We start from the raw sequence: 72089 nt of genomic DNA, 5'->3' as shown, positions 1-72089 counted from the left end.
CATTAAACGAGTTGAGTTTTATTTTTTTTAGGGGGTTATAAATGAGTTGTAAACAGATTGGATCAGATAACCTATTTATTAAGTGGGTTGGATTAGGATTTTAAAATTTGGCCTATTTAAATGAATAGGTCAGATTCGGGTTCAGAATTTTTTGACTCGACCCATATCTGATCCGACCTATTGATATTCGATTTGATCAGATCGCCACCCCTACGTCCGCCCCTCGCTCGCCCATGGTGCCCCTGCCACCACCATCCCCCCCTCCGACCGAAGGAGATAGAAAAACTCATGAATCCTCTGCTTACACCTTATCCTTTTTATATAATATTTTATAATTAATAAAATAATAATATTTTATTATCATTATTAGCATAATAATTTATTATTAATCAAATAATAATATTTTATTATGAATCAAAAAATAATTATTTTCAAATAATAATATTTTAGTATTTTTAAATTAATAATAAAAATATTATTTTTTAAAATAAAATTTTGAAAAAATAAAATTTTGAAAAAATAAAATTTTTATTATTATTTTAAAATTAATACTTTTTTCTTCAAATTATTAATAATAATAAAATAATAATATTTTTTTCCTCTCTCTCCTCAATTTTTTTTCTTTTTTTGTTTAATCCCCTTCACTTTCCTTCCTCCCATCGCCTCCCCCCTCCCCCATCGCGTGAGGCCCAGGTCGCGGTTGTCCTTGCCGCCCCCACCACTGTCCGTGCTGCACCCAACTCTGCACGACCACCAAACTCCCTCCCCTTCTCTGGCTCCGACGCCACCAACCCTCCTTTCCTCCCCCAACTTCGATACCACCAACACCCCCCCCACCTCCCCTCTCGGGTGCCTTCCGCACCTCTCGCATCCCGCGTGACCGCCCCCAGCCATCCCCTCTCTTTCTCTCCTCCGATCCTGACGAATCCAAGCCTCCACGGCTCCGCGTGAGCACCGACGACCGCCCATGCCCCTCTATCTGTGCTCCTTAGTAGAGCGGAGCGGGAAAAAAAATGAAGGGCAGCCACATGTGGAAAAAGAAAAAAAAAGAAAAAAAAAGGGAAAGGGAAGGAGAAACGACGGAAAAAAAAAAAAAAATCATGGGCTTAGCTCACGACTTCAGTAAAACCATAGGTTGAGCTTATGATTTCAAATTTTTTGGCCTACGTCAGATGGTCATGTGGATTTGAAATCGTGGGTTAAACCTATGATTTCAGCTGAGATGGTGGTGAAATGGTAGTTTCAAAAATAGTTTCCGAACCACTATATTTTCAAAATATTTTATTAAAAAAATATTATTTAAAAAAAAATTCTCTCCAATGGGTGTTTTTTTTTAATGGAAACAAAAGAGGAAGGGACAATTCATCTCTTTTCCATGAAGAATTAAGTGATCCTTAAAAATTAGGGATTAGTTGAATCCCTAAGAAGCAAATCTCAACCTCCCTCCCATCCGACAACATAGCAGATAACAGGAAAGAATGTGTGGGCTGATCAGTTGCTCTTGGGGCTTGAATAATCACCATAAAGCATTTGGGGGTGGTTCCGCCATTTTCATTGGCTAGATCCATAATGAGATAAGGCACCTCGATATTCATCTGCTACTCCATGATATTTAAAAGGCCCTCAATCATTCCATCACGATGACTATTTGACATATCTTTCGAGAAACGAACAGTACTGTGGACTGGATTGCTTCCTTCGTAGCTGACCATATTAGAGATTGGATCTGGCATCAAAGTGACGATTATCCAAAAACACTGTATGATATTTTGTATTCTGATCTTTTAGACTGTACTCACACTAAACTATTATGATTGTCTGGTTGTACCAAAAAAAAAAATCGTCATAGAAGACAATGAAAGAAAATCTCATCTTGCTCTGTTGAGCTTCATTTGTCATGCGCTCATCTCAATGGTTAACCTAGAGCTAGGAGACAAGGTATTTAGTATGATGCACGGCCACATTAGCACATGAGATTTAGGGTATAATTTTGAAAATAAATGAGAAAGGTGGAAATTGAGATGCAGTATATCATGCAGCATGGCCTCCCCTTTTATTACCTTCCATTCCATTAATTTGGTTATGCACGGGCAACATTAAGGACCTATTTCGATGGTTTGACCAAATTTCATTATGGAATTTAAAGCCCAGTCATTATAAGATGAGGTCATTTTTTTTTTCCCCGTAAGATTTGGATCAAACGACTCAAAAGATAGTTCAAAATAATTGTAAATATAGGTCTAGCTCAGCCTATACTTCAATACTTTTGGTGGTTATTATACCTGCCCAACCTATGAATCCCAATGGATTGTAGGTTCATCCAAACAGATCCTAAGGGAAAACCAAAAGCCATCACCCTCTACCAAAGCTCTATGTTATGGACTCCAAAACAAAAAAAATTCTCTATGCTTCATGGCTATCCGATTAAAGCATGCCCTACTACTGATTAACACAACTATAAATATAAGCTGGCCCAGATGACTCTGGTCTTTGGGCCCATTACTGGTCACTCGTGTCAATTTGATGGGGAGTAATTCTTTGTGCACCACTTGCAGAGCAATAGGAGCGCATCGTCCAATAATATTGAGATACATAGTGCACTTAGATATGATAGATATTTAATACCGCTCAATTTTTTTTTTTTTTTACTCCAATTTTCAATGATGAAAATACTCTTCTCTCCATAGAATAAAGAAAAAACAGTATTATTACTTTCTGATATCCTGTATGACTTCTTATAAATATATACAACGTCTTGAACGATATATATGGCTTCCTATATTTTTATGACATCTTGAACAGTATATATGACTTTCTGATATTTTGTATGACTTCTTGTGAATATATATGATATTCTAAACAATATATATAGCTTCCTAATGTCTTATATGGATTTCTGTGAATATATATGACTTTCTGTGAATATATATGACTTTCTAATGTCTTATATAACTTTTTGTGAGTATATATGACATCCTAAATAATATATACGACTTTCAGATGCCTTATATAACTTTCTATTAGTTATAATATATTGTACAGAATGTCATATATGTCCATAGGAAATCGTATAAGGTATCAAGAAGCCATATATATATTGTTCGGGATATCATAAATACACAGAAAGTCATATATATAGTTTAAGATATCATATATATTCATAAAAAATCATACAAGGTATTAAGAAATAATAATATTATTCCTTCTTTATTTTACAGAAGAAAGAGCATTTTTATTACTAAAAATTAAAAAAAAAAAAAATTGAGTAGTGTTAAATGTCTGTCCCATCGTTGAGTACGCTACGTGCTTCAATGTAATTAGGCAGTGCATTCCACATCAATTTTATTGCATCACATTCGATGCACAAAAATTTTCTCATTTGGAGGATCCATGCCTTGATCTCCTAGTCTAAACTCGGGCTTTGGGTTCAGACAGGGCGATCTCAAGACCAACCCAGACCCAACTTGGGAATTTTATTAGACAGGCTGGTCTCTGCCCCGGGCTCTAATTCATGTTGTCTTGTAAATATGAAATAAAACCCATAATGGGAAATTCTTTGTGCACCGCGGGCGGTGTAGAAAATCCGACATGGAGCATATTATCTTGTCTGATTGATCCATATAGTCATCATTTTTCAATACGTATTTAATACCGATAATTTTATTTTTTTATTTAAAATTTTAGATAATAAAAATGTTCCTATTCTTTGAAAAAAATTATGACATCCTGTGTCCATATTATGACATCCTACATCCAAAAAGTTGTAATTTTTATGGATATCATAATATAATGCAAGATGTCATAATATTCACAGGATGTCATAATTTTTTCCAAAGAACTGGGGCATTTGCATCATTCAAAATTTTCACACGAAAAAATAAAGCTACAGACGTTAAATACGTGTTGGAAAGTAATTGGACAAAAATGCCTCTATCATATTATGACATCTTGGGCCATATTATGACATCCTGCATGTAGAAAATCATAATTTGATGCAAAATATTATAATATGTAAAGGATATCATAATTTTTTGGACCATATTATGACATCTTGCGTATAGAAAATTATAATATGTCACATGATGTCATAATTTTTTTCAAATGGTGGGGATATTTTCGTCATACAAAATTTTTAAATAAAAAAATAAAAATATAGATATTAAATACGTGTTAAAAAGTGATCGCTATTTAGATCAATAATATAAAGCGGTGAGCTCCATATTAGATTTTTTACGCTACTCGTGGTGCACAAAGAATTTGTGAACCCATAAATCCAGGTTCATGTGAGCATTTGGGAATAAATCCAGGTTCATGCTCACGTCTTTGGGCCACGAAAGCCGGCTCTACCAATTGCGGACCCTTGCGGCAACATATTGAGTCCAAGACTTCAAAAAAAATGTTTCCAGGTTCCTGCCCACATCAAAGGCAATCATGGCATGTGGTGACATGGATTAATGGCAACGGGACAAAGCAGCATCCACCTTTGCGAGCAATTAAGAAGCTGCTTCCTAGTTTATTGAATTTTTCTGGCAAACAAGTCTTTAAGGAAGCAAATCCAATAGCAAATTGTCTAGCGTAGCAAGTGAAAAAGATCTGGATTGAAGATTTTCCTCCTGTTTTAGCAAATTGCATTAGAGCTGATGTAGAGGGTTTTTTTTATACTTCCATAGTGAGTTACCTCGATTCGTGCGTTACCCAAAAATTAATTTAAAAAAAAAAAAAAAAAAAAAAAAAAAAAAAAAAAAAAGGAGGCAATCATGGTCGGCTCGCTTCTGCCACTTCTAAAGTTCCCACTGCAGCGTTGGGCTTTACCAGCCCACCAAAGGCGAAGGGCTAAACAAATTAGAAGGCCTCCAGCATGAGCATCAATTCATGTACTTGAATCACTATTTTATGCTGCACTTGGCTTTAACCCACTGTCTCACATATGAAGACTTCACATTCGGGTTGGACCTACAGAAGTCCAAGCTCACATTTGACAATAAAAGAAACCTGAATCGTAGCTAGTGGATTTCTATTTTTTTTTCCTTGGGTTGGTCACCAAACCAAGGTCAATAGATTACACCACCCTCTTCCAACCCACCAAGGTCTTGATCAAAGTCTTGCAGCTACTTTGAACCAAGGGACATCATCACCGCAGGTATGTTTGTCTTGATTCTGGGACGGGAGTAGACTTGGTGAGAGGTCTATGTTTGATTCTGGGATGGAAGTAGAATTAGTAGACGCCTGATATGTATGAAACTTGAACTTAGGTCCCTGGCGTCAATGCTGATTTTATTAAATAAAGTAGTAGGTACCCTTTATATGATTCCAAAAACGGGACACACTCTAAATCTTTTCATCAATATTACCGTTTAAATAAATTTTAAATTGGAACACTGGGATTCATTCTGTCACTATTGATAACTTAGTTATTGAAAAACACCTTAAGTCCCATTGGACCAACTACATTGATTGCAATTTCCAAATTTTGCTCCATCCAACTCAAAATATCGAAATCAGTTAATTTGTTTACGGTGATATATCTACTAAGATACCCAGCTATCTATATTTTTTTTAAAAAAAATTGTTTAATATTCTATCTCCATCCAGATATAAAAAGATCTCAGCTAATGTTGGAATAAGACATCAAAGAGCCCAAAAGGTTCCTGTTCGGAAGATTTTTTTTTTCTGCGAAATTCTTTGTGCACTGGGGGTGGTGCAAAATCGTATGCATCGTCTGCGGTGATTGATTTCTGCACAGGATTGATGAAAAAAAAATTTTTTTTTATGCATCGCATTTTGACTTTGTGCATGAATCAACCATAGCAGTGTGGTGTGTGCATTTCTGCACTACCAGCGGTGTACAAAGAATTCCTCTTCTCTCCCCACGGGGAAAAAAAGGATGGGAAAAATTTAAAAGAATTGTTCCAGATTCCTTTAGAATTTATTAGGAGGAGCGAGTGCCGAGAACGTTCCCTGTTTGCTGGTCGCCCAGGCAAGCTGCCGTCTCCACAAGGAAAACCTCCAGGTTTCAGCCCTTTTGGAAAGGTAACATACCATGTCCAATAGAATTACAGAAGCTGTCAACTATAGCTTCATTTTTCTTCGTCAACTTCTGGGGATTTGACATTACCCACACCTTAAGAAAAGTAAGAGCATAAGACCAAAGTCATCAGGGCGGCAGTGCTTCCCTTTAACCTAATCCTTTCAAATCCAGTCCTTCAACGCTGAGAAATGGCCATGTAACATCCTTATCTACCCTCCACTCTCATAGGCTTGAGAGAAAAGTTGTACACGTAAATGCTAGCCACCTCTCTCCAGTCTCCCGGGACAAACACGTGCTAGATGCGTACTTGTGGCTCCTACATTAGAAAATCCATTTAATCGTTGAATTTGCAAGAATTTTTTTCATAAGGATGTATATTTAGAGTTTTTCAATAATTTTATTTCTATATTTAAATGCGAGATGGATTGCAGTCTAAACAAATATGTATAAGAAATCTGAGATATACTTAACAAATATTCATCAAATATGCGGCATAGTTTAGATTTATGAATGAGATATCTTCTATTTGTGTTCAGAAACAAAATTGTGTAAAGATCACTGCACATCATTTTACAGAAAAAAATCATTTTTAAATTAAAAATACTGATTTTTTTTTTAGCAAAATTCTTCTTGATACGTCCTGAGTCTATTTTCCAAGTCTATCTCTCCTCTCTCTCTCTCTCGTGTGTGGCACATGTTCATAGAACTTTAGTAGTGGCTCTTGTGAATGCCTATTAATAACTTTCCCATCTCTCACTCTCTTTCTAATGTGTACATGATAACTAGTTATGGCTAATGGCATCACTTGAAGCCTACTGGTGTCCATTCTCTATGGTTTTAGTCAAATTGATGTCACCTTTTGCGGGATAAGCCTTGAGGGCTCTTTTCGGCCGGTAGGGTTGGGCGGACTTGGTCAAAAATAGGGTGTTAGAATGTCGAAGGGGTCCACGTAGGTCGAGCCGCAGGGGTTGGGGTTGGAAAAGTGAAGAGGGTGGTCCAAATTTTAAGCAGCAGTCTTCGGGATGGACCGTGAGAAGTGGTTAACGTGGAGAGAGAGTGAAGAGAACGACAGGATCCCAAGATTTTTTTTTTAGATGATATCATTGCATGGACTAGATGCACCCTAAAGTTGAGCAAGAGCATCATCTGAAAGTTAAAGTTAATGTTTACTATTCTACTTGCAGGATAAATCGGCTAGTGAATACCAAATAAGCCAAGTTAGCAATTATCAATCGAATTATTTAAGAAAAAATTGTTAACTAAGTATTTACACTAGTTGTGGCCTTCGATGACAACAAATTGCCTGTTATATGGCATCGTTCATAATGGATATTGGATTGCTTCAAATGAAAAGCATGAATGAGGATTTCATCCAGTCCAAGTAAAATATTTTTTGAAATTTGAAATCTATGCGAAGGAAACTCTTGTCACAAGCCCAAACAGCTTTTTTTTTTTTTTGGATAAGATGATAGGAGTATGTCATTTATACTCACATGCAGAGATAATCAAGATTCCATACCAATTGTTCATAGCATAGTCACATGCTCAATAGAAGAGTCAATTTTTTTTTCTATTAAAAAAACTTATAAAATCAAAAAAAAATTATAGCATCATGCAATGCATCCTCATAAAGAAATTGTGGCAAGCCGGCCATTTTATCCATAAGATGCCCACACTGACTTGTTCATTGTTTGATCAGATTATTTATTGCGGTGAAGGGAGGCGCATTATCATCATTATTGTATCAAGATAGAATATAAAATTGGATAAATCTTTCGCATAAAATTCATCATATTGACCAACATCAATGCATATTGCTTGCACTGTATCGAACTAATATATAGTATGAAAAGCATATCAATAATTATTATTTTTAATTGGTTCCATAATAGATAATTAAGAGTGGCAATCGAATCGGATCGGATATAAATGGATCGGACCAGATACGAATTGACTCAAAAAATTTTAAATTCGAATCCGATCTATTTATTTAAATATATCATATTTTAAAATCTAAATTTAACCTACTTAATAAATGGGTTACTCAACCCGACCTATTTACTATCCGTTCATAGTAATCCATTAAAAAAAAAATTCAATCTGACTAACCAGACCCGTTTAAAAGAAAAATAAAAATCTGATAGGGACTGTCCTACCGGATCTCCATTTGAACACCACGCTGTCGACCGTCTCCAGCTCCGTCCGACAGAAAGCCTTTGTCTCCAACTCCTCTCGCGGCCTGATCGGAACCCTATATGCATCCAGCTCCACACATGGCTTGACTGGAAGCCCTCACCTCCAGCTCTGCTCGTAGCCTAACCCTTAACACTGTCGAAACCCCCTAACCCTAGATCCCTCCCCCCTCCCCTGGTGCTACTGTCAAAACCCTAACCATGGATCCCTCCCTCCAGCGTTGCTGGTGGCGGCTGGCCCTGACTTCACTGCCCTTCTCTTCGACGAGCTTCTCCTCCACATCATCGGTACCCTCCCAGACCCCCTCCACAACTCTGCCTCCCTCGTCTACAAGTGATAGCTCCGCCTTCTCGATCATATACGTTGCTCCCTCACCCTCCTTGATTGGTCCTTCCTATACTGCCACCTCCCCTTCCGGTTCTCCGCCTCCTTCGCCTCCCCTTTCTTCGCCACTACTATTAGTGTCCTCACGTTGACTTAATATCCATGCGACCGTACCTCACACAAATACCCCTATTGGTGAATCCTTGAAGGAGATGAGAAAACCTCAGTAGTCGTATTGGATTTGACTTTTGAGTCATTTGATGTAGATTACGGAGGAGATGAGGTGGGTACCGTGAGAAATTAAAATTTGGAATGAAAATAAGCGCTAGACCCAGTTGTCTATTGATTCAATTTATTTGAATAGTCCATACATCATCTAATTTGATCCAACTCAAAAATTAAACGAGTTAAACAGATCAGTCATCTGAAATTTGAATCCTATCCGTTTATTAAATATAGCAAACGGATCGATCTATTTATGATCTAAATCTATTTAATTTAAATTTAAATTTATTTATAATAAATTAAATATAAATTAAATTAACATGTCAGATCATATTTTACTATCTTTATTGATAATTGTTACAGCAATAAGATATATCGTTGTACATTATTCTAGATCAATATTTATCCTCCATTCATTGCTAATTTCGGAAGTAGAAAAAAAAAAGTTTTACCTTCTTGCTACCCTACTTGGCATCTAGAAGCAACGGTGGATGCATTTTTTAAATTAGGGAAGTACCGTCATTGGTTGATTATAAAAAGTAATACAATATGTCCTGTTGAGACATTAATTGTTTTGTTTTGTACGTCATGTGACAATTAAGCTGCATCCACATATTGATGGTTGAGGGTTGGAAGCCATTATAAATAGACCGTAAAGTCACCTTGCATCTTAAGGAATCCAAAGCAGGTCATTAATAACCCATCAGCATTAATTTGGATTCAAAGCATCAAAGACAGGGATCTTCCGCCACCGCCACAAACGCATTTCATAACACTAGGAGGCATTGTCCGATCATGATATGAAGCCATGGGATGAGACAACCCAGGCTGCTATGGCCGTTTAAAATATCAGTCAAGGTTAAAAGATAACGGACATTACCCGTTTTGTCGCTATTTAGTAACGGTAAAAATTAAAAAATAGCCGTTATTAAAAGTTGTCAAATTATCATCAATTTGTAATGTTATCATTTATTTAAATTTGATAGCATCTTCTGTACATTGTTCTGCCATAATCCATTATTGCCGACAGATTAGTGAATCGCGGCCATCATCACTGTTGATATTTTATAAACAAAAATATAGTAATTCCTTCAAAGTTGCAAAAAACGAACGTTATGCTTGCTAATGTAACGGAAAATAATGATAGCGATATGGCCCGTTATTGTTGGCTATCCGAAAAGAAATTCCATGCGCTGATTGAGCAAGAATTAAATGCTGATGTTACCATTCCTTCCTTCCCGGTACAAAGAATTGTTATTAATTCAGTGATAGAACTTTTTGATGACGTTAGGGCGGAAAGGAAACGTCTTATTAAGTGGGCATGGGGAACGAGAGACATGGAGGCAGGCCGAGATGGAACTAAATCGTCGAATCACTTCAACGTCATGGCATCTCATTTATTTTAAGACAGGGAACAGTGCTTATCCAGAATAAACTAATCATGGGTACGTACCCTACGTTGGAAAACCCCACAAGAGACCATTGGTATCCCTGGCGGCGCTTCTTAATCATTGCGCCGTTCCTCGCCGTTGATCCCTACCAATTCCCCTCTCTCTCTCTCTCTCTCATCCTCTATGGGGCTTTATGTGGGGCCACGGGCTTGGAGACGGTTCACATGGCTGGCTTTAGGCTCAGTGTCTGGTCCGTATTCCACGCTGGGATGGTGGGGCCCCGAACTTATTCAGGTTGGCTCCTTTTGATGGGCGGGAGCCTGGCGACTGGGTTTAGGACGAAAAATTATTGCCCGACGGTGGTCTAGATAGACCATCCAGATCCCACGGTGGATAACACACCACATCATCCATTACATATCACGAATTCTCGATTGCTCGTTATCCACCGTGCATTTGCTCCAAGATGTGCGCTGATCTGGTCGGGCGTGGTCCGGACAATAATTTTTCGATTTAGACAGGGACAAGAGAGGGATGGTTGAGATTGGAGGCACGAGCCAAACGCTTGCATGGGGCGTGCGGGCTTTCGGTTTGGACGAGTTGGTCCGGCTGGAATGAGGAAAGACGGGAAGCAACGAGGGGTGGGTTTGGAGTGCAATGATGGACGGGAGAGATCACAAGTCATAAATGGTATTCTTTTTTTCTATTAAAAATAATATGAGATCTTGTACCAAAATAATAATAATATTATTATTATTATGAGAACATACTCTATTACTGATATGTTACGTGGCAGGGTGATACGATTCATAGAATTGTAGTACGAGGTGCCTTGCCAGCGGTGTATGGCTCATTTTTTAGTATAATTGGATTTGGTCTAAGTAAAGTGGTCAATGTTGTACGTTTTATGTATTATTAGATTAATCATGGGTACGATTTGTTCTGTGGAAACCATGGATGGGTCGGTGGTAGGTTTTACATGGTTAGATCAGGGTTGGAGTGGTTGAATTTGCTAGTTATGATGTATACCATAAAAAAAGAAAAAGGAAAAGGAAAAACTAGTGAGTAGGATTTGACTTTTTAATTGCAGGATTTAAGTATATTAACTTGACTTTGAATTTGAAATAGGACTTCCAAGTAATGACCAATATAGTTTATTTTATATAGCAAGAATTATCTTCTGGTGTTCTTGATGCACAGTTGGTTTAATTGGTCACCGACAGCTATGAGCTGCGTGACCTAAATAGGAGTTTCAAATGTAGAAAGATTAAATAATATGGTGGGCTTTATTATAATGTGTACTGGAGCAATGGCTTTTAAGAGGGACGTAACTTTAGGGATGATTTTGATATAGATGTTTCAAGGTACTAGCCATTATTTGCTGAATTTTAACAAATGCTTCTGTCCTCTCTATTCTCTACATTATTTTCTTCATCATTATCAACGCATGAAAACATATATAATTTCATGGGTTGGCAAGGTGATCCGACATAGATATTTTCTTCGTTCTTTTCCTCTCAGCCAATTGCTGTTCACCTATATGTGGCTTAAATACAAATGTTGCATAGCTATAAAATATTGTATGACGTAAATCTACATTGCCTATAAGATCAAATGCAAGCAAGACCTAAGGACACGTGTACGAGTATGGGAGAAAAGTTTTGAAAAGAACTACCTCAGGAATGTGGAAGAACAAACGATAGTAAAAAAAAACAAAAAAACAGAACAAAAAGAACAAAAAAAAGCATTTTTTGCCGATTTCTAAATGCAGTCGCATGATTTCTGACTCCTTTCATAGGATTCTTTGAAAGAAAAAATAGTCCGCTTTCTCTATGATATCGGGAGCATTTCGGACAATTATTTTAAAACTTGTTCCCTAGTGTCCTGCCCATGTTGCATTCAATGTGTGGACTCCGTCACAAAGGAAGTGACACACGAAACACGTACCGGCATGGACGGGTGCCAGTGCAAGCAAAGGGTGATGTGTCGACTTTTATGGCCCCTGGTGCCGAGTTTTTCCCATTTCCGTCCCATTTCACCATAGAGCCCTGTACGGCACGTGATGGCAGAGCGGGTGGGGGCACGCGCATTGAATGTGACCGTGCCAAGCCGGACCCAAAGTCCACTGGTCCGAACCCAACACGGAGGTCGCCAATCCGGGACCCATGGCTCGCAAACGTTTAAGACACTATGGCCCAAGTAGAATTGGCTATCCCAACTCACAGCCAAGTACGTGAACAACTACAAATCGAATATTTGTGTAGGTGAGGGGTCTTTTTAGAAGGAAAAGTGTTTGAATGCAAACTCTTGTTCTTTTTGAGTTGTTGCATGCTCCCGTGAAATTTATCATTGCCCAAGTTGCAGGTCCGGACGGTTGGGGATGTGATGATGTGCCTCCTGGAAGGGGATGTGTCATGGCAAGATTGCTGTTTCAAGGATGGTGGTGATCTTCGAGCATGGGGATTATTGTCGATCATCGTCGGTGCATGTATTTGGTCGGTAGGAAGCGAGCTATCAACCTTTGATGGTTGCTGCCGGAAAAACAAGGCGAGGGATACAATGGAAACCTAAAATTTGGGTTATGAATTCAGGGTTTTAATTAAAGTGATGTCCATATACATCACATGCCTAAAGGCAAAATAAAAAAATGTATGAATTAACCTAAAGCAAATGGTTATGGAAATAAATTAATTTGCAAAATACTAGGTGAGAGTAATGAGAAACTATAACATGTCCCTGTTTCAAATGGATATGTAGATTATCTTCTGTGCGAGAGAATGATTGGTCTTTTTTTCACCATATTATTGATTGGATCGCATTTTACATAAATCTAAAAGCATTATATATATATATTTTTTCCATCGATCTACAGGAATCTCTCATGGATGATGCCATGAAAGAAGGTAAATTATGCTTTCATCCTAAAGATACAAATAAAACACCTTGGATGCCCAATTAAAGAACAGAGAATGAAATGATCATTGTCTGGGGTGATCAGAGAACAACATCAACTAGCATCTTACTAGATTAATGGACATCTTACTTCGCACCCTTTCCAAAAAATATGCAGTAATATGGATAGTGCAAGTCCCACTGTTTTTTCTGTCAGAATTGGTTGATTGTTAGCTACAGTTGCTAGTATATATGATGTTTCTCACGTACATGAGTGGAAAAAGACTTTAACGAGTGGCTGCGGAAAAAGGCTGCAATTCAATCCACCAATAAGAATGCAAGAAGTCATTTTTACCCCATCATATATTTTTGTTCTAATAACAATTTGATGAACCATTGCAATACTACCACTCATCAAATTTCTTTACAAGATTTATTTAAGCGAACCTGCCACATGCCCATTGTCTGGCAAATTTTGGCGCTGTAACAAACTACAATAATGGACTGAAGCCAAAGCCAGGCGTCCTTTTGCAGTCCTTTTATTTATTTATTTTTTCCCAACCCTACACAACCCCAACTTTGATGCCTATCCAAGTCTTGGTTTATCCGAGCTAGTTATATCCCCTAACCACGTCATATCTGGCTACGCCTGCTAGCCACAGCACTGCTCGTGCCGCAGTTCCCGGGTGGTGTTAAAGGTCACAAGAGCAACACTATCCTACAAGGAAAATGACCTCATAACCATATACCCAATAATACTTTTCCTCAAGAAAACAAAGTGAAGTAGTAGTGGACAAAAGGCAATATCAGAGCCATAGACGGCTCATGAATTCGAGGGAATCCTGGCGGTGATTTAGTCCGCTGCAAGAAGTAAAAGAGCTGCAGCTTATCAGATCACACAATCCGTTAATCAACGCAGCATCAGCAGCATTAAACACAGCCTACAAACAGTGAGATGGAGAGCTGGCCATCCTCTGTACACCCTCCATCTCCATGCAACAATTAGGCTTGAATGATATCCCTTTATCGCTGCTATCTGCCCCTCAGGCCCTGTTTCAGCAACCAACACAGCTGTTGTGCTCTCCTACTTGCTAGCAAGAAGTAGGTTACGTGCCCAAGGGCTTAGGTTCTCGTCCTGCCCAAACTCCAAAGCTAATGCTACAGCTGTGGAGGATGCGGTATTGTGGTTGTCTGGCTATAGGGGGGTGTGGTGACAGTGTGTGCGAGAGTAGTTGCCAAGGGAAATGAACTGTCCACACGTGTGAAATGGCTATGGGGGCATGATTACTTGTGCTAAGCCCAAGGCGTAGTTTGGGAGAAGTGGCGGTGGAATTTCAAAGCACCGGGGAGAGTGGGAGAGAATGTCTCGTTCTCAAATATCTTTTCTTTCCTATATTTTGCTTTTTAATATTCTTTTACATTACTTTTCCAACTCCACAAGCCACACAAGAATAGACTTACGTAGGCGGGTGGAACTCCTTCCTATTTTCCCAGAAACTCCACAGTCCGCAACCCCCCCCCCCCCCCCTCCCCCTCTCCCTCTCCGTAGTTTTTGTCTCGTGGTACTGGTGGACCTGAAAAGATAGGGAGAGAGGGAGTCAAGGAGGGTTATATATAACCCGGCTGAGTTCTTTTTCCACCACTTTCTGAGCCGGGGCCAGAGTGATCTTTTGAGAGAGAGAGAGAAGGGCCGTTCCAACTTCCAAGGCAAAAAGGGGAAGTTATCCGGTGAAAAGGAGAGAGAGGGTTAGAACTTAGAGAAGAACAGGAATCAGAGAGTTGGGTAGATGGAAGAAGCCCAGGTAGGCAAGTCATCAAGGTTTAAGAGGGTGTGCGTCTTCTGTGGCAGCAGCACCGGGAAGAGGAACTGCTACCAAGATGCAGCCGTGGAGCTTGGCAAAGAACTGGTAGACATTTGGATTCCATATTCTCCTCTCCTCTTTTTGTCTCTCTTATGCTCTCGATTTTTATTGGCTGGGATTACATGGTTGACCAACCGAGTGTCGCATAGGTGGCGAGGAAGGTGGATTTAGTTTATGGAGGTGGAAGCATTGGCCTGATGGGCCTTGTCTCTGAAGCCGTCCATAGGGGAGGCGGCCATGTTATTGGGTAACCACTGGCTTCTTTCTTTTTCCTCCATCTAACTTCTTTATTTCTTGCATGTGTTCATTGATTCATCGTTTTCTTCCTTTTTGATTGTTCTGTTGTAAACTTTTCATTCATTTCAGGATTATTCCGAGGACTTTAATGGGCAAAGAGGTCTAATTCTTGATAACTCTCTCATTTCTCACTCAGATGCCGTCCATCCTTCACTATGATTAACTCTATTTACTCAGCAGCTCACAGGGGAGACCGTGGGAGAGGTGAAAGCAGTTGCAAGCATGCATCAGAGGAAGGCGGAGATGGCTCGACACTCGGACGCGTTCATTGCCTTACCTGGTTTTCTTCTCCCTCGCAGTGATCTCTTTGTTAGCTTCCTCTTTATTTCCTGCTAGATTGTAAACTACGTTATCTTTGTATGTTTTCAATTTAGGTGGGTACGGCACGCTGGAGGAGCTGCTGGAGATGATAACTTGGGCCCAGCTCGGCATCCACAACAAACCTGTAAGCCATATTCCGATCCGATCCGATCCTATCCACCATTTCAATCCTCTATCCAACTATATACAAAAGACTCAAATCGGTCACAATTTTGCATGTAATGGTAGGTTGGTTTGCTGAATGTTGATGGGTATTATAACTCGCTGCTGGCCTTCATAGATAAGGCCGTGGACGACGGCTTCATCAAGCCATTCCAGCGCCACATCATAGTCTCCTCTCCCAATGCCAAGGACCTGGTCCAAAAGCTTGAGGTAACCCAAAAACAGTCCTCTATGACTTGGTCCCTAGTTGTAGTCCTCTTCTATTTTTCAACACCCCTAATATTAAATACAGCAAGTCCATTGTCCATCTCTAATATAATAACTCCCTGTCCAACACTTTTTCTATCTTATATTCTCATGTGATATCTCTTTCCGGTGGGCCTGGGGCCTTTATTCCTCTGATTTTGTGTTCTCAATATGACTTCCTAATCCTTCATTGTTTTTTTTTTTAATAAGAGAGCTATTGTTCAACACGTGACGCAGGAATACGTGCCCGTCCAAGACGCGGTTGTGGCAACGCTGATGTGGGAGAAGGAGCAGGTTGGATACAATTCCTTCCTGCAGGCTGATATCTCTAGGTAGCAGCAATAGCTGCGGAGGGGGAGTAAGAAAAAAAGAGAAAAAAAGGACCATTTGGGTTGGTTTTGTTCTTCAGTTATTTTGTTCCCAGGCTTGGGATGGTAGCCTAGTAGTAGTACTGATGACTAATTGTGTATGTATCTTCTTATCCGTATCCTCTTTTGTCTCTCGTTGTGATCTGATGATTGAAACTGTATATGTACTACTGTACTACCACTACTACTAGGCTCTGCTACATGGAAAGAAAAAAAAGGCAACCCTTTTGCTCATTTATGTGTGCCTTCTCTCTGCTACGCGTGCCATGGTTGTATGCCTCTCTGATGCTTATGTTCTCTTAGCTCTGGGCTATGAGTTGTCCTTCCTTTCCCTGTTCATGTTTCAGGACCTGGGAAATGGGTTTCAGTTTGTAATGATGGTCCTGGCAGCAATCATGGCGACTTAACAAACCGTGGGATTGGTTTCTGAAAGCTCACCTCATTCCCCTCAGCAAAAAGTGGGGCTTGTATTTTGTCTGTTTACCTTTAATGTCTCCTTACACCGTTGTGGCGTGCAGGTACTGAACTGGAGAGTGCCATTCCATCATCTACCGTCATATGTACTCCAAATTATGAGCCTCTCTCTGTTAAATTATCTATTACCACATGTACAAAATTATTCATATTTGATGGATGGTTGAATTAGCCCTTGTGGTTTAGTATTCCCATACCTGTCCCATGATGGAATTCTAGCCAACAAATTTTTGGTACATACTACTGTAGTATGGTAATTAGGATTAGAGAGCAAAACACGATAAAGGATCTTAGTGCTAGATACCAAACTTTCTTCTTATTGGTTGTATTGTATCCAAAGTGGATGTCTTAATGCAATGACTTCTTTTATGAGTGCAAGCCTGTGCCGGATGTTGAGCAATGATTAGATAAAGGAAAGTGAGAAGGCCTTGTATGTACTCCATTCCCGAGACAAACTTTGTTACCATCTTCAAAAGGGACCTTTTTAAGTACATGGAACAGGCGTTATGCGATCAGTTTTGTTGCTACATGATCTCCTTCTGTAGTTTGCCTTTCCGAGGGGCTTGCATGCTTCGTAGAGCAATGCTACTTTAACTTTAAAAAAATCACTCTCAAAAGAGTAGTCACTCTGGTGCCTTGCACCAATCGATCCCCTTGCTCCATTTAATGGTTGAGTGACTTCCCTGAGGGGCTGTTTTGAGATACTTGAGCTAATGTTGGCTGTACTTATGGCCTAGGGGGTGTAGCTTTTGTTCCCGAAATGGGTGAGACATCAGGGCTGGGGATCTTTCCACAATGGGGAATAGGAGTAATAGAGTGCTTGTCATTCAGAAGTAGCTCCACTGTTCAATCCAAAAAGGGGCTTTCAGATCCCCGTTTAGGTGTGGGGACTGCTGTCTCCTATGAAACTATTGTTTTCACCAAGATATCTTGTGTTGATGGTCTTACATTTTCTTTTTTACCGGACTCTTTGTTTGCTTTACTTTGTCGTGGTCTTTGCCAAACCTCCGTATTGCATGCACCAGGTGCAATTGGACTGCACAAATCCCAAGATGGATAACAGGCTATGTTACCCCTTCTATTTCACCGATTTTCTGATTGCGCGCTTTCTACCGTGCATACGCTTCGGGATTTGCCCTGATTCACTTACACTTGGTGATAGATGCCTTGTGAAAATATTAGGAGATTGAACTCTTGTGCATTGAAAAAATGACTCTCTTATAGAAAATGACATTTGGGTACCAAGGGTGGTAAATGTTGGATTTGTAACACAAGCAAGCATGGTGAAACATTTTGATTTTACTTTCTTACCGTAAAATCAGATTGAATTTGTGGATTTCGGATATCAAATTGGGGAGATTATATCCTGCACCGCATATACCAACTTAGCCATATTTACCTTAATAATTGGCTCATAAGAATGAGTTGAAGAGTTTAGCATGGTGCACGATCATATGGTGCATGTGGTCAATTGAATAAGAATTTGCTCTCTCTTGTACAATTACCCTGGTTCCTCCTTTTGGGCAAAAGATTGATCCTTTATGTTCCCAAGGAAACTTCATGAAATGAAATGTAATGATCAACACCTATTACTTTGTATACCAAGGAAATAAATGCTATCCATGTATTTCACGAGGCTAATCGATCTTTGGTGAAACCAATCATAATATCAAAGTTGGCCTGAACCATTCCGGTTCTAGCTTGTCATGGTGTGGCCCATGGCTTGAAGACACATCTCTGTCTTAAATTGGAGCATTTTTCGTGGACAAACATGGACCTCATCAAGAACATCACAGCAAACAGGCAACCTAAAGCCAAAGATTACCCATCATCTATTCTTTCCCTAGTATCTTTTTTCATCTATTTTCTCATATGATTTGCTCCATGACCGGATTTGAGCTAGCATCTCTAGACCAGCAGGACGAGCTAGGCAACAAAGTCTTTTCCTCTTCCAATGATGAAGTGAGTGGTGAAGGTTTCTCATCAGAAAACACATTAAACACTCTCTATCAATGCAGTCGGCCTATTCATTAAGTAAGACTTGAATGATGCTTTGGAGCCTAATCTAGCTAGTTTGTGACTAGTTTGCTTGGCTTTGTGTCTTTAATAAAGGGCTTCATAGGTTACTATAGATGCAAGCCTAATTGTGGAGGCATAGGGTTTAGGACCATATCTTCTTCGTTTGTTCCCCATTATTAATTGCTGGGATATTTAAACACATCGGATCTTTAGTTACTTTGTGCAGTTTAGTGTGGGAGTTATTAGTGGTGTCATTCGGTTCTGTCATCTCAGCTGTCCCTTCCAATTAGGCATCTTCCACATCCATTCTGAAACCGGCCGTCTTTCCTAGGGAACTATTTTTTTTTTTTTTTTCCATGCCTTTCATTTTCGATCTCTCTCCAAATTGTCTGTTTGTTTCGGCTTTTTTTTTTTTTTTTTTGGACTATGCTCTCTTGGTAATTGCTCATCTTGACTAGAATTTGAACGTGATTTTTCTTTGTTCTCTTTATAATTCCACCAAGTCATGGTTTTTAGATTACCATTAGCCTTTCTAGCAAAAGGGAAAGACTAATTATAGGTATTAGTTATATAAAAAATATTTTAGAGATGAATATTAAAAATAATTAATAAAATAATGGGTGCTATAAAGATGTTATAACAGAAAGTAATATATAACTACGGGAAAATACCAGTGCTTACTTAAAAAAAAATATATAAGATAAAAGAGTTCTAATTTTGGACCACACAACCACTTTTAGATGGAATTTTGAGGCAAAAAATGAATTTTGAATATAACTTATTTTATTCAAAAAAGACACAAATAAAAATAATAATCATTATTTTTGCTACAATGGTCTATTACAATAAAAAATAATAGAAAATAATATAAATAATAAATTATTTAATTATTTATCTCAATAACAAAACGTGGAGTTCTTGAAATCATAATAGTAGCAGTTACAATGTTATAACATCACTAATTTAAACTTTGGTTAAAACTCATTGATTAATCTTCATCATAGTTGAGAGTGGAATTAGTATAGTTTTAATTATTGAACTGTTTTATAGTGATTCATTATTCGAAGGAATTCATTCTTTTGTCAAAAAAAAAAAAAATCATAAATCTAATTCAAGGATCAACATATCCGAACAGGGTGTGGTACATATATAATCAAAATTACTATTAGATAAATATATTTTAGTTCAATGGGCTACACCAGGAAGTCAACATTGCAAATCAAAAAGTTAATCAAGTTCTTAAGTGGATCATTGGTCTGGGTAAGTTGAGTTTTCGAAACTTTTAAAAGGTATTTTCATTTGTCAAATTCGTAATTCCCGCTATTCTTGCTGTCTTACATATTTATTAATTCTTATTTTTTTTAAATATCTTTTTAGTTTTTATAGATTATTTTTTTGATTAATTATTCGTGTATTGACCTTTTTGAGATAACGAAGCAATGAAACTACTTTAATTGTTGGAAATCCAAGTCAGCCAGTCCTACATAGTTTAAACACATTGTCACATGAATGAGAACAAAATCGTGACTAAAGAATTTAGCAGCCAATACAAATCGACGTCCACTTTCTCCCTGTACTCTCGAAGTTTCACACGAGACCACCCTACCAGAACCAGAAGAAGACTCCTTTGGCCATCCAAACCCTCCCTTGAACCTAATCCACTAAAATCCATTCATTTTTATCTACTCCCAAATTAGAGGCACCGGAGAAAAGTTGCAAGTCTCTCTCTGCGGCCTATATATCTCCTGGATACCTTCTCTCCATGACTACTGAAGTCTATTTTCCATTTCAGTTTTAAGACTTTTGTATGGGTCAAATAATAATGCCAACTACTACGTGCTAAGAAAGGCATACCATCTCTTTTATGCCGACAACTCGATCAAAAATATAGAGTGTTCGAAGCTGGGAACGAGCCGACATAGGTTGGATTCGTGAGAATAGAGTGTAGGGTGGTCCAGATTCTGAATGATAATCTTCGTGCATGGAACCAAGGAAGTCTCTACTTACGTGCAGAGTGGTGAAGAATTGGGTTAGGGTGATTCCCGATCATGAAATGTTTTGAAGTCATGCGATTTTTGTATAGATTACTCGTTTTGGACATGGAATTTTGAAAAAAAAAAAAGATAATTGATAGGGCAAATTATTTGGTGGGCCGAAACCATCGTAGATCTAAAATGAAATCATTCTAAATAGTATTGCTATTACACATAAAAAGAGAAAGATGTGCAAAAATGTAGTGTTTTCATCCTAGATTCATGGTAAATCTAATCCACCTAATAGTTTCCATATGATAGATGATTAGAATTTAATTAATCAAGATTTAATACTGTAGATTTGATAGATATATATATATTTTTAATTTATATACTTTTCTATGGTTGTCTTTTACAGAGCGGCTTTTAGTGATTTATATAATAAGCTTTGAGATGATTTAATGGATTTGGGATTAAATAAAAGAACGTGAGGAAGATGGGTGAAGACAAAGTATAGAGCAGTCATTGAAAATGAGTTGGAAGATTTGATTTGTATGCCCCACAATCTTTGCAAGTATTTCATTATTTTTAGAGTCCAACACTCACCAACCAATTGTGATTCAAATGTTCTCAATTATTTTCTTCTAGAAATTCATAATAGCCATTGGGATATTATTATTGGGCATTTCAAAAACTTCAGAAGATATATATATATATAAAACAAGTAGCAAGAATAATAATCATTGTTTAAATATTATTTCATTATAACTATCACCATTCATCGTTACTTATTCAATAAAAATAATGTATATTCTTAAATTCAAACTTTGTGGTATTTTTGAAAACTATATTCAATAGATAATAAAATAATTATTTGATTGACAATGATTTAAGTAGAGAATTGTGTTTTTATGATTAATTATTTTTGATTATAACAAAAATCTCATCAGCTAACAATTGGTGACAAAATACCAATCACAAGCAATAACGCGTGCGTTGTATCCTGTCCTTTCGGGACCACTGCACAACTCCATGATATCCTTCATCCTTGGTAGTAGGGCAGTGCGCGTCAATGGTTGCCCGTTCCGCGCCGTTGTTCCCTCCTTCCCACTTGCCCCACGCGCCGCCCTCTGTCTGATATGCTATCCTCCCACAAGGTATCCACGATTCCACGGGTTCATCGCTTGTTCACGTGCCACTTCATAGTGTCACTATTCTGATCCTTATTAAGTGCTAATGGCGAGGACAAATTAAAGTTCATTGGATTAGCTCTTTTGTACGAGCCTGACTTCTTTGGACTGAGACACGAACAGGCTTAGAGCAGTGCGGGCTTGAAGTCACGACCTAATTGCTTGCGTCGGCATTCTGGATCAGAATAAGCAGAGATGAGAGCAAGGGAACGTGGACATTAGAGACTCGTTTGGTCCGTGAGAATTGAAAGGGAAAGCGGTAATTTTTGAAAAATAAAAAAAATTTACTTATTTAATTAAAATTTAAAAAAAAAAGATTTAAAAAAAAAAATTATTAAAAAATATTTTTTACATGTCATAAAAAATGTAAATTTATAGAATATAATTTTTAAAATTTCTTATGAGATAAGAATTCATAACTATTTTTTTTTGAAAATATCTTTCAAATGTTATACAGAGTAAATTATAAAAATTATAAAAAATTTTATAAAATTTTTTATTTAGTATACAAAGTAAATTATAAATTTTTTTTTGAAGATTATGTTTATTATATTTTTATTTAGTATTTTGAAAAATTTATCCTTATGCCCTCAAGAAATAACGATATTATTAAAAAAATTTTAGACTTATGAAATGACCAAATTACCCCCTATAATAACTCTTGTAAAAAGAAGGCAAGTCGATCAATTCTTCTTTTCACCGTCTCTTGCTCCCCTTTTACCACTTTACTCATCCTCTTTTCCCCTAAAATTATAAACAAAGCACCACCTTCACCACCCTCTTCACCTTTGCCACCATTGTCCGCTCCTCTAGCTTTTGGTCCGCCAGCTCCTTGTGCCTCCCCTGTTCGTACACATCTAGCGCCACCATCGAAAAATACCTCCCCTCATTGCCATCCGATCCCGTCGACTCTGACTGCTCCGTCGACCTGCTCTCTCCCTCACTCAGCTCCACCGACTTGTTCTTCCTCCCCCTCACCAACTCCGGCAGCACTATTTCGAAGCAGTACATGTCGATCTGGTCTGAGATAGCTGAGTTCGTCAGCCACTCTGGCGTCGTCAGGTGCCCCATCGTTCACCGCATGGTCGTGAACAATCCCAACTGCTCCGGCCCCAACAACTATACCCGCATTCTCGGAGAGGCGGAGGAGGACGATGGCGGCATTCTCATGAGCTATAGGGTTGCCGATGCAGGGCACGGATGAGGGGGCGGATGGCTCCGGAGGCGGCAATGGGGTCCTTGTTTTCGTCATAGAGGCAGAGGTTGAGGATCATGATGACGCCGTGCTCCTAGAGCTAGGGGTTTGGGTGGGAGAGGAGGGCGACGAGGGGACGGACGACGTCAGTGCGGGCGATCTTGACGTAGTTCTCCGGGTTGCGCTTGGCCAAGAGGTGAAGTATTATGATCACGTGGAGCTGGGTTTCCACGGAGGTGGAGGGGAACTGTAAATCAGAGATAAGGCCACGGACGACCTCGTTGAAGTAGTCGGCGGCACAAGACATTAGAAGGCAGAGCTAGCGGAGTGAGGAAAATTTGCCGGAGCTATCGCTAAAGACATCAGAGGAGTCGCCGTCGTTGCTAAAAATGCGGCCCATCCTTTCTTACCCCCCACCCCACCCTACCCCACCATCATTCTTTCCTCGCGTGCACTGTGAAAAAATGAAGGACCATGGCCGTGGCACCCACTCCAGTAGCGGAATCCTCTGCATCCTCTACATCGATGGAGGCGGGGGCGGCAGCATGTGGGCATCCTCCCATGGGGTCTTCACTGTGATGCTCGTCACCATCCGCAGTTCTCCACCGACGACGCCTGGCGGTTCCTTGCCGACCAGGGAAAGGACGCGATGCCAGAGCCATCAGTCGAAAAGGAGGATAGTGAAGTAGCGGGAGCGAAGGAGGGCAGCAGAGTGGAGGTGGATATCGAGGAAGAGGGGATGGAGGTCGGAAGAGAAGGCAAGGGAGGGATCCTCGAGTTGGAGGAGGAGGATATCAGCAGTGGCGGGGTGGTTGAAGCCACCAGCGGTGGGGACGGAGGAGGAGAGAAGCAGTGGAGGAGGAGAATTCTCGGCTAGAGATTCGTCGGGGATGGGGTGGAGAGAGAGGCGGGTGCTACTCCCGTGCGGCCATTTTCGGACTCCTCTTACGCCATCACCGGCACCATCATAGGGGGCATCATCGAATGGAACATGAGAGATTTGGGAGCCCCCATTTTCTTTTTTTTTTTTAATTTTTATTTGAGGCAACTTGGTAATGATGTAACAATAAGATTTATATTAACATTAATGGACTATCTAACAATATGTATTAGACTATAGAATTAATTAAAATATTAAAAATATAATCATAGCTTTTAAAAATTACTGAATGTACTTGTAACTCCGATCTATTCTCACGGAGATTTTATAATTTATCCTAGGATATATTATATTAATATTATATTAATATTAATATTAATATAATATTTATATTAAAATATTAATATAATATAATATTAATATCTATATTAATAAATTTATTATATTAAAATATTAGTATTAGATTAATATTATATCCATATATATATTAATGTTGTATTAATATAATAAATTATTATGATCTAATGTTATATTATATTATATTTATATTTATATAAATATTATATTAAAATTTATTTAGAGTTTAGTAGTAAAAATTATAAAATTTTATATGTATTGAGGATATGATAGATATTTTATATAATTTTTTTAAAAAAAATAAATTAATAAATTATTTTAAGATAAATTATTTTTTTATGATCAATCTAACGTACCAAAACTATATTCTTAAGTATTATATGTTTAGAAAGTAACTTTCTACAAATAATTTTTTTTTTTGTAAATCAAACTAGTCCTAAAGATTATTAGCTACCATTATTGTACATTTGCACGTGGTTTTCTTTTTGCATTATAATTTTTATACTTGTTATCAAAGCAAACTTTGAGCTTAGGTTGGTTATATGGCTTTCAATTGTATATAAGAGATCAAATGGATGTGTGGAATATAAAAATTTTGACCATTTGATAGTTAATCACGGAACAGGACCTTGCAGTTGCAATCATAATTATTATAAACACATTTTTCAACATAAATATGACATGCACAATAATTTTCTCTCCAATGCTTCTGAAATAACATCAACAAAATTTCTCTAATTTACACTTTCCTACGGGGCTTGATCCAATCATTTAATTACCATAGATGCAGGCAGGAAACATACGATGCAATCAGGTTAGGATGATGAAGAAGCAATCAAATGGAATAAACAAAAGTTACTGCATGAGATTTTTATCCAAAGCGTTGAAGCCTGGATGAGTAACAGCATGAATCAAAGTTGATAATGAGCCCGAGTGATAGAAAGGCCAGCGACAGAGCACAACAGTTTGACATTAGATCGTATCTTTTGCACTAAAAAAATGATTGATCTTCTTTCATGGTATCAACTGTTGGATCACTCTCTACATAGATCTCAAAATACTTTAATTTTTTTTATTCATCCATCTACATATATTTTAAAGTGATCATTATGCAATCCAACGGTGGATTCATGCAAAGGAAGGGAACCTTCTTTTGTGCGGAAAATACAACCCGTGTCCCTGCAGTTCTCGAAGGCTGAAAAGCCTAAACGATGGAAAACGCGGCTGTGGAAGGAAGAAATATTTGGGCTGGTCTGGGCTTTTGTTGTCATCGACTTGCAATTGACAAATTCAGATGGGGTGTTCATGTTTGAGATGGGCCGGCCCATTTAGCATTCGCACTTTGTTATGGGCAAAGAGATTTATCAGTCATCAACATGATAAGCACATTATGCAAGCCCATCCAATCAAACCAAATTGTGGACTAGCAAGGCCTTGGCTCATCAATTTGTGGTGAAGGATCATCGGTGTTTGTATAGATCTGAAGACATAAGTTCCCTGTATGTTGGGATCCATGGGCATCTTTTATCCTCCCTGCCCTGATCTCTAAGCTTACTACTTGCTTGTGACCCTCATGTCCTTTTATGTCAACTTTCAAGGATTGTGGATGGCAGAGATCAAGATGAGTCATCGGTTACATCACGAATCAACCACTCTACTGGAACTAGTAATGATCAATGCTATTAGATCATTAGTATTTTGATTAGTTTTATATTTGTTAAACAATGGGGATCAAGAAGAAGAACATGAGGGGTTTAGGGAAAAGGGTGTTTGGAGATTCAAGTATTAGTGGGCCAAAGGAGTCGCAAGCAATCTCGAAGATATAGTTTGAGCTAATATTAGTGAGCCATTTACTGGCTCTAGCTCAAAACACATGCAAACAGTTGTTACGTGGAGAGACAGTATGAAATTAAGCATGGATTCTGGAAGCATTCCTATAGCTTTGGAAGGGACTGTGTCCAACAGCATTGGTATAGTTTTTATATTTGAGTAATCCATGCCTACATACTTTATGTCTTCACTCACTTCATATTTATCAAGATCTCCAGAACAGTTTGCATCTACTCATCAGATCATCACTTTACTCCCTCCTGATGAGGCCACATAGTTATGCCATTGTCATATCCTATGCACTATTTTTAATTGGAGATTTGCATAGTTCAACAATGATCATATATACTATGTATTACAAGATTTGCAGAGAGTATGAGGTACCACAAATTTCATCTAATTTTGCTCCATATTATCTGCTGCTATTTATATCTACTAGTTGGTTTTGGAGATTTATGGGAGTGGAAGACAATATCAAAATTCTCCAAATTGTTTGAGCAATTTTGTATTGGTGGAGTATTTCCAATCCATCTCAGTGGCTGTGTAGAGTATGCAAAAGCTTGGAATAAGTGTACTGGTGAATAGGAAGAATACAAAATGAATATGAAAAAAAAAATTATGAAAAATAAAATATATATGGTAGAAAAGAGTATTATGAATCTGAAAAATAAAAGAAGAAGAAAAAAAGAATGAAATGAAAAAAAGAAAGAAAAGGAATAAGGAAGAAAAAGTTGTGGGGGAAGAAAGAATGAAAAAAAAAATCCTCCGGAACTGAGGAGAGTTTTTTACTGACTTTTTATTCCTTTGTTGTAGGATATATGTGATATAGAAGATGTTTCCATTGCTCGAATTTCAAACAATGCTTATTATATAATATTATTTGCATACAACTACTCCTTGGGTGTCATGAGTTTATTTCGAATAAGCATCTTCATCTTTAATATTGCTGTCACTACAAGGATTGTTTAATATATTGCTGCCAAGTTTCATATGGATATGGGTTATCATATACTTTAAATCATCAGATAATATTGTTATGTGGGGATTGCTGCTGCATACACTTCTTCTTGTATTTATTTCGTGCTTGCTTTTTTTTTACTTTATTATGTCATAGATTCTACAATTAGAAGCATCCAAATTTGGTGCATATTAGTGGATACTCTCAATTTAGATGTTGTACTATGCAATCATCATATATAATTATTATAGAAAGCATTGTATCTAGACAGATACATTGATGGAGTCTACCTGCAAGTTTTTGATAATGTTTTCACTCTAGTAACCACATCCAGGTGCTTCACTTGGTTTATATGACTTTATCAGACTATTTTTATATCATCTACTATATTTTTCATGACCTACTATTTCAACTACCTTAACTGCAATGAATGCGGTTAGTAGATTGGATAAATTTTTACACCATCAAAATCTTAAGATGCTTATTTTATTTTGTAAAGTTACTCAACATCTATCCAAGATTTTTTATGGATCACCAAACTTTACTAGCTTATTATACATAATCATTTTGGATACCGTATAATTTTTTCAGATTTTTTATGTTCATAAAATATCACAATGATATTTTCATTTCTTATGTAAATTATTCTCATGGGTTTTTACTAATTATGGTCTTGTTAATTTCTTTTTGCTTCAATTTTGGTAATGCAATCTTTGTATAATGTGATATGCTAGTAAGGGGTCAGTATATCCGGATCTTTTTGACTTTCATCACTTGTGCTTACGTCTGCTTTTTGATTCAACGAAAGTGGACTCTTCCTAAAAGTTTTAAAAAAAAATACAAAAAGAAAAAAAAAAGGAAAAAAAAGTGTGACCTAATGACGGGAACCAGAATGCTGCAACTAGCTCGAGCTATCTGAACTAAGGCACGTGCCTATTATCGCACGTGCCAAATCTGGCATTGCGCGGCACAGCCAGGGCCCGAGAGAGAACGAAAGACCCCTTCCTCTTAAACCCTGCTCCGCAGGAACCCTAAAACCCTCCCAATCCCACCTTCCAGCAGTTCAAACCAAACAAGAAGAAACCCAAGGAAGGAGAAGAAGAAGAGGAGGACTTTCATCCAACATCAAATGGGTAAGCTACCTCCAGCCATGCGCTCCGCCAAGCTCCCCCTCGTCTTCCTCAAACCACCCCCTTCTCCCTCCCCATCCCCATCTCCCCCTCCTCCCAAGCCCTACCGTCCTCCCCTTCTCAAGAACCCTCTCAAAAAAAAGAAGAAACCCTCCACCCAAACCCCTTCTCCCCTTGGCCCCCCCTCGCCTCCTCCCATCTTCCAATCCCCGGTCCTCTCCGACGCCCTCGCCACCTTCGACTCCCTCTCCGTGGCCACCGCCGAGGCCGGTGCCTCCCTCGACCCCGCAACCCTCCTCCGCTCCTTCTGCGACACCGGCGCCTCCCCCTCCGATGCGCTTTCCCTGTTCCGCCACATCTCCTCCCACCTCCCCCCCGACCGCCCCTGCTTCCACGTCCTCCTCGGCCACTCCTGCCTCCAACCCGCTGGCGACAACGACGACCACCTCACCCCCGTCTTCAACGTGCTCGACCTAATGTCCTCCTCTGGCTTCCCACCAGACGCCGCCTCCGCCGACCTCGCGGTCCGCGCCCTCTGCTCCGCCACCCGACTCGATGATGCCTGCGCCCTCCTCCGCCGCCTCTCCTCCTTTTCCTCCCCCGCCGCCGTCCTCCCCGACGTCTTCACCTATAACTTCCTTATCCGCCGCCTCGCCCGTTCCCGCCCCATCTCCTCCGTCTACGCCTTCATTGACGAGCTCCGCCGCTCCTCCGGTATCCGACCCGACCTCGTCACCTACACCATCCTCATCGACGCCGTCTGCCGCGGGCGCAACCTCCGTGAGGCCACTCGCCTCCTTGGCGTGCTCGCCGATGCCGGCTTCAAGCCTGATTGCTACCTCTATAACACCATCATGAAGGGTTACTGCATGGTGGATCAGTGCGGCGAGGTGATGGAGGTCTACAACAAGATGAAGGATGAGGGAGTCGAGCCTGACCTTGTCACCTATAACACCCTCGTTTATGGGCTCTCCAAGGCCGGGATGGTCGACCAGGCAAAGAGGTTCCTCAATGTGATGGCAAACATGGGGCATTTCCCTGATACGGTGACCTACACGTCCCTAATGAACGGGATGTGCAGGAAAGGCGATGCCTTGGGGGCGCTCAGTCTATTGGGAGAGATGGAGGAGAAAGGGTGCAGTCCGAATGAGTGCACGTACAACACACTGCTAATGGGGCTGTGCAAGGCCAAGTGTTTGGAGAAGGGGATGGAGTTGTATGGAGTGATGAAGGCGGGAGGCATGAAGCTGGAGAATGCAGCGTATGCGACATTTGTGAGGGCGCTGTGTCGGGCGAATAAGATTGCAGAGGCATATAAGGTGTTTGATTATGCGCTGGAGAGCAAGAGCTTGACCGACGTGTCAGCTTATTTGGCATTGGAGAGCTCACTCAAGTTTCTGAAGAAGACGAAAGCATAACTTATGCACATCCATTGGTCAGTTCGGCTTCCTTATATGGTTAGCATGTTGCCTCTGTTATTCTTATTTATATGTTGTTCTTAATAAAAGCTGATGATTTGAAAAGGAAAGCGTACCATGGTTCAGTTATATGTTTTATTGAATGGAACTATCTCGATGCCTTTCATTTTGCCTTGGACAAATGTTGTTCCAAAGGAGTTGTTATAAAACTTTCATGTCCAACAATTGACGAACCTAAGGCTTTATAAATATGCTGGGCTCTGTTTCATGTCAAATGCTGTTGGTGGAAATCATCGAGACTGGAAAAGAGAAGGCATTGCAAAGCTGTAAATAAAAAAGATTCAAATAAAAAAGGCATAAATCAAAATATTAAGAAAATGTATATAGGCTATATGCCTTATGACTATATAATAAGATGTGTGATTGGTTTATTCTTGTTTCTGAAAAGTAGTTGTGATCCAGTTGTGGATCATTGATCTGATACACAGCAAAACTATGTAAATAATAAAGGAATGTTTTTTACCATTTGGCAATTGCATGGGTTAACACTTTCAAGGTCAATCTTAATGGTGTAAAGGTTACAATGTTTTTTATGTTATGGAAAACAAAATTTAATGTAAATCTGGTTGTATAGATAGAGCCCATGTGCAGTCCTTTTCTGATGCCAAGTTGGTAATAGCTTGTCTTGAGACCATAGCATTAGAACATTGTTTTACCATAGAATAATGTGGTTTGTAGTTAAAGATGATACTGATAATATCAAATTCAACAATGAACATGATTTTTAAGGGCTTAAGAATTACAAAATCTGACCAATACTGGAAGAACTATGGTCTTTTTGTTGAGAGTTTGTCAGAAGCCGATTGCAAATAGTGATTTTGCCACTGGTATGGCATCTAAGCATGAGCTAGTCCCACATCTTGTTTTCGAATCTTTTCCCCTTTGTAGGATCTTACATAAGAAATTCATGATTACAGGTTATGATTTCAGGATTGCGAGGCGCTATATTCCATAGTGCAAATTGGTTATTTTGTCTATTTTGATACTGAAGTTTTGGGCTAATATGTTAATGAAGTTATATATGCCCTCAGAAAGGCATGCTTCTCCTTATGTAGAACCAACCAAATAGTCACGTGCCATACGGTGACAATGCATGGCTGTAAAGAAGAGTGGTCACAATGGTCAGTCACTTTTAAGGAACAATTTCCAAATCTGGTTTAGTAAAAGAGGACGAAGGAAATGGTGTTTTTGCCTCAATGAAAGTGCAACAAGAAGCACAAATTTAGGTTTGATTTTTTTTTTTTTAAATGGTCATAAACAACCTTGTCATGCTTCACTGGACTACTGCATTCTAAATGAGATTCTAATAGTTGAGTTACCTTATGGTATAATCTAAAAAAGAATAAAGAACCATCATAAGACCAAATAATCTAAAACATGACTTACCTAAAGAAGACTGATATTATCCCAGACTCCACATTCTCTATCGACAATGGTTCTCCACCCCTTTCACTTCGACCTAGAATGTTTTGCAAACTTTAGCAAACACTACAGTAACTTGCATACTCTGATCAAGATGTAGAGCTAAATTCTGTGTGTATTCTAGGACATGTAACTAGTTTCCTTCAGCTCTATCCTTAATACTTGTTTGCCTGCTAATCTTTAGGGCACACCACTCTAAAGAGCAGTAGACTTTTCTTTGAGCACAGCACCAGAGCTACAGGTACCCTCCTAAGACAAAAACTTTGACCATTCTCCACCCTATACCAATTGATTATTAATGAAGTATAAACTCCACCATCAAACACAAACACAGGCATCCTATACAAATGCTTGTCTGAAAATCCCAGAGAATCGTTGACTCCAAATGGCACCAAGACATCGATATTAGCCAGTAACAAGTGATCAGGATATAGATCCAAGTTCTTCTGTACTTTGTGTTTTCTGCCTTGCTGCTGCTTTGGGGCTTATTTTCACATATTTCAGTCATGACAACCTGCATCAGACCAGGCAGCTAGTGATATTATGCTCAATTTACTCGCATAGGTGCAATTTGATCTGATACCCCTTGGAGAAGGATACCTCTAATTTCTTTAATATAAATGGGAAGCATATGACTGAAAAGATGTGCCCATAAGCCGTCCCTACCCCTGAAATCCACCCCACCCAGCAAAATCAAAAAAAGAAAAAGAAAAAAAAAAAACATCCTTCCTCTTCTCACTGCTTTGTTTCCTCTCTTTTCTTGTTTTTTGTTCTTGTTGTTTCTGATATAGTTTCTTCTATGTTCCTTTTGGCCCCAAAGGTGAATTCATGCCACAGAGATAAAAAGTAAAGTTCTTCACTCTGTTACGATGCCGGTGAATATTAAATTGGAGCCCTAAAGATTAGCAGGCAAACAAGTCTTCAGGATGGAACTGAAGGAAGCTAGTAAGTTACGGTTGAAATTTAATGATTCATTAAAGTTCACACTGTCAATCTTCATATCGGAAGTAGGAAAAATTACATTAATGTCTAGAATATTATATAAGGAAGAAGGTAGTGGAAGGTGGACATATGGAGATGGATGGCACAAGGCTGTACTGAGCTCCTTATTGGGAGAAGATTTACACTCTCACAAGTTGCTAGTTTGAGAATATCTTACTATTGTTCAATCTTGACATTTCTGAGTACAGGCATACTTTTAACCCTTTATGTGGGCTATGACAACTTTTCTTCATAAGAACACTCAATATCCTTGCATAGCAGTAGACACCTTTTAATATGCCCAGTTACACTTCCATATGCCAAGATAACAAATCCACTTCCTAGACCTACATTTTTTTTCTCTTGGTCTGATTATGAAGGATTTATGTTTTTGTCATGGCAATTCCTCTCATTGTTGCTATAATAGATTGTAGCTGGGGACATGTGTCATTTTTAATTCATGATTAGTTCTTCGCAGTACTGCTTTGCAAGTTGCTTTAGCAGGTTATATTCTCTGCTTTGGCTGATATTATGCCTATACATTTTGATTTTCTGATAACCAAAAGATGAGTTTTGTTCCCATGGTAAATACAAAGCCTGATGTGCTCTTTCTATCAACAATTGACCCTGCCTAATCATCATTTGTGTGTGTGTGTGAGAGAGAGAGAGAGTAAGATTTTCTTAAGTAGCTGCATTGCAAGGCTGCATCCTCTCTTTGTAAGGAGCTCTATATGTCCTTTTGGCCAAGATAACAAATCCACTTCCTAGACCTACATTTTTTTTTCTCTTGGTCTGATTATGAAGGATTTAGGTTTTTGTCATGGCAATTCCTCTCATTGTTGCTATAATAGATTGTAGCTGGGGACATGTGTCATTTTTAATTCATGATTAGTTCTTCGCAGTACTGCTTTGCAAGTTGCTTTAGCAGGTTATATTCTCTGCTTTGGCTGATATTATGCCTATACATTTTGATTTTCTGATAACCAAAAGATGAGTTTTGTTCCCATGGTAAATACAAAGCCTGATGTGCTCTTTCTATCAACAATTGACCCTGCCTAATCATCATTTGTGTGTGTGTGTGTGTGAGAGAGAGAGTAAGATTTTCTTAAGTAGCTGCATTGCAAGGCTGCATCCTCTCTTTGTAAGGAGCTCTATATGTCCTTTTGGCCATGTCTCCACATGTCAGTCTTCTATTCCATGCTTTCACAGATATATGATCCTAAACCTCCTACATTGGTACACATGCATGAAGTCTGACTAGCATGCGACCTCTTAACCTCTTATTATCATATGCTTTGGTCTTCTGTGCACACAGTCATCTTACGGCTTAGGTTCAATTCTGTTTTTATAATTTGTTCATATTCCTTCTTCAAAAGAGCTTAAGAAAAAATGAACCAGAAGGTAATAAAAGATCTGCAGCACAGCTGGTAAGGAAAAACTACCTTACTTTCGCAGTTCATATATAATGCAGAATACATTGTCATGATTTCTTTTAAAAGTCTTTTTGATAATATCTTACCTACGCATTAAAGGGAAGTTCGAAGCTCTCCCAGTGCACCATGTATCAAGCTTGAACTCTCTGTTTTTTCTTTCCCGGCAGCATTTTTTTTTTTTTTCCTTAGAATCCTTCCCGAGCCCTCTCGAACCTTCCCGAGCTCTCACAGACATCCACCTCCTCCCTGCCACCTCCTGCCGGTCTCCGCCGTCGTCTTCCTCCCCATCATCGCCGGCGTCGGCCTTCCCCCTCTAATCTCCATCAAATGCTTTCCTTCCCATGGATCTCTGAAAGGAAAGGCACCAATGTCCTCCCTGCTCTCCTCGCTGCCACCTTGCATCGGTCTCTGCCGTCGCCTTCCTCCCCATCATCACAGGCGTCGGCCTTCCCCTCCGATCTCCCTCAGGTGCTCTTCTTCCCATAGATCTCCGAAAAGAGAAAGAAATGAAAAGAAAAAAATGAAAAGGAAAAAAATCGATCAATCTATACGGGAAAAGGTCTTGCCTTTTAATTTTTCGACCTTTCCTTTGTTTTCGCTGATCTTTCCTATGTTTTTCCCTTGTTTTTCCTCTGCTTTTTCATTCTTAGGAGTCTCAATCGGGGTTTTTTCCCCAGGCAGCGCATCATTAACATGAGAATAGAGCCCCATAAATTGAAATCTTTTTTTTGCTAAAGTAGAATCCCTTGGACCAAAAATTCCCAAACCCCACAAAATATCATGCTTCTACCAAGATTAAGCTCTCAAAACGTCAAGGGACCAACTCACGCCGCCACAACTCGCACAAAATCCCATATGCTTGAGAAAAAAACAGAGTCGGAACCTTAGAAACCCCTCTAATCTCTCCCAAGTGCTCTCCTTTCCCACATGTCTCTGAAAAAGATAATGAAATGTAAAGAAAAAGAAGGAAAAAGGAAAAAGAATGATGATCCATGTGGGGAAAGGTCTTACCCTTAATTTTTCTCCGTCTTTCCTTCGTTTTTGTTGATTTTTCCTATGTTTGCCTGTTTTTCCTCTATTTTCCCTCCCTCAGGAGTCCCAATCAGGTGGGAGGCTTGGAGCGGCCGAAATGGAAGCTTAGACAATGGCTGGGGTTTTGTGTTGGGTATTTTTTTCTTTTTTCTGTTCTGGAGTCTCAATTGGGTGGGAGGTTGGAAGCCTTTTTTCTTATATATATATATATGAATTAATTGAATCCTGTAGTGTAGCATGGTTTTTTTGCTAGTTTTGCAAAAATTGGAGTTTTCTTTAAAGATTGAGGGTCAAGAAGTTCAAGGCAAAGTTTGCTCCAAGGCTGATAAAATGTAACGTATGAAAAGGTACAAAGTCTTTCCCTTTGTGTTAAATTCTGAATTTTTGGAGGGTGAATAATGGACTTGGAAATGTGAAGACTATTGTGGATATCTTTATGTTTGCAAAACTAGAACCCTAACAAGTGAAATGAGGAAGCTTCAAAATATCTTTTCCCACCTATCCTCCTCCTCTTGTCCTTTGCTTGATTCTCCATCTTGGATCTCTACAAAGATAATGTACAACAAGAAAAATAACCAAATAGAGTTGATGATTAGCTAACTAACGTACATTACATGATCTGCTTTCCCTGAGAGACATTTCCTGAGTATCTATCAATCTGTTTATTTGAAGCAAGTGAATGCAAGTTTTATGGGGCTTGCCAAAGTTCAAGTATCAAATTAGATGGCTCTTCAATGGATTTTTTTATAGTTGCTTAACGGGTCTATGTGTGTGAAGTAAATTGCCTCTGCTTTGAGCATGTCAATATAAAGGGATTAGATGAATTCTACTAGTTTCTGCAAAACTTAGAGATCCTCGTCCAACTATGCAGAACCTGTCAGCTGTTTTCTGCCATCATTGTCAAATCCTCCCTTCTCTTTGCTTTTCCAAGTCCTCCACCCACGAACTATTGATGACCTGTTGCCCTCCTCGCTGTTGTGAATAGCTGATGGGTCCGCTAGATCCAGATCATGACCACGAGATGACAAATTCATCATCTTCAACCATCACTGCAAGTTTGTCTCCCAGATTCAGCCCTGCAGCAATGCTGCCTGCTCTGCTATATCTTTTGCTGCCATGGTGCCCTCCTCTTGCAGGCCAACTATGAGAACATGGTCGCCATGTGCCCACCTCCATTGGCATCCCTGTGATTAACTCTACTCCCTCTGAGCACCATCTAATGGCTAGACCCGGTCGTTGAGAACAATTTCACGTCCGCCATTGAGAAATCCTAAAAAATTGAAGTGACCAGAAGATCTGGCTAGGGAAATAGTGGCTTACATTTTATTTAGATTGTATCAGTCAGTCCCTGTTGTCTTAGACAAAATGGAAACCAGGTGCGTGAATGCTTGCTCAACAAAAAATTATTAGGAATAGTGATCTTATATGGAGATTATTACCTTAAGTTGGCAGGTACCAGAGAGAACTACTTGCAAAGACATTGAATTTTCATTATTTCACATGGTGATTTTGCATGAAAAATATATCCCAAGGACTTACAATCAGGAGCACTTATCTATGTTACCTGGCATGGTAGACTTTATGAGAACCTCGATGAAAGATTTTCAGAGACCACCTTGACATGAGTGCAGATAACCTGGGTGGTAACAGTGGAAATGGATGTCTCTGATGGAGCAGTAACTAGTGGACCACATCTGTCGGTCATTTTTTTTCTGTTGTAGGTTACAAGCTGCTTAGATTTGTATTTGGCAGAAACTGGCTGTGCTTCTGGATTCTAGTTATAGAAAATTAGAATGGGTTTAATTGGTTTCTGGAATGGCTGCTGCTTTAATGTTCAAATTTTTAAATATCCTTTTTTAATACATTAGATTGGTGTCATCATGTATGTTCTCTTATTGATGCCAGCTGCTAGCAAGAGCATGAATAACCAGACTGAGGCACTCTTGTATCTGTATTGCCATCAGCAGATTCTTGCTACCATTTCGTGGCCATTCTCACCTGGCATTGATTTCTAATGCAGGTATTTCCTGCGCAGATTGATTGGTCTTCGATGTATGAATTCTTTTCTTTTCAATGAGAAGCATTTGCTATGCACTCATCTGGGCATGCTAGTCTTTTGCTTGGAATTAACTGGCTCAGCTATGCTGTGATGCAGGTCAATGGAAGCAACAGCCAAATGGTGCATGCAACTTGTCTGGAGAACCAACTTCGAGTTTGCTGTCTGCTCCAAATGGGTTTTGGGTTCAGCAGTGTTGTATTAAAATCTTTTATAAACTGTAACAAAATAAAATCTCATATAAACATATATTCTTTTACTGACAATGCAATCATTAGTTCCTCTCATGTACCATCGTCCAAATGTTTCATTTTGTTTTGGAAGATGTAATCATTCTTTTCCTGATAATGCAATCGTTAGTTCCTCTCATGACACACCCAAACTCTTATCAGAAACATACATATTCTCAGTTACGAGATACATGCCCATATTGGAAACCTAGATATTGTGCAGCTGTCTCGGTCAAAGTTCTCTAGATTGAAATGCTTTGATTTTTGCCATGTTTTGCATTGGTTGGTTGACATATATGGCTGCACAGCGTCTGATACGACCTAATTAAACCCTAGAAAAACATCAAAATTAATAAAGTTTGTAAATAACATGTAGAAAGTGCCTAAGATTTTTGACTCCCAAGATTTGCACTAACTACACCGAAGGAGACGGTGAACAACACCACAAAGGGGCACGGTCCAATAATACCACAGGACACTGTGGAACAGGACGGTGTCCTACACCAATAGGACACACTGAACAAGTACAAGACAACGACAAGATGAAGGGAGCCAGTTACCAACAAACCATCTCTTCCAAACACTAGAACTGCAAACTAAATCAAGCTTGTATATTTTGCATTATATGTTTATTTAAATAATAGATTATAGGTTAAAGTTTAATTTTATATTATATTACATTTATTTTTAATCAATTAACTGTTAATTAAATTTTGAAGCAAACTTTGAAATTAAGATTGGATCAAAGATATAATTCTCCCTTGACTGAAACTTGAATTGCTTTGCATGCAACTAAGGATTATTAAGCTGCTCAATTAGGCTCATTTGTGGCTCGGTTTGAAATTATGCTCAAATCGATCTGGAAATAATGATGAACGAAACATGCTCAATCTCAAATTGCTCATTTTAACTTTCACATTAATAGAATCTCAGCGTCTAAATAGAGGAAAGATTACAAAGTAAAGAGTGGTGAACTTTCACCGTTAATCAAATATTTTGTTCTCATAATCATTTGCTTCCAAGTAATTTTGGATTTCTTGAACAAAATGCCATCAATCTCTGTAATTTCTGAATAATAATGAAGATGCTCAGCAGCATCAATGCCCCCCTTTCAACTTTCTGACACGCATATCCCACCGAAGTACGCTTACATGAAATACAATTCCGTAAACTTCTTGATTCCATATTGAATATTTATTGTTGTTCAAGTCCTTTTACCTCTTTTTCTTCCTTCATCAAAGTTAGTCTCTCAATTGGTGGGGGAGGTGGACCTAATTTTACAAGGCCAATTTGATTAGTGCTTATCCTCGTCCTTTTTACTTTTTATTTTTTATTTCTTTTGAGAAATAAGAAGAGAAGTTTGGACAAAAATAGGGTAAGGAAAGGATCAAAACAAAGTCACTAATATCCAATATGATAGGGCTTTACTAAACCAACCAACTGCCTGCTCGTTTGTAAGAAGCATGGGCACAAAATATTTAATATGTTGTAAAGCAAAGTCCTGATCTTAATTGACTAACACTTGATCTTAATTTTCCTTTTTTAATTTTTAAGGGATCTGTTTTTAAGATATACGTGAGACTACAACATACATCAAAAATATATTTTGACTTGTTTTCTGAGGAAAAAAAAAAATGCAATCCAAGGAATGAATCCTTCCCCCTAATTTATTGGTAACGAATTCAGATTACAGAATTGAGGGGAGTTACAATGAAGTAGTGAGGTTACAAGAAAGTACTCTGCCTTCATGTTTCAAAATTGGCTCGGTATTTTTGGTTTGAGCTAGGTGTTCAACCATCATCTTTCCTGAATAAAGATTTGACCACAGGTGAAGTTTTTTTTTCTTTTTTTTTTTTTTTTTGATAGAAATCATAGTCATTCATTAAACCAAATAAGCAGTAACAAGTTTAATTACAACAGCAGCCTGTAGAGGGTTTGGATAAAACATAGTCCAGACAAAAAGAAATATACACAGGATGAAACAGCTATTCTGTGATACATGCAAAAATAAATCAAAATAGAAAAGAGAAAAAGTATAAAGTTTTAATTGTTTGACACAAAGAGAAGTATAAGTAAACTCCACAAAAGAAGTGTGACCATCTGCAATGTACGACCCTTGGATGGTTGAATGGAGTGTGTTATGTTGAATTAGAAAAACAGAAAACGTACGACTCTTCAAATTGTCATTGAAATAATATAGTAGAAGTCAATTGAAATCATGATGATATGAGTAGTGATAGCCACGGGTGAAGTTTTGACAGAGCCTTTCAAACAGTAAATTTTTAGATGAGCTTCTGAGGGAACGGATTCTCTGCAGTACTCAAAAAGTACCATAAGATATTGTGCATGCTTCGTAGATATCCATCAAAAGATGAGTGATCGTGCATGCTTACGCACGCACATTAAAATATTAAAAAAAAAAATGAATAAATCTCAGGGGTATTTGAATAGTTTAGATAAACATCACATAACCGTTTTTTTTTTTATGGACATTTTAATATGTGCATAGCACTGTGTACCGCAGAGGATCCCGTTCCTTTCTTTTTCCCCCCGCAATGCCAAGAAGTTCATCTTTAAGGTTGTTATATATATTTGACATTTTACATCACAAAAACTCATCTCCTCCTAACGAAAATTAAAAGTTGTGAAGATCCAGATGGACATATATTTAGTACTACATCAACTATTTGCTGGGTGAATCTTGAGTAGTTAAATAGAATCGATGAGTCTAAATAACTTTTTTGACTAATTTTTTTGAGGAAGGTCTTAGATTGTTACAAATCATATCAAAATAGATACAGTCATCATCCATATGGATTAAGAGATATTATAGTACGGATTTATTTGGATTGGCTACAAGTCGATTCTAATATTATGTTTGAATATTTCTGAATCCTTAGTTTGATAAGGATGCTAAGATTTAAATTGAAGTACGTGAGAATTCACATATGGATGTGTTTAATCCTATATTAATTATGCACTAAATAGATCTTGGATACGATGCAATGTTACCCAAATCAAATCTCTACCTTAGATTAAAAGCCACATGTAGTTAGACCGGTGATCTCGCTTGGATCAGACTCTAAGAAAGAATAGGATATTTGTAGAGAAAAAAAGAAAGGAGAAAGATAATTGGAATTGTTATTCATGAAGTCATTCCTCCATATTCTATTTGTAGACACCAAGGCACCCTTCATCATGTCTCTCTAAACCATCGCCACGCATAGCATCTGCAGACTGCCAACAAATCCGCGCTAATTTAAACCATGATAATTGATCAACGAGCCGGGCAACTCCAACATGATGCCGGCCGGCTCCGGTTGCGACCAACACTGCGTTCCGTTGGTTTAGTATTCCACGTACGGAATTTAATGCCGATCGCTCGAAGAATTTTCTACAAAGTCTACTACACCTAGTGATTGGATTCGCCGTGCTCTAGCCGTCCTCCTTGTCGAACCATGAATGGCTTTTGTTGCGTCTACCAGTACCAGCACCTAATGATTGGATTCGTTCGTGGCTACCAATTGAGACATGACAGCCCTGGACGATGCGGAACTGTCAGCTACCAACTCATCTCAGTTTTCGTTTTTTTTTAAAAAATGGATACGAGCGTGATCTGTTTGAGGAAATACCTACAAGAAAATTATTGCAAGCCAAGACCCATATTAAAACCGCACGGGGGCCTCAGCCTAGGTGGCCGGGATTCTTGGTGTCTCTTCATCTAAATAATCCATGGATGTTGGTTTATAAGGAGGGGGAGATCAAACACAACACCACACCATCTCCTCCTTGGCTTCGTACGATTCTCACTCAGTTCAATGGCGGTGGTGCAGGAGCAACAATGCCAAGTCCGGTGCAACAGCATGCCGTCTGTCTCTCACCCCATTGTGTGCAGAGTTGAAGAGGAGCTTCACAAGCTTAAGGCTTGTGTTGCTTCATCCTCTTTATCGGTCGAGATGATGTGCCATGGATTGAGAGAGCTTGGAGATCTTTACAGCTGCATCAATGAGCTTCTTCGCTTGCCAAGTAACCAACAAGTCCTTTCTCATTTGCCACAAGAGAAGTGGTTGGAAGAAGAGCTTGATGGGTCCATCAGATTGCTGGACCTGTGCGGTGCCGTAAGGGATGGCTTAGCTACAAAGAAAGAGCACCTCCAGGATCTTCAATCGGCCCTACGTAGAAGATGTGCTGAAGCTGTCAAAGAGAAAACATACACCTACATTAGCTCCGGGGAAAAGGCAAACAAAGATATCAAGAATTGCTTGAGATCATTGAAGAAAATGGATAGCAAATCTGGATCTTCTATGACCATAAATAAAGATTGCGATCTACCATTGGTGGTAAGGGTGTTGATGAAAGCAAGAGAAATCACCATATCTCTCATCCAATCCATCACATTTTACTTGTCGGTGTCGAGGCCTAAAGCAAAGACCAGCAGGTGGTCTTCTGTTTCGAAGGCATTTCATAAGAAGAAGGTGGCCTGTGAGGGGGAGCGTGACGATACAAGTGATTTCTCGAGGATGCTCTTCTCATTATACGCTTCATATGGATGCATTTCCTGCAAGGATGTTGATAAGGAGAAGGCAGTGAGGGCACAAAACCAATTGCAGACATTGAATGTCAACTTTGATTGTCTTGAGAATGGATTGGATTGCTTATTCAGGCAACTAATCCAAAGTAGAGTCTCTCTCCTTAACATCCTCAGCTTATAAAATTCTCCTGTATCTCTTCAACCCCATGATCAGCATCCACATTTTAAGGATCTGCTGATTAATTTCAGTATTTACAATTTTGTAAATTACTTGAAATTTATAACATACCGCTTTCAATTAATTCAGACATTCAATTTGCAAAAAAAACTTATCTTCGTTATTCCTGGAATGCAAGGATTGTTGGAATATTTTACACCTACATTCTTTAGCTTGTGAGAGTGTGGTAAAATCAAACTATGCATATATTCTCTAATGAGTGGACTGAACTTTGCATATGAATGGATTGTCTATTGGTTTGGGAAAAGATTCAATTCCAAAATCCTTCACACTGTAAATCAAATTCATACAGTGATACTGGCATGTGTTCAACCGAATTCAAAGTTTTTACTCATAGGCTCTTAGGAAACTTTTTCTGCAGTGGTAGGAGCCTCGTGCAATGAGATGACTTTTTCTATTTTTTGCTATCTTTAGAAGACCTAAATCTAGGGAAACTATAATAAGAATATATATTCAGTGTATTAGTCAGTCTATTCTCTTCACATTTATGCTCTTCATGATCTTTTAGCTTCTACTCTTCTTTTTTTTTTGTTGGCCTCCTTACTGAATTTCATATGCTTTTTTATCTTGCAAATAATCCATTCCATACGCATGGATTTTCTAGCTGATGTAGTTTTCAAGTATTTTTAGAAAAAAGATCATATTATTTCTGTTATGAGTTGTTCCTCATCGATACTTTTCTAGCTGATGTAGTTTTCAAATATTCATAGTTAGAAAATAACCAACACCTAAATAGATAGGGAAATAAAAAAAGAAATGAAAACAAGTGAAAGAAGCACTACACTGGTTCTGTCATCATTATACTAAAATTACCAAATTGTTGAAATGACTACTTTGAATGAGATTCACAACTCTTGACCCCAAATGCCTCCTCTCATTGCATATGTGTCACATGTTGCATGCTAACCATAAAAATGGCAGATGCTGACCTTAAACCAGAATTCGAAATGCTAATATGATTTCTGTAGAAAAAAGGAATACGCCAAACAACAAAGGAGAAATTCTCCCTGGAAAATCTGTATTGGCAACTAACTCATCGAGTACAGTGGTGAGGGTGTGCCATGGAGGAAGGTCTCCCTATAGGTAGAATTCTTGGGTCACTGACCCTGATATTGGGGGGTGTAGTGGGGGCAAGTTGTTAATTTAGCTTAGAAAATAATTGTGGGCTGTAAGTTTCCTGAATTCACCCCTTTTTTTCTCTCTCAAAGAAACACCTGGTTACGACCATTTTTTCAAGAATAAAGATGGCTATCCAAATCAATTCATTTCATGATGTGCCACCATATTATCAGTGGTAGAAACATGGGTCGCTTACAGATGTTCCACCATTTGTTATTTAGTACTGCACTCCAAACTTGCGACTGCCATGCATGGAGTCACACTGGCATGCCAAGGCTTTCAGATTATGATCAGTGTGATGGCATAAGGAAGAACTTGTGATGATGCATGAGAAAATGCATGCATGTTTGGCATGACTAGGTGACTTTCACCTGCACATGCATGTACACCAAACAATAATTACACAGCTGAGAATATGCACAAACATCACTGATATATAATAATAAGTTGTTTGCGGACTTCAGGTAGGCCAAACTAATAAGAAGGATGATCATTAATCAATCAGCTAGAGACAGGTCAACCATGGTGCGGCTTTGTTTCCAACTGATACCAAGAGTGATGTAGACAGATCGGTTCAGTCCTGTGCCAGATATTATATTGCCTAATAATTGCAGATGTAGTTTTTGATGCCAAATCCTCCAATAATTCTTGAAAGACTGTTGGTACGTCGCCCCAATCTCATCCCTTCTACATCTTATAATGTGATTCCTGTCAGTTTCCAATCTTTCTTGCCAAACCATTAATGGCCTTGGTTGGATCCATCGCTATTATATGACACTTGTGTGCAGTGGCTTGCTGCTAATAAATGAAACATAACAGCTATGGATGATGAACAGGTGCCAGGCATTCGATAAAGAAAGAGATAAAGCACAGACCTGTTTCAATAAATCCCCACAAGAACCACACTGCAAGCTAGGACCTACATATCATTGATGAGCTTGGCTTGGGTGGCCAAGATTCTTCATGTCTCCGCATTCAACCAATCAATAGGTGTAGGTTTGTAAGTAGGGGAGCCAAGGGTCAAAAGCAACAACACACCATCCTCTTCCTTGCCCCTTGTTCAATTCTCACTCCATTCAAAGAGTTCAGAACAGGAAGCAAAGATGGCTGACTTCTGCGCAGTCCCGGTGCAACCTTGCCATGTCCAGTCCAGCAGCTTGCCATCAGCTTCTTGCCCCATTGCGCTCAAGGCTGAAGACGAGCTTCACAAGCTGAAGACTTGTGTGAGTTCATCATCTTTATCAGCACAGATGATGTGCAATGGGTTGAAAGGGCTTGGGGATCTCCATGACTGCATAAAGGAGCTTCTTTGCTTGCCAAGCAACCAACAAGTTCTCTCCCATTCATTACAAGAGAATTGGATAGAAGAAGAACTTGATGGGTCAATCAGATTGCTGGATCCCTGTAGAGACATGAGGGATAGCTTGGCTACAACGAAAGAGCATGTTCAGGACCTTCGATCAGCTCTACGAAGAAGAGGTGACAACGTTATCAAAGGCAAGGTACATAGCTACATTAGCTCAAGACAGAAGGCAAACAAAGATATCAAGAATTGCTTGAGATCATGGAAGAAGTTGGCAGGCAACTGTGGATGTCCTTCTGACATCAATAAAGATTGCAATCTATCATTGGTGGTTAGGCTGTTCATATCTCTCTCCTCCAATCTTTGTTGTCATTCTGGTCGGCGTCAAGCCCTACAGCAAAGACCGGCAGGTGGTCTTTTGTTTCAAAGACATCGCACAAGAGGAAGGTGGCCTGTGAAGGGGAGAATGAGGATACAAGTGATGTCAGAATCATGAGCAGCTTGTGCCATGCTTCATATGAATGCATTTCCTGCAAGGATGTTGATGAGGAGAGGATATTGAAGGCACAAAATCAATTGTGGACATTGGAAATCAACATTGAAGGTCTTGAAAATGGATTAGAGTGCTTGTTCAGGCAAATAATCCAAAGTAGAGTCTCTCTTCTTAACATCCTCAGCTTATAGAGTTGGCCTGAATACCCGTTGAACCACATGTTCAGCATCCACATTTTAAGGACCTGCTCATTAATTTCTGTCATTTTTGTAAGCTAAATGAAAATGTACAAAGTATTGTCTTCAGTGAAGTCATACATTCAATTTTGCAAAGTTTTATCTTCTTTATTTCCAAGAATACGAGGACTTGGAATATTTTACACACTCTTTAGCTTGTGATGAACGGGGTTGATTCAAGCTTTGCATTTGTTCTCTTACCAGTGGATTGAATCCAAGTAGCTTTCATAGAGATTTCAGATCCAAAACTTTTAATAACATATACCAGACTCATATAGCGATGGACAACGTTTAGCTGAATTAAATTTTTAACTCTTGGAACTCTCTTGCATTTTAGCCTGTTGATGAAGAGCACAAACTGAGAATATCAAAAGACAGAGACATATAGCCTATTGAATCTATTATTTCCCTTGAGGCTTTCACTATTTGTTGCAATAACCATCATATGACTGATCAAAGTTATCTTATTCATTTATCAGTGGCATCAACTTTCATGAGATCCTTTCCTACAATGATATCATTTTTAGGTCTCGCTCCTTCCTCAATTTTACATCATAAATAATGTTATTGTTAAGAGTGGCATCACTAGTGGGCGTTAAGGATGCGTTTGGTTAATCATTAAAAAAATATTTTTTTTTTATTTTTTGATTTTTAAAAAATAAAAATCAAAAAGTAATGTTTAGTAACACTATGAAAAGTAAAAAATAAAAATCAAAAAAATTAAAATAATTACTTTATATGCAAAGCAAAAATTTTTTGCTTTCAAAAACTTGCTTTTCTATTTTTTTTGCTTCCTTACATCTAAAATGCCAAATCAAAAAATAAAGAATCCGAATCTTCTTCTTCATCGAGCTCTTCATCTCCCCACCCCTTTCTCCCTTCCTTCTCGAGCCCTTCACCTATCGTCCCCAAATATTGCTTTTTACTTTATAGCAACGTAGTTACCAAACATATTTTTTACTTTTTTGTTTTTACTCAATAATAAAAATAAAAAAATAAAAATAATTTTTAAAAATTAAAAATTAAAAATCAAAAAGTATAACCAAACACATCCTAAAATTGCAAGGATAATTTCTCCAACATGGGGTAATGCCAAATAGGATGAAGTCTTGAATCAAGAAGTATCCAAAGTCCAAAAAGACAGGGAAAGGAAAAAAGAAATGGACAACGTAAGTTGCCTAAAATAAAGATGTGAAAGGAAGCATTGGTTCTATGCTAATTAATAAACCATGTCAAGGCTTGTTGGGATATACCGACCGACGACCTCGACGGACGACCCTGACCCCGACCGACTCCGACGGACGACTCAGATTGGCCGATCGATCGACCGACCGACCGACTCCGACGGACGACTCCGACGAACGACTCCGACTGGCCGACCGATCGACCGACCGACTGACCGACCGACCGACTCCGACGGACGACTCCGACGGACGACTTCGACTGGCCGACCGATCGACCGACCGATCGACCGACCGACCAACCGGCCGACCGACCGACCGACTGGCCGACCGACCGACTGACCGACCGACCGACTGGCCGACCGACCGACCGACCGACCGACCGACGGCCGACCGACCAGGAAGTCTGATGGCCGACTCTCGCAACATGCCCGGCTGACCATCGGAAGGGCCCGAATCTCCACTCGGCGCCACACAACTGGCCACCGACCTAGGGTCGGTCGACTCCTCCGATCGTCATATAGCCGCCAGAGCCTGTCAGCCCTGACAGCGACATGCGGCACTGCCACCTAAGGGCATTATCCCGCCTAGGGCATTGTCAACCCTAGCGATTTGACAGCCCCACGGCGATGTGACACTTTCACGGCGACTCTGACAGTCTACAATGAGTTGACAATTTCTCAATTGTCCGCGCTATTAATGACGGCGCCATACCACGCTCCACTATAAATATCGGGGAAGGCAACAGTGCAGGGACACCCCGGGAAAACCACAGGCTTGCTCCCCCTTCTCTCTCTCTCGATTGAGCTCTCTGTCTTCATTTCACTGTTGCCCAGTCTCCTCTCTGACTTGACCGTCGGAGGGTCCCCGCCGGAGCCGCTTCCGGTCAGTGTGGACTTCTCGTTTTTGCAGGTGCACGTTCCCCGACGATCGGACGACGAGGCGATTGGCCGCAACAGATTGGCGCGCCAGGTAGGGGACAGAATGACGAAGACAAGAGCCCAACGATCGAGGATCACTGGATCGGCAAGGCGCTCTTCCCGTCGGGAAGAGGCCTCCCCGCCACCACCGGCGGCGGAGCCCAGCTCTCCGCGCCCGGCAGTGACCACGGAGGCGCAGATTGCGGCCATCGTAAGGCAGATGACTGTACTGACGGACGCAGTCAAGAGCCTCCAGCAACAACCGGCGGCCCGTCCGATGCCCTCCAGGAGCAGCCGCCGACGCCCGCGCCGATCTCCGTCGCCTCCGCGCGAGCACCCTCAACAGCGCTCCCACGGAGAAGAGGAGGGACGGTCACGGCGCGATGACCGACGGTCCCCGCAGCCCTCTCCTTCCCTGCTGGAGCGGGCAAGGAAGGAGAAGCGACCGCGCACGCCGTCGGCCTCCCTCTCGAAATCTTTCGGAGACTCCACTCCTGGGGTCTCCCGGCACCGACGAGCGGACGACTACGAGCGCAGGTTCGAGGAAATCGACCGTCGGCTTGCGCAGTTGCAGGTGGACGGCCAGAAGTCTTCGAACGACGTCGACTTTCGGACCGCCCAACCTCTCTCCTGACTCATCCTCGATGAACCGATCCCCAGTCGGTTCAAGATGCCGCACGTGGAATCTTACGACGGCTCCACCGACCCAATCGACCATCTGAAAAGCTACAAAGCTCTCATGATGATTCAAGGGGCAACCGACGCTCTCTTTTGCATCGGCTTCCCCGCCACGCTCCGCAAAGCTGCCAGGGCCTGGTACTCCGGTCTTCGATCGGGAAGTATCCACTCCTTCGGACAGCTCGAGCATTCCTTCGTGGTCCATTTCAGCACCAGTCGGAAGCTGCCACGAACCTTGGACAGTCTTTTCTCCCTCAAGCAGAGAGAAAATGAGACTCTACGATACTTCGTGACGCAATTCAACGCGGCCACGCTTGAGGTCCGGGACCTCAATGGAGACATGGCCATCTCGGCCATAAAACGGGGGCTAAGGACATCCCGGTTCACCTACTCCCTGGACAAAACCCTCTCCCGAACATACGCCGAACTGCTGGAGCGTGCGTACAAGTACATGCGCGCGGACGAAGGAGCTTCCGATCGGCGCCTGACTTAAGCCACGAGCCGAAAAGAAAAATGGAAGAAAGGTCGGGCCCATGCTAAACCCAGTAGGCCCTCCACCGATAGACGGGTCTTGCCCCGACGATGGAGTCCGAGACCGACGCATCGCAGGTATGACTCCTACGCCCCTCTCCCCGCTCCTCGTGCGCAGATCCTGATAGAGATCGAAGGAGTGGAGAATCTACGACAGCCTCGGCCTCTGAAGGCAAAAGGCCCCGACCAACATGGCCGATCATCGACCGTCGAACCGACGGCCTCGGCCTCTGAAGGCAAAAGGCTCCGACCAACATGGCCGATCGTCGATCGCCGAATCAACGGCTCGATCATCGATCGTCGAAATCGACGGTCTCAGCCTTTGAAGGCAAAAGGCCCCGACCAACATGGCCGATCGTCGATCGCCGAATCAACGGCTCGATCATCGATCGCCAAAATCGACGGCCTCAGCCTTTGAAGGCAAAAAGCCCCGACCAACATGGCCGATCATCGATCGCCGAATCAACGGCTCGATCACCGATCGCCGAAATCGACGACCTCGGCCTCTGAAGGCAAAAGGCCCCGACCAACATGACTCGATCATCGATCGTCAAACCGACGGCCTCGGCCTCTGAAGGCAAAAGGCCCCGACCAACATGGCCGATCATCGATCGCCGAATCAACGGCTCGATCATCGATCGCCGAACCGACGGCCTCGGCCTCTGAAGGCAAAAGGCCCCGACCAACATGGCCGATCGTCGATCGCCGAATCAACAGCTCGATCATCGATCGCCGAACCGACGGCCTCGATCTCTGAAGGCAAAAGGCCCCGACCAACATGGCCGATCGTCGATCGCCGAATCAACGGCTCGATCACCGATCGCCGAAATCGACGGCCTCAGCCTTTGAAGGCAAAAGGCTCCGACCAATACGGCCGATCGTCGATCGCCGAATCAACGGCTCGATCATCGATCGCCGAACCGACGGCCTCGACCTCTGAAGGCAAAAGGCCCCGACCAACACGGCCGATCGTCGATCGCCGAATCAACAGCTCGATCATCGATCGCCGAATCTATGACTCCGTCGTCGGCCTGATCGACGAATCGCCGAACCAATGGCTCAATCTACGTCTCGATCATCGAGGACATATCGGATTCTACAACGGAGATTGAAGGAGCGGAATATCTACGACGGCCCCCACCTCTGAAGGCAAAGGGCTTCGACTAATGCGGCTGGCTAACTTGCCGACTTAGCTTCAACTAAAAAAGGCAAAATGTCAAGACGACCGCAGTCGCATTCGCGACATACCGATCTGGTCACGACCGATCGAAGGATATTCGGCTTGCCACCGTTTATCATACATTCCGACGCATACGTCCGACCAAGGGCCGGACAATGGATATTCGACTTGCCATCGTTATCCTATCCGAATACGTCGGACGCTACTCGACTATCAGATTCTGTGGAATGATCATGTCGACGAGCGACGTTCGGAGGTTGGCCGACCTCCGACCCGACGTGCATGCTCGATCTACAGTCGGGACGATCGATATTGGATCGTTCGTTGATGTGATCGCCAGAGTCGGGGCAGGAAAAGATGGAAAACCACTCCTTTCGTCCGAAGCCGTCGCCCATGTGTTCACGCGAGCCAACACGACATCGGGCTCAGGAGTGGGGGGGGGGCAACTGTTGGGATATACCGACCGACGACCCCGACGGATGACCCTGACCCCGACCGACTCCGACGGATGACTCCGACTGGCCGACCGATCGACCGATCGACTGGCCGACCGACCGACTCCGACGGATGACTCTGACGGACGACTCCGACTGGCCGACCGATCGACCGACCGACCGACTCCGACGGATGACTCCGACGGACGACTCCGACGGACGACTCCGACTGGCCGACCGATCGACCGACCGACCGATCGACTGGCCGACCGACCGACTGACCGACCGACCGACCGACCGACCGACCGGCCGACCGACTGGCCGACCGACCGACCGACCGACTGGCCGACCGATCAGGAAGTCTGATGGCCGACTCTCGCAACATGCCCGGCTGACCATCGGAAGGGCCCGAATCTCCACCCGACGCCACACAGCTGGCCACCGACCTAGGGTCGGTCGACTCCTCTGATCGCCGTATAGCCGCCAGAGCCTGTCTGCCCTGACAGCGACATGCGGCACTGCCACCTAAGGACATTATCCCACCTAGGGCATTGTCAACCCTAGTGATTTGACAGCCCCACGGCGATATGACACTTTCACGGCGACTCTGACAGTCTACAGTGAGTTGACAATTCCTCAATTGTCCGTGCCATTAATGACGGCGCCATACCACGCTCCACTATAAATATCGGGGAAGGCAACAGTGCAGGGACACCCCGGGAAAACCACAGGCTTGCTCCCCCTTCTCTCTCTCTCTCTCGATTGAGCTCTCTGTCTTCATTTCACTGTTGCCCAGTCTCCTCTCTGACTTGACCGTCGGAGGGTCCCCGTCGGAGCCGCCTCCGGTCAGTGTGGACTTCTCGTTTTTGCAGGTGCACGTTCTCCGGCGATCGGACGACGAGGCGATTGGCCGTAACAGATTGGCGCGCCAGGTAGGGGACAGAATGACGAAGATAAGAGCCCAACGATCGAGGATCACCAGATCGGCAAGGCGCTCTTCCCGCCGGGAAGAGGCCTCCCCGCCACCACCGGCGGCGGAGCCCAGCTCTCCGCGCCCGGCAGTGACCACGGAGGCGTAGATTGCGGCCATCGTACGGCAGATGACTGTACTGACGGACGCAGTCAAGAGCCTCCAGCAACAACCGGCGGCCCGTCCGATGCCCTCCAGGAGCAGCCGCCGACGCCCGCGCCGATCCCCGTCGCCTCCGCGCGAGCACCCTCAACAGCGCTTCCACGGAGAAGAGGAGGGACGGCCACGGCGCGATGACCGACGGTTCCCGCAGCCCTCTCCTTCCCTGCTGGAGCGGGCAAGGAAGGAGAAGCGACCGCGCACGCCATCGGCCTCCCTCTCGAAATCTTTCGGAGACTCCACTCCTGGGGTCTCCCGGCACCGACAAGCGGACGACTACGAGCGCAGGTTCGAGGAAATCGACCGTCGGCTTGCACAGTTGCAGGTGGACGGCCAGAAGTCTTCGAACGACGTCGACTTTTGGACCGCCCAACCTCTCTCCCGACTCATCTTCGACGAACCGATCCCCAGTCGGTTCAAGATGCCGCACGTGGAATCTTACGATGGCTCCACCGACCCAATCGACCATCTGGAAAGCTACAAAGCTCTCATGACGATTCAAGGGGCAACGACACTCTCTTTTGCATCGGCTTCCCCGCCACGCTCCGCAAACCTGCCAGGGCCTGGTACTCCGGTCTTCTATCGGGAAGTATCCACTCCTTCGAGCAGCTCGAGCATTCCTTCGTGGTCCATTTCAGCACCAGTCGGAAGCTGCCACGAACCTCGGACAATCTTTTCTCCCTCAAGCAGAGAGAAAATGAGACTCTACGACACTTCGTGACGCAATTCAACGCGGCCACGCTTGAGGTCCGGGACCTCAATGGAGACATGGCCATCTTGGCCATAAAATGGGGGCTAAGGACATCCCGGTTCACCTACTCCCTGGACAAAACCCTCCCCCGAACATACGCCGAACTGCTGGAGCGCGCGTATAAGTACATGCGCGCGGACGAAGGAGCTTCCGACCGGCGCCTGACTTAAGCCACGGGCCGAAAAGAAAAATGGAAGAAAGGTCGGGCCCATGCTAAACCCAGTAGGCCCTCCACCGATAGACGGGTCTTGCCCCGACGATGAAGTCCGAGACCGACGCATCGCAGGTATGACTCCTACGCCCCTCTCCCCGCTCCTCGTGCGCACATCCTGATAGAGATCGAAGGAGCGGAGAATCTACGACGGCCTCGGCCTCTGAAGGCAAAAGGCCCTGACCAACATGGCCGATCATCGACCGTCGAACCGACGGCCTCGGCCTCTGAAGGCAAAAAGCTCCGACCAACATGGCCGATCGTCGATCGCCGAATCAACGGCTCGATCATCGATCGCCGAAATCGACGGCCTCAGCCTTTGAAGGCAAAAGGCCCCGACCAACATGGCCGATCGTCGATCGCCGAATCAATGGCTCGATCATCGATCGCCGAAATCGACGACCTCAGCCTTTGAAGGCAAAAGGCCCCGACCAACATGGCCGATCATCGATCGCCGAATCAACGGCTCGATCACCGATCGTCGAAATCGACGACCTCGACCTCTGAAGGCAAAAGGCCCTGACCAACATGACTCGATCATCGATCGTCAAACCGACGGCCTCGGCCTCTGAAGGCAAAAGGCCCCGACCAACATGGCCGATCATCGATCGCCGAATCAACGGCTCGATCATCGATCGTCGAACCGACGGCCTCGGCCTCTGAAGGTAAAAGGCCCCGACCAACACGGCCGATCGTCGATCGCCGAATCAACAGCTCGATCATCGATCGTCGAACCGACGGCCTCGACCTCTGAAGGCAAAAGGCCCCGACCAACATGGCCGATCGTCGATCGCCGAATCAACGGCTCGATCACCGATCGCCGAAATCGACGGCCTCAGCCTTTGAAGGCAAAAGGCCCCGACCAACACGGCCGATCGTCGATCGCCGAATCAACGGCTCGATCATCGATCGCCGAACCGACGGCCTCGGCCTCTGAAGGCAAAAGGCCCCGACCAACACGGCCGATCGTCGATCGCCGAATCAACAGCTCGATCATCGATCGTCGAAACCGACGGCCTCGGCCTCTGAAGGCAAAAAGCCCCGACCAACATGGCTCGATTGTCGATCGCCGAATCTATGACTCCGTCGTCGGCCTGATCGACGAATCGTCGAACCAATGGCTCAATCTACGTCTCGATCATCGAGGACATATCGGATTCTACAACGGAGATTGAAGGAGCGGAATATCTACGACGGCCCCCACCTCTGAAGGCAAAGGGCTTCGACTAATGCGGCTGGCTAACTTGCCGACTTAGCTTCAACTAAAAAAGGCAAAATGCCAAGATGACCGCAGTCGCATTCGCGACATACCGATCTGGTCACGACCGATCGAAGGATATTCGGCTTGCCACCGTTTATCATACATCCCGACGCATACGTCCGACCAAGGGCCGGACAATGGATATTCGACTTGCCATCGTTATCCTATCCGAATACGTCGGACGCTACTCGACTATCAGATTCTGCGGAATGATCATGTCGACGAGCGACGTTCGGAGGTTGGCCGACCTCCGACCCGACGTGCATGCTCGATCTACAGTCGGGACGATCGATATTGGATCGTTCGTTGATGTGATCGCCAGAGTCGGGGTAGGAAAAGACAGAAAACCACTCCTTTCGTCCGAAGCCGTCGCCCACGTGTTCACGCGAGCCAACACGACATCGGGCTCAGGAGTGGGGGGGGGCAACTGTTGGGATATACCGACCGACGACCCCGACGGACGACCCCGACCCCGACCGACTCCGACGGACGACTCCGACGGACGACTCCGACGGACGACTCCAACGGATGACTCCGACTGGCCGACCGATCGACCGACCGACTGGCCGACCGACCGACTCCGACGGACGACTCCGACTGGCCGACCGACCGACTGGCCGACCGACCGACCGACTGGCCGACCGACCGACCGACCGACTGGCCGACCGACCGACCGACTGGCCGACCGACCGACCGACCGACTGGCCGACCGACCGACCGACCGACCGACCGACTGGCCGACCGACCAGGAAGTCTGATGGCCGACTCTCGCAACATGCCCGGCTGACCATCGGAAGGGCCCGAATCTCCATCCGGCGCCACGTAGCTGGCCACCGACCTAGGGTCGGTCGACTCCTCCGATCGCCGTATAGCCGCCAGAGCCTGTCAGCCCTGACAGCGACATGCGGCACTGCCACCTAAGGGCATTATCCCGCCTAGGGCATTGTCAACCCTAGCGATTTGACAGCCCCATGGCGATGTGACACTTTCATGGCGACTCTGACAGTCTACAGTGAGTTGAGAATTCCTCAATTGTCCGTGCCATTAATGACGGCGCCATACCACGCTCCACTATAAATATCGGGGAAGGCAACAGTGCAGGGACACCCCGGGAAAATCACAGGCTTGCTCCCCCTTCTCTCTCTCTCTCGATTGAGCTCTCTGTCTTCATTTCACTGTTGCCTAGTCTCCTCTCTGACTTGACCGTCGGAGGGTCCCCACCGGAGCCGCCTCCGGTCAGTGTGGACTTCTCCTTTTTGCAGGTGCATGTTCTCCGACGATCGACGATGAGGTGATTGGCCGCAACAAGGCTTATTATCATTATATTAAAATTACCAAAATGTCGATAGTTCCTACAGTTCCTACACTGACAACTGTGAACAAAATTCGTGACTCTTGACCAAATCACTTCTCTCACCGCAAATGGTGTCACATATTGCATGTTGACCATGAAAGTGGCAGCCTGGCAGGTGCTTATCTTAACAAGACATTAAGAGCTAATAATTTTGATACAAATACTATAAATAAAGAAAATGCTAAAACAACAAACAAGCAAACAACTCTCATAAATGACTCTGGGAAATCAGCAAGGGCAACTGATTGAGTTTAGGATTGAGGGAGTGGCTGGGAGGCAGTCTTTTTAATCTACAAGTGTAAGACCATGGATTGCATGTCCTCACAAAAGATTCGAGTGGGCAATTTCAAGGAATTTCTTCCTTCTTTCCAATCGAATCATTGAAAAACCTGCAACTATAGGAAACAAAAGAGAATGCTTAGATATGCTTGAGAAAGAATGCCAAAGAAACCTCTAAAAGGATCTTTCCTTTCGACACTTCAATTCCACAATTTCCCGATGTTCCTACATATATAGATTGCGCCTGCCCTACAGCTTTTGGGATCGCATCTTGTTATATTTGGCTCCAAATTATTCTTTCTTTATATATCTCCCGTGACAGTTGGGAATTCTACATCGGCTGAATCTCTATTTTGAGAAGGCTCTCTTCCTTTATAAGTCGGCCACGGGCATCTTTCTTTTGATATACAGGTAAGAGCGGGCGGAGGTTTTTTCTAGGGCTTCTTGTGCGGGCTTGTTTCCTACTTGTTCTCCCGTGCAGGTTTGTTTCTCTGGTCGATCTCTCGCCTGTGCCTCTTGTGCGCGGGTTTTGCTCTCTGGCCGATCTCTCGCCTGCGCCTCTTGTGCGGGTTGCTTTCTGGCTTTCTTCTGTTGGTCTTCGGTTGGTGGTCTTCCTGCCTTCTTCCTTCTCGGTTTCACGGATGCCTTGTGCTGCTGCGGTTGGTAAGGAGGTATCATCTTGATTTTTTGCCGAGGGTTGAGGAAGGTATCTTCATCTCAGGTATTGTTTTATCTTGATCTATTGCCGAGGCTGAGATTGGTTGATCCGATTGGATCTTGGTTGCCTTCTATTCGATATTTTGTTGCCTTCTTGTTGGTTTCGGATAAAGGTATTTTATACCTCATATTGTACCTATTTTTCGGGATGGATTTATAGTGGATTGCTCCTCCTCCCCGTGGATGTAGGCCTTTTGTGCCGAACCACGTAAATCTTGGTTCATTGTCTTTGTTTATTTATGCCTGCAATGTGTTTGGTGAATTGTCTCAAAGAAATTAGATATTAGATCACAAGCCTAGATCGATCCAATCCGGTGCGCGTTGCTTCAACAATTGGTATCAGAGCACTTGGATGGATAATGATAAGAAACCAAGTTTCTCAATGGCTAATGATCCGGTGTCTGTCTCTCACTCCACCACTATCAGGCATGAAGTGGCCGTCTTTGATGGCATGGAAGATTTTTCACTATGGAAAGTAAGGATGAAATATTTGTTGGTTAAAGAAGGTGTTGCAAAAGCCCTTAAGGGTATGGATTCAATCCTGGGAGATAATGAAGCTGTTAAAGAAGAGATTAACGAGAGAGCCCTAGGAACCTTATTTTCAGGTTTAAGTGATAAAGTCCTACGCAATATTGTGGAATTAGATACAGCCAAAAGTGTATGGGAAAAACTAGACAGTTTATACATGGCAAAATCTCTGACTAATAGATTATATTTGAGGAAAAAATTACACACATTTCGTATGACAGAAGGAACTTCACTTAAAGATCACTTGGATGAGTATAATAAGCTCCTGCTTGATCTAGTAAATGTTGGTGTCGATGTAGATGAAGAAGATAAGGCTTTGATTCTAATTTACTCTTTGCCCAAGTCCTTTGAGCATATTACTACTACCATGCTTTATGGAAGAGAAACAATAAGTCTTGAAGAAGTAGAAGCTACTTTGTTATCCAATGAACTTAGATTAAAAGTACAGCTTCAGCATCAGGCTCAGACTCCAGCTCAAGGTCTTACTGTTAGAAGTAGAGATGAACAGAAAAAGGGTGGACAAGGTAGAAGCAAGTCCAAAAACAGATCGAAGTCTAGGCCCAAAAGATCAGATATTTGTCACTATTGCAAAAAGCTAGGTCACTGGAAATCTGAGTGTAGACTTCTACAATCTAAAAGAGAAAAAGAACAAAAGGATAAAGGAACAATCTCTGATACAGCATCAATTGCAGTTTCTTCAGAAAGTCATAGCAGTATATCAGATGATGCAGTATTCACAGCTGCCTGCAGTGTTAGTCATGCTGACACTTGGATAGTGGACTCTGGAGCATCTTTCCACATGACACCTCACAAGGAATGATTCTCTTCCTTTAGATCTTGTGAAGGTGGTACTGTTCTTCTTGGAGATGATGGCATCTGTAATATAGAAGGTATTGGAACAATTCAAATTAAATCAAATTCAAATACCATGATGATATTGGATGATGTCAAATATGTTTCTAAATTAAAAAAGAACCTTCTCTCAATATATGCCTTTGACAGAGCAGGATATGAGGGTAGATGGGGTAGAGGATCTATAATTATCAATAAAGGGGTATTAACTTTATTGAGAGGTAAATTAAGTGGCACCCTTTATTACCTGAATGGCAGTACAGTTGTTGGTCAGGCATCAGCAGTACAATCTTCTCTTGATCAGTTGACACATTTATGGCACCAGAGACTAGGACATATTTCAGACAGAGGTCTACAGGAGCTGAGCAGACGTGGTCTGCTGAAAGGTCAGAAGATTGGTGCACTTGGATTCTGTGAGCACTGCATATTTGAAAAACAACACAGAGTCAGCTTCACTACAGGCGTGCATAGGACAACTGGTATATTAAACTAATTCATTCTGACCTATGGGGACCTGTCCCAATTATATCCAAGGGTGGATCAAGATATATACTCACTTTTATTGATGATTACTCCCGAAAAGTCTGGATATACACCATTAAAAATAAGAGTGATGTATTTGAAACATTCAAATGGTGGAAGTCTATGGTCGAGAGGCAAACTGAAAGGAAGGTGAAAGCTTTTCGGACTGATAATGGTTTAGAATTTTGTTCTACAAAATTTGATGATTTTTGCAAGTCAGAAGGCATTATTAGACATAGAACAACAGTGGGTACACCTCAACAGAATGGTGTGGCAGAACGCATGAACCGAACACTACTAGAGAGAGTCAGATCTATGCTATCTCGTTCAGGATTAAGCAGAGATTTTTGGGCAGAGGCCGCTCACACAGCCTGATATATTATAAACCGATCTCCAGCATCAGCATTAAGCATGAAGACTCCGGAAGAGATGTGGACAGGAAGACCTGCAGACTATTCAATACTCAGAATCTTTGGGTGCCCAGCTTATGCATATGTAAAAGATGGAAAGTTGAACCCCGGGCTAAAAAGTGCATATTTATTGGATATGCATATGGGGTAAAGGGCTATAGATTATGGTGCATAGAGCCAGGATCTCAAGGATTTCTAGTCAACAGGGATGTGACATTTCATGAAACAGCCACTACTTCAAGGCAGCTACAGCCTAATTCTTCTCAAAATGATCAGGATCGGGGTCAGCAGGATAGGAATGTTGTAGATATTGATCAGACTGTTAAATCACAACAACAACAGACAGATGCACAGATTCAGACTCAGGAGGAGGTGACATTACAAGATCAGGATCAGATTGAGAGTATTGCCACTCGCAGACCTAAGCGTCAGATCAGAGCACCTCAAAGGTATGGTTTTGAGGATTCTGTTTGTGTTGAGTTAGTCTATTATGCTCTGAGTGTTGCAGACACCATTGGTGATGAACCGACCACATTTCAGGAGGCCATTAGTAGTTCACGAGCTGATAAATGGATCATGGCTATGGTTGAAGAACTTCAGTCTCTAGAAAAGAATCAGACTTGGGAGTTAGTTAAATTACCAAAAGGTGAGAAGGCAATTGGCTGCAAATGGATCTTCAAAAGGAAAGAAGGAGCCACTCCTCAAGATTTTAGATATAAGGCCAGGTTGGTAGCAAAGGGATACAGTCAACGGGAGGGTATTGATTACAAGGAGGTATTTTTTCCTGTAGTCAAACACTCATCTATCCGTGTGTTACTTGCTTTTGTTGTCTCTCAAAATCTGGAGCTGGAACAACTAGATGTTAAGACAGCCTTTCTTCACGGTGATTTAGAGGAACAGATCTATATGCAACAACCACCTGATTTTGAGGTTCCAAATAAAGAAGATCATGTATGCTTACTCAAGAGATCATTATATGGTCTCAAGCAGCCTCCAAGACAGTGGTACCGTAAATTTGACAGATTTATGGTCGACCATGGATACAGTAGATCTCCATATGACAGTTGTGTGTATCACCAGTAGCTTTCAGATGGGTCCTTTTGTTATTTGTTATTATATATGGATGATATGCTAATTGCAGCCAAGGACATGTTAATCATTCAGAAACTGAAAGCTGAGCTCAGTACTGCATTTGATATGAAGGATCTTGGACCGGTAAAGAAGATACTTGGGATGGAGATTATTCGTGACAGGCAGTCAGGTAGATTTTTTCTTACTCAGCATGGTTATATTGAAAAAGTCTTGGACAGATTTGGTATGTCTACAGTTAAGCCTGTCACTACCCCTTTGCCAGTCATTTTAGACTTTCTGCCAGAGACTCTCCTCAGACTGAGAATGAGGAGAGATATATGTCTAGAGTGCCATATGCGAGCGCAGTTGGCAGCATCATGTACGCGATGGTCTGCACTCGACCTGATATTTCATAAGCAGTAAGCGTAGTAAGCAGATATATGGATAAACCTGGAAAGGCTCACTGGTCAGCTGTGAAATGGATACTTAGATATCTGAAAGGCACTTCTAAATTGGGATTGATATTCTCTACACAGAGTAATTGCATAGTTACAGGATTTTGTGATTCAGATTATGCTTGTGACTTGGACAGGAGAAGATCTTTGACTGGATATGTGTTTACTCTTTCTGGATGTGCAGTCAGTTGGAAGGCTACTTTGCAGTCTACAGTTGCTTTATCTACCACTGAAGCAGAATATATGGCATTGACAGAGGCAGCAAAGGAAGCTATTTGGTTAAAAGGGTTAGTACAAGATTTGGGTCTCGAACAGGATTGTTTAGATATTCATTGTGACAGTCAGAGTGCTTTGCACCTTGCCAGAGACTAGATATATCATGAACGAATAAAACATGTAGATGTCAAATATCACTTCATCAGAGATCTGGTAGAGAAAGGTGATGTCAGACTTCAGAAAATATACACTGCCCATAATCCAGCTGACATGTTCACTAAACCAATCCCTGCAATTAAGTTCAGAAATTTCCTGAACTTGATTGGAATAAGCATTTGGTAATGCCCTATGGGGCTTGTGGTGAGGAGGAGGTTATAAATTTTTTTTTTTACATCTGATATAAAAGGTACAATATTTGTCGCAAGGAGGAGGATTGTTATATTTGACTCCAAATTATTCTTTCTTTATATATCTCCCGTGATAGTTGGGAATTCTACATCGGCTGAATCTCTATTTTGAGAAGGCTCTCTTCCTTTATAAGTAGGCCACGGGCATCTTTCTTTTGATATACAAGTAAGAGCGGGCGGAGGTTTTTTCTAGGGCTTCTTGTGCGGGCCTATTTCCTACTTGTTCTCCCGTGCAGGTTTGTTTCTCTGGCCGATCTCTCGCCTGTGCCTCTTATGCGCGGGTTTTGCTCTCTGGCCGATCTCTCGCCTGTGCCTCTTGTGCGGGGGTTTTGCTCTCTGGCCGATCTCTCGCCTGCACCTCTTGTGCGGGTTGCTTTCTGGCTTTCTTCTGTTGGTCTTCGGTTGGTGGTCTATCTGCCTTCTTCCTTCTCGGTTTCACGGATGCCTTGTGTTGCTGCGGTTGGCAAGGAGGTATCATCTTGATTTTTTGCCGAGGGTTGAGGAAGGTATCTTCATCTCAGGTATTGTTTTATCTTGATCTATTGCCGAGGCTGAGATTGGTTGATCCGATTGGATCTTGATTGCCTTCTATTCGATATTTTGTTGCCTTCTAGTTGGTTTCGGATAAAGATATTTTATACCTCATATTGTACCTATTTTTCGGGACGGATTTATAGTGGATTGCTCCTCCTCCCCGTGGATGTAGGCCTTTTGTGCCGAACCACATAAATCTTGGTTCTTTGTCTTTGTTTATTTATGCCTGCAATGTGTTTGGTGAATTGTCTCAAAGAAATTAGATATTAGATCACAAGTCTAGATCGATCCAATCCGGTGCGCGTTGCTTCAACACATCTTTATATTGAGTGCCCATGAAATTGGTAGTTTTTTTTATTAAAATTTTCTCCTCTCCATACTCTCAGAGTCATTAGACAAGCTTTCTCCGATCGTCTCTACTTGCGGTCATAGGCTGTAGGCCAAACCACATGATTTTGTGCTCCCTCTGCTTTCTTATCATCGGTAAGACTGATTGCTATTGATTGAAGCAAGAAAGATCAGCATCTCTCTCCTCCGATCCATTAGAAGTCACCCCCAGATTGCGAATTAGGATGTTTTTCAGGCGACAGATTCAGAGTAGAGTCACTCTACTCAAAATTCTCAGCTTATTAACTGACCTTGTGCCCATGATCATCATCCAAAATTTAGGAGATTTGCTGATTAAGTTCACCACCTTCAACTTCTTGATATCATTCATCGGATTTCTATAATTACACCATATTGTTGTCCGTTTATCTCATTATATAAGGTGACAATGGATGAACATGTAGGAATTCCTCTAACATCATATGCAGAAGATTAGAACACAAAATTATAGATGCATACCTGTATTTGCCATTGATTTCTAAAGTCCAATCAATCACGGATGCTTACACGAACACCGAAGGCTAAATTTTTCTCCCCAGCTTCTTCTCAACAGGCGACTATTCGATGGACAAGTCTGAGAACTAGTTTTATGATCTTTATAGGAAGTAGAGAGGGGATCTAGTCAAATCTGAAATAAACTCTAATAGACCCTCCCATCACAAGCTTAAAGTAGGTTTAGGCCTATACTGTACCATCCCAACACACTATCTAACATAAGGCCTGCATAGCCCAAAACATATAGATCACCGACAACAATGGGCTAACATGCATGTCCATCAATCCAGATCATATAATCAGTCCGTTTTAATAAAATAAAATAATTAATTAATGGCAGCCCATAATTAAAAAAATTCTCACGTTCTCCCATTTGGGTAATATTAATTATGATTTTAAAATTTTGAAAATATTTTATTTTAAAAAAGACTCTTGAGCTGAACAATAGAAAAGACAGTATGTGGTCATGATTTTTGAAAAATATGTGATCTACAGACGGTACCTTAGAATTGACTCAATCCAATAGTACCAATCATGCTGAATCATGGGAGTCATTGCATCTTTTATTTGACATAAGACCTATCCATGATTATGAACATCACTAACACTATCGACCTGAGTCTTGGTGCGGTAGTGTAGTAAGAAAATAACATCCAAAAATAATCCAAACACATACTATTTTCATTGTCAGTCCTCCAATTTTTCTTCAATATGCTTGGATACATAATAAGCAAGAAAAATTTTAACTGCTTCAACAACAAGCCATTCTGTCTCACATACTCAATATGGTATCAATGACGAAATAGCACAACATATCTAAAACTCGACTCCTGATCTCATATTTTATATAACAGATACATAAATAAAATATCTTCAAGTGTACTAAAATAAATGTGTACACATAATCAAAAAAACTAATATAAATGTACCATCAATTTATCATATCAACAATATATATTAATATTCATCATAAGAGTATGAGATGAAAATATCCATAATAATAAAACATTAATAGATATATATACAAAGTCATTTCTACTAACCAAGTACATCAAAAGAACTCAATATGCCTATATTTTCAACATACCTTATAAAGCATATGGGTCTCAAATCCTTGATCAAAAGATCAGCCAACATGGACTCTATATCTATGTGCTCAATAGTTATGTCCCCTTTCTTCACAAGGTCTTTTATTGTCAGATACTTCAGCTCCAAATATTTAGATCCACAGAAAGATTTATTATTCTTTGTAAAGAACACAACAGCTCTAGTATCACAATAAATTATCAGTGGTCTAGTTGTAAAATGAACAATCCGAAGCCCTGTAATAAGATTCCTCAGCCAAATAGCTTGAGTAGCAGTCCCACAGCAGGTAATAAATTCAGCTTGCATAGTGGAAGAAGCAGTCAGGGTCTGTTTAATGCTCCTCCAGGATACTGTACCTTTAGCCAATATAAAAATATATCCTGAAGTTGATTTAAAATCATCAGAACACCCAGTAAGATCTGAATCTAAACAACCTACCAAATCTAGGTTATCATATCTTCTATACACAAGCATGTAGTCTTTGATTTTCTGTAAGTACCTCATCACTTTCTTTGTAGCAACCCAATATTGGAAGCCTAGATTTGATAGATATCTACCAAGAACTCCCACTATGAAGGCAATATCAGGTCTAGTACAAACTTGAGCATACATTAGACTTCCTATAGCACTGGCATAAGGTATATTCTTCATCTGATCTTTCTCAAGCTCATTCTTGGGGCACTGATCTTTACTGAACTTATCACCTTTGGCAACAGGTGCATCACATGATTTGTAATTTTGCATATTAAATCTTTCAAGAACCCTATTAGTGTATACCTTTTGTAACAAATCTAATAGATGATGTGATCTATCTCTATGAATTTGAATACCTAGGACAAAAGATACCTCTCCAAGGTCTTTCATATCAAAAATCCTAAATAGCATTTATTTGGTCTCACTAAGCAAACCGAAATCACTATTGGCAAGCAAGATGTCATCAACATATAAAACAAGAAAGATAAACTTGCTTTCATTGATTTTGAGATAGATACATTGATCAACCTTACTTTCCTCAAAGCCAAGAGAGGTTACCACTTTATTAAATTTCAAGTACCATTATCAAGATGCTTGTTTTAAGCCGTAGATGGATTTCTTCAATTTATAGAATAAATGCTTTTTTCTACTTTCTTGAAAATTCTCAGATTGTTTCATATACACTTTCTCACTGAGATTATCATTCAGGAAGTAGTTTTAACGTCCATCTAATGAAGCTCCAAGTCATAATGGGCCATTAAAGCCATGATGATTTTGAAGGAATCTTTTAAGGATACTGGAGAAAAAATTTCATTGTAGTCAATTCTTTCTCTCTGAGTAAAGCCTTTAGCAACCAATCTAACTTTAAAATGCTTAATTTTTTTCTTGAGAATCTTTTTTAGTCTTGTACATCTACTTGCACTCAATAGGTTTATAATTATCAGGAGGCTCAACAAGCTCCCATACTTTATTGTTGGCTATAGACTGTATTTTTTCTTTCATAGTATTTTTTCATAAATCAGATTGAGGACAGCTCATAGTAGCATGATATGTTACTGGATCAACCACATATCCAATGTTATAGTCACTTTTCCCAAGATAGACAAACAAATCATCAGGAATAGCAGGTCTTCTATATCTAATAGATCTTCTTAATAGCACCTCCTCAATGGGTTAATTATTTGAAGATTTTCAATAGGAACAGGAGGATCAGGGGCCTGAATATCTACTCTATCAATAGGTGTAGGAACAATATTTTCATATGATGCAAATACAGAAATTGAGACAGTCTAAACTTGACTACTATCAATATTAACAGTCTGGGAAGATTCAACATCAGCCACATCAAGTTCTAAAAATTTTATAGTCTATGACTCTATAATTCTATTACCTCTTCCAGGACTATAGAACCTGTATCCTTTATCATATTCTGGATATCCAATAAAATAACAACAACTGGTTCTAGGGTCAGTCTTTTTCTTTGTCGGATTATATATTCTTACTTCTGCACGACAATCCCAAACCCGAAAATGATTAAGCTAGATTTTCTACTAGTCTAAAGTTTGAAAGATATTTTAAGTACAGATTTACTGAAAACTCTATTAAAAATATACAAGGTAGTTTTAAGAGCTTCACCCTACAAATATTTTGGCAAGTTAGACTTACTCATCATGCTCCTCATCATATCTTTAAGAGTGCAATTACACCTCTCGGCCATGCCATTCTGCTCAGGGCTACCAGGCATGATGTATTAGGCAATAATTCTACAATCTTATAAGTACTTGGCAAACGGATCCATACACTGTCCTGCTATATCATGTTTGCCATAATACTCACCTCCAAAGTCAGATCTCACAATCTTGATGATCTTTTTCAATTATTTTTTAACTTCAGTTTTAAAAATTTTAAAATTTTCAAGAGCATCTAATTTTTTTTTAATTAAATAAAGATAACCATATCAAAAAAAATATCAATAAATATTATGAAGTATTTATTACCATAGATTGTAGAGGAATATGGCTCACTAATGTCTGTATGTATTATTTCCAAAAAACTTGAACTATGAATTGCCCCTTTTTTTTTTAGTCTTAGTTTATCCCCAATACAACCAATGCAAGTCTCCATATTCTCAAAATCTAAGGCGGATAGAATATCATCCTTTATCAATTTGTCAATTCTTTCCTTAGATATATGTCCTAAGCGCTTGTGCCACAATATAGAGGATCTATCTTTGATTCCAGAATACTTTGCAACTACATTCTTAATATTTAAAGAAGCATAAGGATTATCATAAACTAAATATAATCTATATAATCCATCATTCAAAATACCATAACCAATAATCTGAGAGTTAAACATCAAATTATTTTTTCTATTATGAAAATTAAAATCAAATCCAAGTCTATCTAAAGAGGAAACAAAAATTAAATTTCTTCTAAAGAAAGATACATAAAAGATGTTTTTCAAGAAAATCTCAAATCAGACTCTAAAGACAACTTGACTACTTCTATATATTCAACTTCAATCTCAAGATCATTTTCTACTTTCAGTCTACCCTCCTTCAGACTTGGTTTCTACTTGCTTATGAACCCCTACAAAGAAATTACAACATGAGTTGTGGTACCATTATCAATCCACCAAGAATCAATAGGAACATTGACTATGTTTCACTCATAACAAATAAGGGCTAGGGGCTTGCTTACTTGTTTATCTTTCTTTTCTATCCAAGACTTGAACATATAGCACTGATTCCTTATATGACATTTCTTCTTACAGTGAAAACACTTGACATTTTTTTCTATGACAGTTTTGGAGCCTCCTACAGAATGATTTTGATCGGGATTGTTACCATATCTTTTTGCACTCTGAGACTGTTTAGAAGTAGTAGGTTTATGCTTTTTCTAATTTACAGAACCCTTGCTAGAATGGAGTTTGGATTGGATGGAAAGAAAGGCACTTTCATTCTTTTCTTTTTTAAGTTTTTCTTTCTCAGCAACACATTTGGTGATCAAGTCATTAACACTCCAAATTTCATTCAGAGTATTATAAGTAGTTTTGATCTGAGAGAACTCAGCAGGTAATGAATTCAAAGCATGAGGTACAAGAAAAGAATTAGGCAGATCAATTTTGAAACCCTTAAGCTTGGTTTGGAGATGAACTATTTTCAGAATATATTTTCTAACACCCCCAACATTATCATAACCCATGGTCATCAATTCTCTCATAGACATCCAGACTCAGCATTCCCAGATACAAGATATCTCTGTCCTATGGCATCAAATAACTTCTTGGCATTACTGATCTCTGGTGGGCCATTAAGTCTGTTAGATTTTTTTTATTTGACAAAATAATCTTTTTATTCAGATATACTTTGATCATTGAGATCATCAGATTTATTCTCACATAACGTCAGGTCAATATCAGCAATCTCAAGAGCAAATTCCATATCTTTCTTCCACCTCTTATAATTTGATCCAGTCAAGACCTCAACGACAACATTATTATTATTCATACCAAATGAGACTGTACAATCAAATAGAAGGAATGCAAAATATTAGTCAATGGGCACATGCATAAATAATATAAGCAATAAACAAGAGCCCAAACATAATATCACAAATTTTTCTTTGGATAGAATATGCAATATGCATAAGTGCTCTTCACATGAAGCCATAAGAAGAAATATCCTGGATTCAAAAGCCTATCCTCTTTGGACAGAGGGACCTTGAAAACTAGAGCACCCTCATGACACAATGTTCCATACAATTTTTAGTTAAAACATATTATAACCTCCTTTGGACAGGTGATTGTATGCCATAACTTGAAAAAATCTCTCTCATGATGAAAAATCCTATGAACTGACATAAATAAAAAATTTTGGTAATAAATATTTATGCCAATCCATAAAATTATCCATATAGAAAAATAAATATCCAAGTAAATACAATTCGACATACTTTAACTACATGTACACCTATAAATGATCAAGTCCAGAATAGGATATAGAACAATATGTACCCCACTAATCATATTACAATATAATATTACATTCCAAAGTCACAGTAATAAATTTGTATAGCTTAAATAAGTAATTTAAGTTTTAACCTATTTAACTTCTTAAAAAAAAATTGAAAGTATATAAAATATGCATGCAATGAGAAAAAATACATGCTACTAGAGGATCTATTATATGCCATAATAATTTTCTAAACTATTATGCTTTAGAAAATATTTCAAAAAATGACATATTACATCACATAATTAAAAAAATATTCAAAAAATTAATTTTAAGGACTATCATCAAAAATTAACCTTGTCAATGATTAAATTAAAGTTTTGAGTACTATTTTAAAATTAAAAGCTTCAGGAGGGGCTCAACAGTAATACAGAAAATTTTATACAATAAATTCCACAACAAGAACTAAACCGTAAAAATGCCATAAAGCATAATATTAGCAAATTGGGTTCAGATTTTGGGTTAAACCCAAAATCCGAAACCCGTTAAGAAAGGGGGTTTTGTTCCTCAAGATTGGGCGGTTGAAGGAGGGCCAAGCTGGTGCCTCTTTCGCCCCCAAGTCCGGTCGGTGAGCGTCGTAAATAGGCCAATTGGAGGCCACCGCCACTTAAGGAGAAACTGCCAACCAACAGAGATCCGACGACCCCGATTCTCTCCCCCCCCCATTTTTTTTGAATCCCCTTGAAGCCCGATGCCGCCCAGTTCGCCACCGATTATCACAGGCGGCGGCATCCCAGACGATCGTGCATGAAAAGGAAGGGGGGCCGATGCATCGATCGCCACAGACGACGTCGTGTCGGACGAGAAAGGTGGGCAACGATAAGCATGGACCACCCACCTTTTTATTTATTTATTTATTTGGGATCTTGATTGGAAACACCTGCCCAACACTGTCGGTTGTTTCCGATTGTCCTCGGAGTAGGATCCCACCAAAGAGAGATCCAACCAGCGAGAAGAAATGAAGAAGAAGAAGGGCATAGGAAGATCCGTCCCTCCTCTTCTAGGATTTTTATGTTTGTTTGATCAGATCCTTAGATCCGGTCATAAACCATCATCCCCCTCAACACCGGCTCAAGAGGTGGTCGTCGGACCTTGATCCGGCCAGAAAGAGTTCCGGTTGGCAAGAAGAAAAAGAGGAGAGGGCACGGTCTGAGGAGATCTGTCCCTCTTTCTTTTTAATAATTTTATTTTATTTTTTTGATTCTAATCCTCTACAAAATCTATGCTCTGATACTAATTGTAGGGATTTCTTCAAGATCATATACAGAAAATTAGAACAAAAAATCATAGATGCGTATTTGTATTCGCCATTAATTTCTAAAGCCCGATCAATCACGAATGCTCATACTAATACTGAAGGCCAAATCCTTCTCTCCAGCTTCCTCTCAACAAATGGCTATTCGATAAGATAAATCTGAGAACTAGTCTCATAATATTTATAGAAAGTAGAGAGGGAACCTAGCCAAATCTGAAACAAACTCTAACAGACCCTCCTATCGTGGGCTTAATTAGATTTAGGCCTACACTGTAGCGCCTCAATCACACTATTCAACATAAGATCCATATAGCTCAAAACATATGGATCACCGGCAACAATAGACTTACATGCATGTCCACCAATCCAGATCATATAATCAATCTATTTTAATAAAATAAAATAATTAATTAATAATAATTCATAATCAAAAAAATTTTCATAAAATATCCAATTGCAAACTATTGGAATGTCCTACGGCTACGATTTGGATTGACAGAAGAACGTTATCTGTCTCTTTTTGGAGAAGGAGATGGGGTCGTTCCAGGGGGTGGAAAGGGGGGCAACAGTGGCGGGCGTGGATGGTGGAGATGAAGACTTCGTGATGGTGGAAAGTGGAGCTTCTAGGCATCGAGGACAGTAGCTTGTCGGAGTTTTAGAGGTCCGGCGGGTTGCAGATAAAGGGGCGGAGGATGGAACCATGTGAATATTTCTTCGCCAAATGTAGACCATGTATACATACGTTCATATACACTTTTTTATGCGCATTTTCTTCCGTATAGAAATATTATGCACACATTCGTAATGTCCGCTTGAGACAAAGTCATGTACGGACATCTGCATATATTTTCCATGAAGAATTTTTTATGTCTGCATCATATGCTGCTCTTTCGCTTCATGCGGATAGCACGCGGACATTCTTATCGCAGACAAATTTTATGCGAACATTCTCATTTCCGCACATCGTTTCTATGCGCATTTATCTCTGCATAAAAGCTCTGTATTCTCCGTGTAACATTCTACGTGGATTTACATCCGCATATAATATTTATGCTCTCTATATTCCGTTTACGCGGACGCACGTATATAATATGCTATGCGGATTTCATCCGCACAGAAATTGTATGCGGCCGGTCATTTTGCCGCATATACTTTTCTACGCGGATCTGATTCCAGATAAAAGGTGCATGCCCACGTCCGCACCGACGAACCAACGAGTCCCCGCTTCCCCCTCTGCAATGGTCCCTTCTCTATCTCCGGCTCCACTCCTCTCTTTCCCAGGCCAACCCCAATGTCAAGCCTACCACCACCACCGACTCCGCCGACTCCGTTGCCGCCGGAGAGTCGTTCCTTCCCACCATTCCGGTCCAAAAGATCTGCACCTTGTGATTGGATTCTCGTGGCTTCTCTAAGTATATGATACTCGTGCGTTACAGATTCCTGCGGACAATTTAAGCGCAACAGCTGTGGGTGATGAAGAGATCGAGACCGCCAGACCGGCTTCAGCATTAAAGAAAGAAAAGGGAACAGAACCTGTTCGACGAAATCACCACAAGAAAATTATTGCAAGCCATGTCCCACATTGACGCCACATGGGGAGACTCGATTTGCTGGCCAAGGTTATTGTTTTCTGTTCATCTTATTACTCCTTGGGTTGTCGGATTACTATAAGTAGAGGAAGCCACGTGCTCGATCCATCCCATTCGAAAGGTCTTCCTGCAAGGGGAAGCAAAGATGGCCTGCCATGTCCGTTCCATCAGCTCGCCATCTTCCAGGGCTCACCTTGCTGCGCTCAGTTTCGAAGAAGAGCTGCACAAGCTGAGGACTTGCGCAGCTTCATAATCTCTCACAGTCGAGAGGTTGTCTGGTGGATTGAGAGGGCTCGGGAATCTTTATGGCTGCATCGAGGAGCTCCTTCACTTGCCAAGCAGCCAACAACCCCTACAAAAGACATGGGTGGAGGCGGAGCTGGACAGATCCATTGGCTTGCTGGACCTGTGCGATAAGCTTTGCTAAAATGAAAGAGCGCGTGCAGGATCTTCACTCAGCCCTTCGAAGAAGAGGCAATGCAGCTTGTGAAAGTAAATTGCATGCTTGCATTTGCTCTGTGAAGAAGACCCAAAAGGATGTCAAGAATGGATCAAGATCTTTGAAGCAATTGAATAACAAGTACACATCTATTTCTCCAGTCGATAAGCAGTGTGATCTATCGATGGTATTGATGGAAGCATGAGACATCAGAAGTGCTATGCTGTGATTTATGTTGTCCATTTCAATGCCAAAACCAAAGGCTAGCAGGTGTTTCTTTTCTTCTTCTTCTTCTTCTTCTTCTTCTTCTTCTTCTTCTTCTTCTTTTTTACAAAGGTGTTGAACAAGAGGAAGGGGTGGGCTGTGGGGGGGAGCATGAAGATTTGGATGAATTGGAATGTGCAGATTTCTCATTCTATGCTTCTTACAAGTTCATTTCCTGCAAATATTTTGATGATAGGAGGGTACTTGAAGCACTCAATCAATTGGAGGCGTTAGAGAGTAGCATTGAAGTGCTTCAAAGTGGATTAGAATGCTTGTTCAGGCAACTAATCTAAAGAAGAGTCTTTCTTCTTAACATTCTCAGCTTGTAAAGATGTCGTCAAATTTTGTGTACAAAATGCATGTTATACTGTTTGAATCAAAATAATATATTCAATTTTATCAGTGATATTTCATCTTTTTGTCAAAGAATATATGGATTTTGGTATTATTTAATTATATTTCTAGATAGCAAGAAATAGAAAACTGAACTTATAGATATGGCTAGTTTTTCGTAAGCTGGCTTCTAGTGGCTTGAAGAACTTCCAAGTTCAAATCCTTGATATCATAATATGTTTCAACTCTTGGAACCTTCTCGCACTCTCTATTTGAATTGGCAGGAGAGCATTAACAGTCTTTTGGTTAAAGAATGCTTATAGAGAAGTAGCATCAAATGGTAGATGCATGCATTCTCCTTTTGAAGTCAATTGGCTTACTGTTATTGGAAGAATTCTTCTTGTAAAACATCCTTGCCTTGCCTGCAAGGGTGTGGAGGCATGAAGGTACAGATGGCACAAGGTCAGTTGGAGGCATTGCATTTCAACTTGAAGGCCTTGAGACTAGATTAGAATGCCTATTCTGGAGACTAATTCAAAACAGAGTTTCTCTTCTTAACATCCTTGGCCTTTAGGGCTCTCCTTAACCTTGTGGCCAATACAAACTGCATCAACATCATCCAAAGTTTAAAGAATTGCTGATGAATCACTTCACAGCCCAACTTTGTACTTGAGCAGGGATCTATAATGTACAAATTTTCATTAAGGGAAAAATTGGATATTCAATTCTAGGAATGCTTCCTTTTTTCGTTCCTCTAATATTCAAGGGTTTTTGTCACTAGCAGAATAGTCAAACTTTGCATGCATGTGTCACTTACTGTGAATTGAATTGACTTCTGATTACTTAAAAAACAGCTTTAATCGGAATTTAGTGACTGCTGTGCATCACATTGCACTTGAATTTCCATAATTGCCTATTGGATCCACTCTTTTATTTTGTCAAATTCATGTAAACTGACTAGGAAATTATATATCTTAGTTTCATGATAATGATAGGAGAAGCATGTATCCATTTCTTAATTTCAGTTTTGACTGTTGTTGGTGGAACTAATCCAACACCTATGTTTTTGATACGGTAATAATTTAGATCAAAGGTCCACTTTTTTCCCTCATATCTTATTCTTTTGTCTTCTGACATTCTGCTCTTATCAGGATTCCATTGAACAGGGATTCAACGTACTCTGATTTCTCTAGTGTGTACATAACATAATTTACCAGTTGTCGCACTATTGTCATAAGTACAGCCGAAAAATTTCTTTATCTGT

General features: G+C 40.9%; 4 protein-coding genes, 1 long non-coding RNA gene and 1 pseudogene across 19 annotated transcripts in view; 5 read left to right on the top strand and 1 right to left on the bottom strand.

The window, feature by feature from the left end:
* The first annotated feature begins 14701 nt into the window (after positions 1–14701).
* LOC105055182 (cytokinin riboside 5'-monophosphate phosphoribohydrolase LOG3) lies at positions 14702–16543 on the top strand. Of its 2 annotated transcripts, none has more exons than XM_010936932.4 (7): positions 14702–14960; positions 15065–15162; positions 15282–15312; positions 15393–15492; positions 15587–15657; positions 15762–15905; positions 16179–16543. In XM_010936932.4, the coding sequence occupies exons 1-7, from the start codon at positions 14841–14843 to the stop codon at positions 16275–16277; spliced, it is 663 nt and encodes a 220-aa protein (XP_010935234.1). In that variant the 5' UTR covers positions 14702–14840; the 3' UTR covers positions 16278–16543. The 2 variants fall into 2 exon arrangements, with proteins under 2 accessions (XP_010935234.1, XP_010935233.1); XM_010936931.4 differs by having other exon boundaries at positions 16152–16543.
* Positions 16544–22715: 6172 nt separating this feature from the next.
* Positions 22716–23036, bottom strand: LOC140852817 (G-type lectin S-receptor-like serine/threonine-protein kinase At5g35370). The gene has a single exon (XM_073246376.1). The coding sequence runs from the start codon at positions 23034–23036 to the stop codon at positions 22716–22718; it is 321 nt and encodes a 106-aa protein (XP_073102477.1).
* A 5120-nt stretch (positions 23037–28156) lies between these two features.
* LOC105055183 (uncharacterized) lies at positions 28157–37091 on the top strand. 14 transcript variants are annotated; one of them, XR_003802251.2, is made up of 4 exons: positions 28157–29750; positions 32036–32160; positions 36567–36681; positions 36817–37091. It is a non-coding gene; the product is annotated as an uncharacterized lncRNA (long non-coding RNA). The 14 variants fall into 14 exon arrangements; XR_012135894.1 differs by lacking the exon at positions 36567–36681 and adding an exon at positions 36682–36713 and having other exon boundaries at positions 28157–29772; XR_003802249.2 differs by having other exon boundaries at positions 28157–29772.
* Positions 37092–40088: 2997 nt separating this feature from the next.
* LOC109506471 (uncharacterized) lies at positions 40089–41816 on the top strand. Its single transcript, XM_019854083.3, has one exon. The coding sequence runs from the start codon at positions 40766–40768 to the stop codon at positions 41657–41659; it is 894 nt and encodes a 297-aa protein (XP_019709642.1). The 5' UTR covers positions 40089–40765; the 3' UTR covers positions 41660–41816.
* A 1627-nt stretch (positions 41817–43443) lies between these two features.
* On the top strand, positions 43444–44926 carry LOC109506456 (uncharacterized; annotated as a pseudogene).
* Positions 44927–68791: 23865 nt separating this feature from the next.
* LOC109506468 (uncharacterized) overlaps positions 68792–72089 on the top strand; it is a 7637-nt gene continuing 4339 nt past the window's right edge. Inside the window, exons 1-2 of the mRNA XM_073247037.1 lie at positions 68792–68932; positions 69318–70498. The gene's annotated coding sequence lies outside the window, so the exon portion shown is untranslated. The remainder of the gene's footprint in view (positions 68933–69317; positions 70499–72089) is intronic.

Source organism: Elaeis guineensis, chromosome 12 (genome assembly GCF_000442705.2).
Source record: "Elaeis guineensis isolate ETL-2024a chromosome 12, EG11, whole genome shotgun sequence".
Taxonomy (NCBI): Eukaryota; Viridiplantae; Streptophyta; class Magnoliopsida; order Arecales; family Arecaceae; genus Elaeis; species Elaeis guineensis.
The sequence above is the reverse complement of the archived record's forward strand: the minus strand, read 5'-3'. Positions and strand labels throughout refer to the sequence as shown.

Coding starts and splice junctions, on each gene's coding strand:
- LOC105055182 (XM_010936931.4), top strand. CDS start 14,841: ATGGAAGAAGCCCAGGTAGGCAAGTCATCAAGGTTTAAGAGGGTGTGC. Junction 15,313..15,392: donor GGACTTTAATGGGCAAAGAG/GTCTAATTCTTG, acceptor TTTACTCAGCAG/CTCACAGGGGAGACCGTGGG. Junction 15,906..16,151: donor ACCTGGTCCAAAAGCTTGAG/GTAACCCAAAAA, acceptor TTTTTTAATAAG/AGAGCTATTGTTCAACACGT.
- LOC140852817 (XM_073246376.1), bottom strand. CDS start 23,036: ATGGGGCACCTGACGACGCCAGAGTGGCTGACGAACTCAGCTATCTCA.
- LOC109506471 (XM_019854083.3), top strand. CDS start 40,766: ATGGCGGTGGTGCAGGAGCAACAATGCCAAGTCCGGTGCAACAGCATG.